Here is a 60,230-nt window from a genome sequence, read left to right on the forward strand (position 1 = left end):
CAAATCCCATAATCTAGAAACTTTTAGATGCAGGTGCCTCTTTCATTGCTAAGATGGAGAATCATCTAAGCATAAACTACATACATGAATTACTTTTAAACGAACACTACAACATGAGGGTTGAGGGTTCGCAAATCTGTCCATTTCTGCACGTGTTTGTGAGTGCGCGCATGTGCACAAGTGTTTTTATTCAACCAGTTAAGTACATACCTGAATGGTATCCAACTTGAGGAGGAGTCTCATGATTGTCTCCCCAATTATTACTCTCTGCTTGTCATCTTTCTGGAGATCAGAAGCCGCCAAAGTGGAGATACGATTACGAATATCAGCAACCTGCTCACGAATGTCAGCTATTTGCTTTAATTTCTTCAATGGTTCCCACCTCCTGACCTCAAACCCACGAAAGGCAGATTGAATAAGCACAGCTGCCTCTATATCTGACAATGTCCTCTCAAGTTTTCCATCAGTAACTGATTTGGTTGCCTCCGTTGGCTTATTAGTCTCCTCAGATTTTGCTTCTGCAACCTTTTGTGCTTCTTCATCCTCGTTGGTCTGACATCTATCTCCATCCTTCTCAGATTCCTGAACGGTTGGATTCCTAGAAACATCCCCTTTAGAATTAGTAGGAATCTTGGATGTATGCATCAGATCTTTGTTCTCACTGATTGTCGTATCCACAACCTCTGTAGCCTTCTCCTTTATGGATGGCTCAACTTCTTTTTTGTGTCCTTTTTGAGCAGGAGGACTAGGAGACCGTGAACTGCCATTGGCCTTCTTCTTCCTCGGCAATGGATCAACTCTCAGACAGACGGGAGGTAGCTCAGATGACTTTTTAGGGGAAGAGGACTGTCTCTTAACACTCGTACCAGAAGGTTTGTTCCCCACATTCTCTTCCACTTGTTTCACAGGGACACTCCTTTCTCTTCTCTCCTCGTCTTCAGAGTTCTTTTCCTCCTTATGTGGATCCATTTGCTTCACAACTATGCTTTTCACGTTAGTAGTGTTTTCCTTCCTCTCCTCAGCACCCTGACCAGCAGGTTTCTCTTCATTTGTACCAGCCTCCTTTGTGACACCACCCTCAGTACTGTTCATTGGAACAACCTTCGGTGCAGAATTCACCTCCCTGTTGCCCTCCTTTCGAACTTCCTCCTGCTTGTTTCCGAAAGGAAACAAGAAGAATGGAAATGGGATTTGCTTCTTTTCATCCTCGGTCTTGTGATCACGAGAAGCATTCACATCCTTGTCCTTCTTTCCAGCCTCCTGATAAGGTGGCATCCAGAAAATTGGAAACGGGGATTCCTTCTTTTTATCCTCCACCTGCTGTTCTTGACGTGGCTCTCTATTTCCTCCTTGCATCGAAGCCCCAATGTCATTCAGATCAAAAGGGAACCAAATATGCCTTTGATCTCCCTGAGACTTCACACCCTCTGGAGGCTTAGAATCAGTTGGAATTTTTGTTTCCTCTACGGCCTCCGGTTCAGAAACCTTGCTTTGCTCTCTACCATTCATGGAAACCGGTGGAAACCACAAAGTTGGATAATGGTTGTTGTTCATATGAACCGGAACCAAATCTGCCTTCTTGTCAACAACATCCGATCCTTGTTCTTCAATCTTCCCACCCTTATCTATATTCTGCTGGCAAACATGATTAGGACACCCACAGCAGTGATAATTTCGAGGCACCATCTTATCATACTCATATTTAGGAATCTCCATGGAATAATGAGGAGGTGGCGGCACATAGGGAACAGGGTAGGCCTGGGGATGCGGAACAGGATAACCCCCATAAAAGTGTTGCGGTGATGGCATTGAAGGATGAGGATAAGAGGGTCTGAGATTATGGTTACAGCAAGAATGGCAAGGCATTGGGTAGCCATAGTTTCCGCCATAGGGCCAAGGCTCCCACACCATGGACGGATTGGACCCGAAACCCGGATTATGATACTGAGGGAAAGAGAAAGTTTGGTTTCTTTGGTAGGGGTTTGAATCCATGTATCTGTATAATGGCATCATTATTCACCAAATTTATACACACAATGACGAAAAGGAATTCTCCAAAAAGTGTTTAAGCAACACCAAAAGCACTTGTTAAATCTGTTGACATAAAGGAACGAGAAAATGCTTAGAACCTAAATTTCTAAAAGTCTAAACCATAGCAGAAAAAAGAACCAACAAGCACCAAACGGTAATCGCATTCGAACTAATGTTCTATGACTAACAAAGTACTAAATTCAAATTAATGAACTTTTAATTCCAAATTTCCAAACCGTACCTTAAATTCAAACTCATAAATTAGGACATAGTAAATAAGAAGATGCATACCAAAGATTATAGAAATTCCAGATTTAGAGAGAGAAAGCATACAACGTAAAAAGTTTGCATTCAGATTAAAGGGTTTTTCTAAGACAATCCAAATCAGAAGATTCGAATCAAAATTCATAAAAAGTCCAAATTTTGATTTCTGGGTTTTCAATCTTCACTCAAAATTCACAAAAAGTTGAAATCTTTTTTCCCGAATTATCACTATTCATCTAAATCTTCTCTCAGATAATCTCACATCATTGCAGAAACAAAGAAAAATGCAAAATCACAAGGAGAAGAAAGAAGAGAAGAAGAACTTACAGTTTATTTTCTTGAGAAGATTCAAACAGCCAATTGCGGTTCCACAATCCGAATGACAAAGTTATCGGAGCGAATCGGTCCACAAACCCGAAAATTAGAAGAACGGAAGCTTTTGTAGTCTGGTTTTCTTTCGGCTTTCGCTTTATGAAATTCAAAATCTGCGTTTTGGGGAGAAAGGAGTCGAGTAATTTATAGAGGAAGGGCTAGAAACGCAAATCAACGGGAAAAATCTAAGGCTCTGTGTTTCGAGATGTTTCCCGCGCCATCTAACACTGGAATTTTCTGGAGGTTTCTGACAACATGCAGTTCGTCTTTGTCGGACACGTGTAAGCTTCGAGTTTTCTCCCCGAAGAGGGGTATATTTGTAATTCTCTCTGCCGCTGTGATAGTCTAGACTCTAGATCCTTCTTTAATTTTTGTTCGATCAAATTCAAGGTGAGGTTAGTCAAAGTGTTAAAAGTAAAAGAATTTGTTTGCAATTATTTTTTCGGACCATTAAATACTAAATGGTTTGAAAAATGAATGATAAAAGTAAATTTTAAAAAATTAAACGGTGAAGAATGTTTAAAAAACCAAATTAACGACTTTGTAAGTTGGATTATCAAAGAATTCAAACCCATGAATTTTTTTTTACATTTGGGGACATAAGGCATACGAAGTAAAATCTAAAACTGAATTAACTACCGAAAGTCTAGGAGGACTTACATGGAATGTATTTACTGTTACCACAATTTTCCATTTCAATAACATGAAATATGCAAGTGTTAACTTCTACTAGCCTCTCCGCACTCGCTCACACGCATGCGAGAGACATTTTTGCATCACAGGCGCTACGCGCCCCAAGGATTTGTCAATTTAGATATATTTTAATTTGGAATTGATTACTGAAAATAAATGGAATCTCATTGCTAAATATGTCTCGAGTTAGTTATTTTTCATTCTAATTGTGAAGATATATTTTCAATGTATTGTGTATGCGAGAGATTGCCCTTGAAAATGTGTTACTTTATTTATTTTTCTTTATTTCTTAAGTGCTTATTTATACTTTGTGCATGTGAGGGCCATTTTGAAGTTTTTGATTTTGAATTTGTGAGAGACCAACATCCATCTTTCCTCCTATCTTTTTAATATGTACCTTCAACGTGCGTTTTTTTTTTACCTTCTGTTGAGAAGTAGTAAGCACAACCATGTAAGCAAGAAATATGCCAGTATAAAAGAACTAGAAGGGGAAAGAATTGGAAATAAATTTTTTTTGGTGACAAAGACACACCAAATTATCTTGTCTTTCTACACGCGCTCTTGCACTATTTTTTTTTTTTTAAATTTTTTTTTTTTACCTTAGGATTAGACTTAGAAATACAATGTTAAGAGACGATTTATTTTACTATTGTGTTGGACAGCGTTGAATAGAAGTTACTTTGCAATATTTTGTACTCTTATGCAATAATAAATTGGTAAATAGGGATGCGATAGTAGTATATTTCTAAACAGAATAAAAATCATGGTACATATATACAATTGTATTATATTTAACGCGGACCAAGAATAAAAAGAAAATTTCTGTGTCTTGATAACTTACAGAAGTATGCATCTATAAGCATATTGTTTTATGACACTACAAAATAATAGGTGAGGCAAAAACATTATGTGTGCAATCAAATCTTATTGGTGGACACTTCAACAAAATAGTTTGATTTCCACCGGCCAGTAACACCCAAAAAAAGCAACTTCTCTTGCATCAACATAATACACATAACTGAAATTTTGTCCATAAGAAAAAAGAAACTCCATGCCACTTATTCTCTTTTCTTATTTTGGTGGGTAAAATGCAATGAAACCAAACTGCATGTAGGCATACTTCGTTCTAGTTCCATGATATATATTTACAAAGAGTAAAGCAAGAAAATTCTTTTAAGAATACAACCAAATGTACAAAGTTCTCTGAAATAAGAACTTAAAAAGAAGGCATAAGGAACTCATAAGGCTATCAAATGAAGAAGATAAGGCACAGAGCAATTTAAATAAGTTCCAATAAACCAAATATTAGAACTCTAAATGCAATTACTTAAAAACACAATTGTAAGACAAATACCTGAACAATTTTGGTTCCAATAAACCAAAATCAATTGCCCAGCATCGAGGGCGAAAAATGAATCAGTTAAAACCGACTTCAATCATATAATCACCAGCAAGAAATACCCAACCTTATTCATAAATTTGCAAGAACCTAAACAAACAAAAAACTACAATGAAAAAGGCTTTTTCATTAAAAAAATAAAAAAAATAAAAAAAAAACACCAAATGATAAAAATTAGTAAATTTAAAGCAATTACCTTATCGCAGCCTATATGAGCACTCTCCAATGGCTCTTTCTTTACTCATGAAACGTCTTGCTATTAGGCAAAATAAACTCATAATTTTGTAAAAGCAGTTCCAAAACCAAATAGAATGTTAAAATGAAAATATTGAATTAACAAAATTAATTATGAAAAATAAAGATTCTCATGCAGTGAGCAGTTCATATATACCCTGGAATTCTAATATCTAGTACAAATTATTCTTCAATAAGGAAATCGTAACAGTTCCATAAAAATTGAAATAAAATAAAACATACAAAAGATGGAATTCATATATACATATATACATATATACATATATACATATATACATACATACATATATATATATATATATATATCTCAATATATATATATCAGTTTACAAAAATCAACATAAAAAGTACTCAAAAAGAGTGTACATAGTTGAATCCAAAGCAACAAAATGCCGCTCCGCCTCTCTCTTCCTCCAGGTTTCGCAAGAAGGGTCGTGCTTTTTTCCATCCGCTCCCTACAATAGATTTTCTATAATCTGAAATTAAAATGTTAGGTAAGTCAGGTGAGTATGTTATTAGTGATAAATGTGGTGTTGATGAGATTGAGTTATAGCTTATATTTCTGCACCTCGATGATTGTGCTCCGCCAGAGTAGGGCCTAGCCTTCATGTGATTGTTCACCTCCCATACTGTATGCTCACTTAGGATCCAAGGCAGGTGCCAGCCTGTAGTACAGACCACTATAGGTGGTTTCAACTCGTAGGTGACTTGCGATACATCACACAGCCTTCACGTAATCGTAGCACTGAGCGTAATTTGATACACTAGTCTGTCGTACATACCACTTCTGACTCGTGTGCAGGATAGTAATTAAAGAGCTATAGATTTAGCCGTACAGGTCACTTTAGGTGACTCTGACTAATGTATTGATATCACTGGCATATTATGATTTGTTTTATCTCACTTGCTTGATACTTATATTGTTTGATTGGATATTTCTGACATGGCATATTTTGGCATGGCATATTTGAGCTTTATCGTTTTAGCATGATTTGATATACGAGTACGTATAGTATTTTCTGGAAAGTATACGGGTTTTACAAAGAAAGGTTAGTACTTGATATTGGAATGGTTTGAAAAACAAACTTTGTTTTTGCCCACTCACGTTTTCTGTTTTGCGCCTCTCCAGGTTTTAGGTAGCGAGGATGTGGGTGACGAAAGAGGCATCGAGGCATTTCTGACAAGCACCCTCCATGTAGGGCTTTCTAGTTATCACTCGTGTAGTGTTTGTTTATTCTGGACTGCACCTAGGATACTTGAACTTCTACTTTGCATTTTCCTTCCATGTTTGTCATTAGCACTCACTGATCTTGTTATTGTAAATTATTTTGTTGACTTTATTTTTCTCATATTTTCACTCTTTTGCTTCCGCATTATGCAATTGGCTGCGTCACCCTCACGTGAAGGCCATCACGCTCCAATTTTTGATCGGGGTGTGTCAGTTTGGTATCAGAGCCTAGGTTTGGCAGTCCTGCATTACTTGTGAGTATTCTAATTATTTTTGGTGTTTTCTATCAGAATTATGCCGTCTCGTCGAGAACCACGTCGCTCAGTTAAGCCTAATTTCCCCGATATAGCTTAGTTGGGGGAAGCTATAACTCATGCGATTCAGTCTACACTCCGCCCTCCTCAAAGGACTCATCTGGAGACCATGTATAATCTAAAGCTGGATAAGTTTGAGGGTCATGAAGGTTATGAGGGAGCTGAGCGGTGGCTTGAGCATATTGAAAAGACCTTTCTAGTGTTGCAAAGTCAAGGAAATCTTCCTTCTGAAAGGTGGCTAGAGACGACTTCATGGTTCTTAGGTAAAGAATCGGCATCCTGGTAAGAATAAGAGGTACGTCATTTGACCCTAGAGGAAATTACTGACTGGGAAGTGTTTAAACGGTTGTTTGGGAAAAAGGTTTGTTCCCCCTAAGTATATTGATCGCAAGAAGCAAGAATTTACTAATTTGAAGCAGGGGAAGTTGACGGCGAATGAGTACTATAGAAGATTCACTGATTTGTCCCGTTATCATCTGGAAGTTGCTGCTAACCAGGTTGAGATACTTCGTCGTTTCAGATTGGGTACTAAGAAGAAGTGGTGTTCTCTGGCGACCACTACTCCTTGCAATACTTATCTCTACAAGATTTTGTTGAGGATTGAGGATTCTGAGAATATGCCTAGTGAAAATGATAAAGAAGAGAAGAATGGGAATCAAAAGAAAGATGATAGAGGTAAGGGTCAAGCATTTTAGGGACCCAGGAAGACTTAGAGTTTTAAGAGAAGCGGGGCTAGCTATAGTTCATCCAGTGGAGGCATGAATTCTACGGGCCAATGTAGCGATGGTAGGTTTGCTAGAGGCCCATGTTTTCAGAGGCAGCAAGATGCTGGCGGTTCTGGTGGTTCAGGAGCTCTGTTTTGTCGGAGATGTAACGGTCGGCACTTTGGTGAGTGTAGACAGGGCAGTCAAGGATGTTTTACTTGTGGACAGGTTGGACATCGGGCAGCAAATTATCCACAGGGTCAGCAGAGGCCCCAAATGCCTTCTTTACCACCACCAGTTCTTATTCAGCAGGCTCTAGCGTCGAGCGGCTATGGTCAAACAGGTCGTGGGGTTACTTATCATTACCAGGGAGATGTTGCTCCTTATTCAGCAGTGCCGTACCCGTATCCTCAGGATCCGTATTATTTGGGTGGCTATGAGAGCGGATGTCAGCAGTACCCGGGAGGGTATACCTCATATCCTCCTTATCCAGCCAACGGATCGCAGTGGTATTTGGGAGTATAGCCTCAGCAGAGGGAGGTTGCTTCTAGCAGCGCAGGGTCATCAAGATAGATTGGTCAGGGCCGTAGTACACCTGGACGTAGTGGACAGTCGAGTAGAGGTCGAGGTGGTCGGCAGCAGCCTTAGGGCCATATTCATAACCTCACAGTGCAAGATGCCCAGAACAACCCAGATTTGATCATGGGTACGTTAAATATCCTTGGTCACTTTGCTAGAGTGTTGATTGATTGTGGTGCTACTCATTCAGTTATTTCTCATACATTTGCTCAATTGACGCAACCTAATCCCACACCTCTCGGGTTTGAGTTAGAGTTTTCGATGCCTAGATGTGAGACGTGTTAGGTGGGCTGGATGTACCCAGGGTGCCCAGTGTTAGTGAAGGATGAGCTTATGCCAGCTAACCTTATTCCGTTGGATATTGTTGAGTTCGATGTCATTTTGGGCACTGATTGGCTACACTTTAACCGAGCCAATATTGATTGTTATGAGAAGAAGGTTACGTTTCATCGCCCGGGGTTACCTTTGGTTACGTTTGTTGGTAAGCGTAGCGGTGTGAGACACGCCATTATTTCATCAGTGAGAGCCAAGAAGTTGCTACAGAAGGGTTGTCAGGGATATCTCGCATATGTTATACTGAATGATAACGTTTCTAGCCGTGTGGACATTAGAGTGGTCAGTCATTTTCCCGACGTGTTTCCAGATGATTTACTGGGATTACCGACGGATCGTGACGTAGAGTTTGCTATCGATTTATTGCCAGGTACAGACTCTATATCATTGACTCCCTATCGGCTGGTTCCTGCTGAGTTGAGAGAGCTAAAAATTCAATTGTAGGAGTTATTAGATAAAGGTTTTATACAGCCTAGTACTTCGCCTTGAGGAGCTCCAGTCCTGTTTGTGCAAAAGAAGGATGGTACATAAGGCTGTGTATAGATTACCGGCAGCTGAATCAGGTGACGATTAAGAACCGTTATCCATTGCCACGTATCGATGATTTGTTTGATCAGTTACGAGGAGCTTGCGTGTTTTAGAAGATAGATTTAAGGTTTAGCTACTATCAGTTGAAGATTAAGAGTGACGATGTCCCTAAGACAGCGTTTAGAACCCAATATGGTCATTATGAGTTTTTAGTGATGCCGTTTAGGTTAACTAACGCACTTGCTGCTTTTATGGATTTGATGAATCGAGTATTTAAGCATGGATTTGATGAATCGAGTATTTAAGCAGTACTTGGACAAGACATTTTGATTTATTCCAAATCCAAAGCAGATCATGTGCGACATCTTACTTGTGTTGAAGAAACTAGGGGAGCATCGATTATATGCTAAATTCAATAAATGTTAGTTTTGGTTAGATCAAGTAGCATTCTTGGGACATGTCATCTCAGCTCAACAAAGTTGATTTCTGATATCATTGCAATCAGTTACTCTTCAACAAGATTTGCCTGTGGAGCAGGGCTTTTCTTATTTCTGCAATTCCGGGCAAGATGGCCCGGCTTGTGACAGTTATAGCATTCAAACTGTCTTGAATCAGAAGCAGCACAAGAGGGGGGTTGGTACCTATTCTGAGGATGAGAAGGATTTTGATTCTGAAACTTGTTTGTGTTGTTGTTGAGGCGCTTGTTGTGATTTTTGTTCTAAATCTTCATGTTCTTCCCATTTGGTTTCAGCACAGCTAGAGTTTGGTTCCGGTTGAAATTGGTAGCCTTGTGGTTGCTTGACACGACCAGAATTTCCTCCTTCAATTCTTGTTTCCTAGCCTCTTCCTCAATGTGAACTCGAGTGATCAAGCTTTCCAAGGAGAACTCTTTTGTCTTATGGCGGAGTGAGTTCTTGAAATTTTTTCAGGTTGGTGGCAATTTATCAATGATGACAGCAACCTGAAATTGATCATCTAAAACCATGCCTTCAGAAATAATTTCATGAGCAATTTTCTGTAATTCATGAGATTGTTCTTCAACAGATTTGTCATCAACCATCTGATATTTCAAATAACGACTAATAGCAAATTTCTTAGCCCAGCTTCCTCAGTGTTATATTTTTTCTGAAGTGCCTCACATAAATCTTTAGCAATGCCATAATCAGAGTAGTAATCATAAAGGTCATCAGACAATCCATTAAGAATATAATTCTTAGCAAGAAAATCATTTTCAATCCAAGTTTGTGAAGCTTTGGTTTGTACAATAGTGGGCTCTTCAAGGAGAGTTGGTTTGACAGTGGTGCAAAATGAAGCCAACTTTTTTGCGGTGAGAAAAAATAACATCTTCTGCCTCCAACGCTTAAAGTGGAGACCTTCGAACTTGGAAGGCTTGTTAAGGTCCAGTATGGTGTTATTTTCAGATTCCATGGCAGATTGTTTTTGTCTTAAAATTGTTGTAAACTGAAATAGAAAGGAACGAAGTTACTCGAAAAATGTAGAAGCCTTGAGTGGTGAATGATTATTGGGATGAGTCGCGGACTAAGTCACTCTCTTTAAAACGTTTCGCGGCTCTGCCCAAAGTATGCAAGCAGTTTCACAAACGCCACGTCGTCCCCAGGATAAAACAGCCCAGAACCTTCTTCTTCTGATAAGATTCTTCCTTGCACATCGGAAGAACCTTCGAACTCACACCCTTTCAATATGTTGCTATTAACTCAATATATGTAAAACTTGTTTTTTTTTCCTTATATCTTTCTATGCGATACTTGGGACTAATATATATATATATATATATTATGTAAAGAAAGAGATGTTGGAATGGAAAAACCGTAAGAAAGACAAAGGAGTTATTTGGGGTGCAAAACTGTAGAAAATCAAAGCAAAACCGTAGGGTATCTAATGAAGAAGAAAACAAAACGGACAAAATCAAAATGTCCAAATCAATTATGCAAATAGACTTGATCTTCTTCTCTATTCAGAGAAGGAATCCCATCTTTTCAAACTTAAAAAGGAGATAACTCCTTATCTGATTGAAAAGTCAATGGTATATTTCAAAAAAACTGTAACTCCTTATCTCATTGAAAAGCCAAAATCAATTGGCTGTTATGCATAGAATAATGATAATAAAACAAACGTTATTTATATAATATTGATAATAAAAAAACACACACACATATATATATATATATATATATATAAACATATATATTATTAAATAAAAACATAACTGCTCCAACAAAATCCTTCTGGCAACCGGTCTAGACAACCTAAGGCGATTTGTGTTGGTTTGGATGTATTGAATTCCTGCCATTTGATGGATCATGTGTTTTCTTCCATACTAGACTATGAAATGCAACTATAGCTGGTAAATTTGACGCCAGCTGAGCTTCACTGGTTTGTTGAATTGTGCTAGGGATGTGAGAAATTGGGATTTGGGAAAAGACGCCAACTTTATTCTTTCCCTTTTTGTTTCAAGCATCTTATTTAAAATGTTAATGCTTTAAGCCTTTTGATTACAAAGCCATATTACTAATCTAAACTAGGAAGCAGGGGCTAGGGAGTAGGGACTAGGGAGGGTTCAAACCCTGAACACAGTAAGCTGTATATCAAACCCCATATAAGGTTATGTAATTTTAAGAGAGCTGTTGCATAAATCATTTCTTCTGCTAAATCTGCACATTGACACCTCTGGGAGAATTTTAAAAAATAATGTCCAAGCATCAGATTAGACCAATCTTTTTCATTTGTATACATATGATATGCTTTGAGTGCGGGAGTTCGTGTTTGAATCTCGATATTTCATACTAGAATGCTACCGAAATGCAGGTTGAGGAACTGGCTTCTCTTGTCAATGACAATCTTACTTGCAAGCATTTTATTCTCTCAGTGAAAAAGTCATTGATGGACTTCCTTCAGAGTGATACCAGACATGTAAGACAAACTCCTAAGTGTTATTAGCATCAATGTTTTAAAAAACTCGCCTCGGGGTGCGCCTAGGCGCCCTTGGAGGCGGGGCTTCACCATTTTCGCCTCTGTTTTGTGGGAGTGGGCGAAATACTCGCCTAGGCTCGTCGGGGCGCGTCTAGGCGCCTGAGGCGTCAACTGGGCGCCCCTTTTTCTTTTTTAGGTTGCAGAAATCTGGATTTCTTTTAGTTGTAGGGCTGTTTTTGAGTTGCAGACCAAGAAACTAGCAAAGGAGATGGAGATGGAGATGAAGACAGCGGCTAGGGTTTTTTAGGCTGAGTTTGTTTTTTAATTTTTGTCTTTAAATACCCTATAAATACTCCACCCAACTCTTTATTTTCGTCATTTATTTCATTCTAAATACCTTATAAATACTCCAGCCCATTTATTTCATTTTAAATACCCTATAAATACTCCACTCAACTCTTTATTTTCGTAATTTATTTCATTCTAAATACCTTATAAATACTCCAGCCCATTTATTTCATTTTAAATACCCTATAAATACTCCACTCAACCCTTTATTTTCCTCAAATTCCCATAATTATTGCTTTATATCATTTTAAATACCCTATAACTACTTCACTCAGCCTTTATTTCCTTTTAAATTACTTATAATTGCAACATTAAGCCTTTATTTTTTGATTGAAATTTTCCTATAATTGTGACCATTCATCCTTATTTTCCTTGAAGTTCTCTGTAATTGCTTACAATAAAATAAAGAATTATAACATTTTGAGACTATATGACATAGTTTCCAAGTACAACGAGACCTAGTAATAAAGAAGATGATTTTATCTTTGATTTAGTTATAGTTATATTTGTTTTTACAAAGTATTATATTGTTATAAATATACTTACATATAATATATATTTAAATTTTAGGTTCCATGAGGCTTCGCCTCACGCCTCACGCCTAGGCGGGGCTTCCCCTCGGACGCCTCGCCCACGCCTCACGCTTTTAATACATTGATTAGCATTGCCATTTCTTATGAGATTAGTTTTAGAGTAAAATATTAAAATTATATAGAGCAGAGGTGATGCAATTTTTTGTGGTATATCTACAGTAAAACTGGAGAAGTCATTTAGTTTCGATTGGTGTTCTGTAGCATCTGGTTGTGAGTTACAGATGTTTTCGTCTTTTTTTTTTTTTTTTTTTTTTTCTGCTGATTGGAGTATAGTCTTGTTTTGATGTAGACCTTAATATTAATGGGAAGAGCTTCACTGGTTTGTTAAATAATTTGCAGACCACGACACCTTTTTTTTTTTTTTTTTTTAAATTTATTTTGGACAAGTTTCAACAGAGACTAATTTTTCCATATTCATTTATTTGAATCTGCTGGGAATGAATTTGGATATGTGCAAATGTTAGTTTTTATTTTTTATTTTTAATTTTTTTTTAAAATATATATAACCAAAAAAAAAAAAACCAAGAACCCGTGGACCCTGCCCGTTTCAACCGGGTCGGGTTAGGTCTAGTTCCTATATTAAAATCTGTTATTCCCCACCCGTCTCCTTTGCACCTAGGTCTGGTCCGATCCCTCCAAAATTGGGTCTGGCCCGGCCCATGCCCACCCCTAATTTATTCGTGTATGATAATTTTTTGTCTATAGAGATTGACAAGTACATATTTTTAAATCTATCATTTGTGTACTTATATAAAGATACATGGAGTAAAGTTTGCATATCGAAATTGTGTGCCTATGTTTATGCTCTTGTACTTCCGTACCTATGCCTATGCATTTATATTTATGCACCTATGTTTATGCCGTTATACTTCCGTACCTATACCTATGCATTTATACTTCCGAACCTATGCTTATGCACTTATACTTCCGTACCCATGTATAGCACTTTGTTAATGTACTTATAATTTTTATGGGTGTTCTTTTTTCTTATGGAGATGGGAATTGTGTTAGTGATGATGTTTTGCTATTCTTTTGTAATGTATTTTTGTCATTTCTTTCACGTTTATATTCACAATTAATCAATATAAAAAATTTCATTTATTTTCTTGTACCTATTAGTACTTTCCAAAAATTTTAAAATTGTAGAATTTTGATTTAAGTGTATTAATGGGTGATTTGAGTGTGAAAGTAAATTTCCAATTTTTAGTCTTAATTATGAATTGAATAGGAAAATGTGGATGGCAAGTTTGTAAATAGTATACGTGATAGAGGCAATTAAATATGACATGGTGTTAAGATTTTAAAATAGGAACTTAAATTGGATAGAGAAAACCATGCAGGTTATAATCCAAAAGTAATCTTACTTATGTCCTAAAATCTAATAGCCCTATAATTAATATAGTTTGTAATCTGAATTACTGAAGTTTTTACCATTAGTGTTTGATGATTTATTTTGTTTACAAAAAGTAAAAATTCCACGCATGAATGGCCCATTGAATTCAAACTTATGGAGATACATGCAATTAAAAAAACATTTCTAAGCTTCAGCTATATATAATAGTAGATTTGGAGAACACTAATATCCAGAAATAAGTTTTATACAGCGCACAACAAGTCTACAACTATTGTACTTCCCTTGCTCTAGCTGTCAACAAATTGAAGAAATATGGAGAAAGGTTCAGTGAAGTTAGCTTTCCTCATCGTGCTCTTGCTTGTTGCATCTTCTGGTAAAATACTTGTCTCTCAATCAACACACACACACATATATACACATATATGGCATATTATTATTGATTTTTCTTGTTAACAATCAAGGAAACGTTTGTTGTAGGTGTACAACTTGACGTGGGAGCAAAGCTCCAACCGGACCCTCGATGCAAGATGCTGGAGACTGCGTAATTGGCTTCTGTCAATGCATTAATGGCTTTTGTAGGTGTACTCCCGTGGAACAAAACATGGAGTCCATTTCCAAAGACTTCTCTAAACTCTCGCAATCACAGAAGGAAATTCCTAATTAATAGTCTTAGTTCTTACACTAATGTTGTCAAAATATTTGTGCTGCAACTAAATACATGAGTTGTATGTACCTGCGATAAACTTATGAATAAAATGATATATTTATGAATAAGTTATATAGATTTTTATTTTTCAAAACCAGATAATTAAAATAAATGCCATAACAGAACAATATATGTGATTATTTTCAGAACCAGGATCTAGTCCATTGGAGGTTTAGCAGAAGCCATGCAATGCAATGCTGGATATGTAATTGTTGCCGAACGGGTTGGGTATCAAGGCAAGCTTAGCCAGCCCGACGCCCTTTCGACCTGGTGGGCTCCGCTTAATTTTAGCTTAGATTTCAATTAGAGATGATTTTTAGCCCTTTGATAAGAGATGACCTTAGAAATGTCCAATAGAGAAGGTTAATGGTCTAAAAAACTTAAAAATGGTCTGATTTGCCCACAAATCCATCTCCAATGGATGGCTGGCATATATACTATGGAGCCATCCTGATCATTATTCAACCAAAGGGCCAACGGGCTAACCAATTATAGCCTTCTTCTTAGCCTCTACTTTTGGGCTCAGCTTCTTTGGTGCAATAATTAATTCAAATTCAACGGTTAAATTTAAAAATATCAAATAGTAGTTTAATTAAATTAACCATTAAATTTGAAGTATAAACTTAAAACTAATAAATTATTGATGGTCCACTTTAGTTGGAGATGGTATATGAGTGACCTAACATTGTTCATTTAAAAATAATTTCTTAAAAGACTATAATTTTGAACGACACTATGTGTGAAGATGGTCTTATACAGAGAAAGGCGTGACTCGTCTTTAAGACCAAATAATCAAAACTCTCAAAACATAACTCACAATTGAAGCCCAAGCCCACATTTTTCTTAGCCTCTTTTTTTGGGCTCAACTTCTTTGGTGTAATAATTGATTCAAGTTCAACGGCTAGATTTAAAAACATCAAACGGTAATTTAATTAAATTAACCAATAAATTTGAAGTATAAACTTAAAATTAATAAATTATTGATGGTCCACTTTAGTTGAAAGTGGTATATGAGTGATCTAACATTGTTCATTTAAAAATAATTTCTTATAAGGCTATAATTTTGAACGATGATATGTTTGAAGATAATCTTATACAAAAGGAGGCGTGACTCGACTTTAAGACCAAACGATCAAAACTCTCAAATCATAACTCACCATTGAAGCCCAAGCCCACATTAGCGTCTTAGGTCTAAACCCACGGTAGGCTTGGGGACAAGCGAGTGTTTCGTTTCGTCTCGTCGTCGTCTCCTTATTTCTCCCTCCCTGACTAACCGACTGCAGATTGAGCTGCCTCTATTCGTCGCTTTTAGTAGGGTTTATTCAGAGAACACTATAAAAATAGGGTTTAGGGTTTTTGTGCAAATCCCAAATCTGTAAACTTTGGTTGTCTCTGTGATTCGGAAGATGGGGAGAGCTAAAAAAGGCCCGAAATTTGCAGTCATGAAGAAGGTGGTCACCTCCAAAGCAATTAAAAGGTAAAAACTTTTCATAGTTTATTTCTTATTTGTGTTTATTTCTTCAATTTTCTGCCCAAAAAGTTGGGATTTTATTCGATTTTTGCTGTGTTTTGAATTCAGCTACAAAGAGGCGGTTTTGAATCCGAACAAGAAGGACCTCACGAAAGAAAAGCTACCCAGAAACGTGTAAGTTTTTCTTTGAGTTTAATGTTTATTTTAATTCTTTAATTAGAGGTTTAGTGGTTTAGCATAATTAGTTTGGTCTTGTGATTTAGGCCGAATGTTTCTTCTGCGCTGTTCTTTAAACACAACACTGCTTTGGGACCGCCTTACCGGGTTTTGGTTGATACCAACTTCATCAATTTCTCTATCCAGAATAAGGTTAGTGTTTAAATGCTAATTGTTGACATTATACATTTCATCGTTTTACTAAAATTATGTTTTGATTTGCAACGGAAGTTTTTCTATACATCTGCGTGTTTATGGTTGAAAATCTTGATACATGGTGGACTTTTTCAGTAAGTTTAATCACATTTTGCTTTTTTGATGAGCTAAAGGTATCGGTAGTGGTCATAGTTGACTGTTTTTCTCCTTCACTTTGTGCAGTTGGATTTGGAGAAAGGAATGATGGATTGCCTGTACGCAAAGTGTGAGTCTTAAATCACTCGTTTATTGACTTGTATAAATTTTCAGTCTCCCCAGAGAAATTGGTTTCGAATGCTGATTTTCATTACGAGAAATCTGTACCACGTCTTGATTGCAAATGCTGCTCTATTGGTAGCTTACTATCTGTTTCTCTTTTGAATTGGCAGGCACTCCTTGTATCACGGACTGTGTAATGGCAGAGCTTGAGAAGTTAGGTCAGAAATATCGTGTGGCTCTGAGGTATCTTCTGAACTTTGGTACCTCCTTTATTTCATTGTTAGAAGGTTTGAAGTTGTTGGATGTGCATATGCATGAGCTGTACTAATATCTATGTTCATTGTCCTGTTACTCATTTTATACTATTTCTTTTTACATTTTCTAATTATTCGATTTTGATTTTTTTTCCGGTTTGTCAGGTTCTAAGATAACTGATATATTATGTAGCTTTAATAATTTATGCTCTTCAGTTCTCCAAAAGATTGCGTTACTAACAAAAAAATTATTCTGTTCTGACAGGATTGCCAAGGATCCTCGTTTTGAGAGACTACTCTGCACTCATAAAGGAACCTATGCTGATGACTGTATTGTTGAAAGAGTTACCCAGGTACAATTTACACTCAGTAACTGCACTTTCCTGTTTTGCTCTTTGGAGTCTTTACCCCTCTTTCTAGTCAGGAATTGGGGGAGTTGGAATGGTGAAGTAGAGTCTTTAAGGCTATCATGTTGTATTATAGTCAGTATAATAAATAGTTGCTATCTAAAATATATTGGTTGAACTTTTCTTGATTTATCCCTACGAAAGTTGCCGTAGCTCAACTTTAATTTCTTCTTTCTTGGATTGTAAAATGGTATATTGAAAGTTAGATGGCTTTCGAAACAAAAAATGCATATTTTCTCTTCTGAAGCAGTTCGATAAAGACTATATTTTTGGATTTCAAAGTTACACTTTGCATAGGCTGAATGTGCATCATTTGATTGTCTGTTCTGTCTATTCTCTCTTCTTGTTAACATTCTGGATAAATTTACTGGCCAGATTGTGGTCTTTTGTTGATTCCAGTTGCAGCTTATCAAAATTTTCTGATGCATTCTTATGACTGACATTGACTGACCTTGTTATTGGGTACAGCACAAATGCTACATTGTTGCTACATGCGATCGAGATTTAAAGCGAAGGATCCGAAAGGTGGAATAACAATTTAGAACCATTTTAAGCGACGCTACGACTTTAATGTAACAACTCCATAACTTTGCTTGTTTAAGTGTAGGTCCCTGGTGTGCCAATCATGTACATCACTCAACACAAGTATTCAATTGAGCGGTTGCCAGAAGCAACCATAGGTGGAGGTAGGCTTAGATACCCAAAACTCACATAAGTATTGTTAATTGCCAAATGCTGTTTTATTGCAAGATTTTTAGCCAGATTGAGTTGTTCGGAAAGTTTATGGGCTTGTGCTATTATTTATTAATGTCGACACTGAAGTGTTTTTAGAACAAATCTAATGTGAATCTTATGGCCGGTTTTTCGAAATGTAACTAGTTTACTTGAGGTAACATAAAACATTTTGTTTTGTTGCAGCTCCAAGATTTTGATGATTGGCGTGTGACCTCTACAAAGCAAAGACTAGTTCTACTCCGATTCTGAAGAATGCAGTTCATCAAGGCTGAATTGTGCACTTTTGGGTTAGGTGAATTTCTTCATAGGAACTTGTAAACGTTTCTAACGTTTCTTTATTACAGTTATAAGAGAAGAAATCGAAGTGCACTTGTAGCAGTGTTTAGTGTTATGATTTTACGTGTGAAACTCTGAACTGTAGTAATTATATCCGTTTTTCGATTGTCTAATGCAAGTGTGCAGCCACATGTTCAGTTCTATAGTGTTTAATCAACTCAAAACTCACCAGACAGGAAACAAATAGCATAACCATGATGCATCCCACAACAAAAGCAGGGTTTATCACATAATTTTAAGACGCCTTCCTGTATATATAGTTTGACAAGAACGGCCTTTATGAAGTTGCGTACTTCAAATGCACGGAGAATGGTTGGTGTAACCGGTAATGCAGTAGATATGAAAAGACTTGTAGAGCTCAAATTTTGGAGGATGAGTGATTTTCAGCAACAAGAGTTAGAAAACTATTTGAGGAGCCGAGATCTGAGTGGAAAGTAGGGGTGGGCACGATGCAGTTCGGCCCTCAAACTAGAATCGAATTAAGAAAATATCAGCAGTTCGATTTGGTTCTATTCCGCTTAAATTTATTACTAAAATCATACGGGTGGTTTCAACTTATGCCAGTTTACAATTTGGAATACCAAATCATTTGAATAGCAAATCAAGTTTTCTTGTTTTTTGCATGCTTGCGTTCAAATACGTCTTCTAAAATGGTTATACAAAGTTAAAAACAAATTAATTCTTTTCAAATACTAAATCAAAATGCAAATGTCCTTGCAAACAAAAAAAAACCACAATTCAAAATGCAAATGTCCATTGCTACCTACTTATGGAAAGTTGGATCTGCGCTGCTAAACAGTGAATGCAATGCGGCTCCTTAGTTTTGAATCAAGCAAATTGAACCATAAATTCCATCAGATTTTGCCGAATATAATTGTTTTTGACCACTCATCTGATGACACGCATATTTTTTGGGTCAACACGGTTTTTTACGTGTGTCTATCACCTTTTGGCAAAGTGTATACAATTCGTTGTATTTTGTTTGTGACAAAATGACAGACGAACTGGACAAGTAGATGAGAAATTTCATAGTGCTGCGCTACTGGTGAATCTCTCACACCGGACGAGACCAAAATATAGGAGGTCCCATGCATATGTGGGACTTACGGATGACGTAGTTAAAGTGTAACTATCCAAATTTTGTCAAGAGTAGTGCATCCCTGATAACTTAGGAAACCATCATAAGTTGCAAGTCAGTGAATTATTGTGAGTTGTAATCTAATAATTTCAAGATAATAAATTACTAAGTCCAGTTAATACATCTCCACTTGTATTGTCATAACTTTGATTTGTACGTCACTTGTTGCCTCAGCTTGTAATTTACTTGTCAATATACACCTCTTTGTAACGTGATTGAGACGAAATAATAAACAAACTGAGACAGCGTAATTCATATTCAATCAAAACAAAAAGGGTAAAAACGGGTCAATTACAAGTATGCAAATAATAGTATAGCACATTTTAATTTGTTTTATTATTTAACCAAACACATTATCCTAACAAACTATTAAAACTTTGTTTTCCGAACCAACATTTATTCAGAGTTTGAACTACATTGCAGCTCTGGTTTTGGTGTAATTATTGAACTACAAAATTGTGGCAACTATTCGACAATATACAGGGAAACGGTAAACACACATCAATTTTAATTTCTCACACACCTCTGTTTAATTCATTATGTTGTTTTCATTTGATTTAATTCAATACGGTGGCTAGAAATAGAGAGGTGTGAGAAGCTTGTGGGATGCAATGCACAGTAAGGGTGCTGGTTTTAGGTTTTGTGGGCTTTATACAAGTACGCTCAATTTTAGTGATATGAGTTGGTTGTATTGTGCGACTTTTGTCCGTTTTAGTTTTGTCATTTCATACTCCGTTGATTTGATTACAAGAAATAATGGCATGCTTACAAATGAAGTCTGAGACATGAGTGAGAACTTGGGGGATGAAATAAGAATAACAAAATATGTGCTTGAAGTATCTTTCACGTCGCAAGTAGCCATTTACCACAATGGTAAAAAAATGTTAAGTCATTGTATGACAACGTGAGTTCAAATCCCGTCAATGACTAATCTAACATTTAATCTAACAAAATTTATCATTTCATCCAAAAAATATAAACATATACATATATCTTTCGTGTCGAAAATTTGAGGTCACATTCACAAGCTCCGAAAATTGCATCAGAAATAATCAAAAATTCGACTTCACCCTAGTCGTATTTACCGTTATCGTTAAAACTGTACCGAGAGAATGAACAAATGGGATTAGAGAAAGTGTAAAGTAATACTTTTACAAATTTACCGCCACTCGTCGACACTAATGACCAGAAGAAAGGGTGCATTTTCATTTTTACATACAAAACCTCATACAGATTACAACTAAGTACACCCTTCCTCACAAAAATTAAAACTAGAGGGCAACGAAAAAAAAGAATAATCAAATTGGGCTTCTACTTCCAGAGTTCCTAATCCGTAAAAATCAAATTCAACCATCAAATCCTCGTAACAATTGTTATGTTCGTACTATCTGTGGCTTCTGGTGGGGGTTTTACATACCTCCCGATTGCTTTTTGGTGAGTTCGCCTCCTTATTCTGTTTATTTTTTCCTTACTTTTCTTCCTCCTATTCTCTTTCTCCTTATGCCGTAAATGTCTCTCTTTTTCATACATACCTTGCCAGAAGACCTCGCCTGTTGATGGCCACAACCACCGCCTTCTGGGGTGCTCAAGATCTGATTCCTCGGCCAAGTCCTCGTCCATGCTCTTTAGGGTGGAGTATGAGAACCATTTGATCCACATATGACCTTTCCTGCTCTTAAACCCATGTTGTTCCTGCATCACCCCAGTCTCAGGGTGCACATATACCATCCGCCTCGCACTGTGGTACGCCCAAACATTTATGAGTAACTCAAGAAGCCGTGAATAGCAATGTTTGTCCTACAATTTGCAGATGCACACATTAGTACAATACAGCAAAAGAAAATTTTATCAGTAGGAAGAAAATTATTCAAGCACAAGCAAATTACTTTTGACAAACTCAAATAACAGCGGCCACTTGAATGGTGTTCATCATACATTTGTGCATCCATTGCATCTACAAACATTCTGCACACCCAGAAGTTCACTTTAACATTTAAAGAATAGCTTTCACAGTAGATTGTATGGTACATCATTTCTGAATAGATGCCAACAAGTGCAATATTTCTTACGGTACATCATTTCTGAATAGATGCCAACAAGTGCAATATTTCTTACCTAGAAAACATTACAAACTCTAGGAAGGACTTCGTTGGCAAAGCCCAGCTATGCATGACAGACCACGTGTCCCCATCCACAGGCATGGGTGGTATAAATTCCAAATTGTACTTTACGCCATACATCCTTTTAAGAGCCTCCGAAAAAGCAAACCTTAAGATTACCATGTGGAAAAATTAAGTCAAAAGAGTCTCTAACTCACATTTGAGAGAGAAAGGGAAGGTTCTGCAAAAGTATTAATGACAAGAATCAAATAAAGGATCACCAGTCTTACTTGCAATTTCCAGCATTTATACCATCACAGAATGACCAAAAATCTTGTTTCAGAGGATTTCGTGGATCATCATCCATGCGTGCCCAAAAGTAGAGTGCATCTCCATGCCTTCGTGTTTGAATAGATTCTAACAATTCATTTTCAGCTATTCCAGATAACGAAGCCTGTTCCAGTCCCCATTCCCCATGTTAGATATAAAGGATCATATATAAAAGAAATGGCAGAAAGATAAAAAGAATTCATTTTTTTGTTTAGTCACTTTCCATTCTCCTTTTCATTTGGAGACTGAGATCCAAGAATACCCCAAAAGTGGTTATACTAGCCACAACTATTCAGTGCACACACTGCTTAATTTATTTATCAGAAGAGAACGTTATCATACAATTCATTTGTTGTTACTTTTCTTCTTTGTGGATTTCATTTTAAAGCGACGTGACTTGTATGACATTTGTAAGTGCAAGTAACAACATTAGTCATTGACATGACGAGGTGAAATACCATAGGCTTCCTAGCCCATCATGCATATGCAACTGGTTTGCATACACATGATGCCTATTGTTATTAACAGTGTACATATGCAATCATCTTTTAATGCCCCCGCTAGACAGTTCATTCAATTAAGTCAATGCGTGTACTCAATAATGTTGCAACACTTTTATTGCTTAAACACAGAATGAGATTAGAAAACATATTTTGAAACTTGCTAGATGGCTAAGATACTGTTATCATAGATACCTCTTCTGCTCTGAAAAGGCAAAACTAAAAAGGAATACAAAGCCTAGATCTTTTACTGGTTCCAAGGCCTTTTGACAAAGCAAATATGGCCTTCCAACATGCCACGAGTATAAACTGCTATGGTTCACTATGAAACTTCCAACAAGATCAAGAGGACAAGATAAAGATATAGATATGGGTATTTCCAGATGCTAGGAAGCTTGCTGAAATCATGTGTACAAATGTAAGGCAATCAATACATAAACATCAGGAAGATGTGTACAGAGAGAAAGAGAGAGAGAGAGAGAGAGATCCAATACCTTCCTCGCTGTTATTCTCCATGACTGAAACCCTATCCATGCGTTCTTATGTATACGGTCAATTCGGTTTGCAATGGCAAAGAATGCTCCATGTTCACCAAGTACATCTCGATAATAAGGGTTGTTAAGAAGTGGAAGACGAGAAGGTGCTTCAACATCATCAGCCCTAGGTCTTCGACCCTTGGACTACAAGAATTTAGTTTATGCAACAGTCAGAGGAAAATCTAAAACAAACAATCCCTACTAAATTGACAGCAAGGGATCTGACAACAAAGTGGCAACACAGGTTGTGTAGCATGCACTTTTAATATCAATTTGTTTTGGACAGAACAATCATAATGGACATACGCATCCAAATAATGTTCAACTAAGTCTCTAAAATGAATACAAGAAATGACAAATTGGAGAGCTTACCAGCCCGATTCCACGATAAAGAGATCTTAGGTGTAAGAATGGCCAGGTTCCCTCACCAATGTAAGGTTCATATATACTCAATGGTTGGCCTGTCCTTTCAAGTTCCCCTTCATCCCTTTCATGCAAATCATTCTTGGAGCGATCAGTTCTTTTGGCATTTCGATACACTTCCTCCCATGTTCCATGCGATTGATCACTTCTATCCTTTAACTGCACAAAATTTCAAACTGTGGGTACTATATATAAATGGGCAAAGCTCCAAAAGCAAATAAAGGAGGCCCACGAATCGGTTCAATACAATAAGGGACAAAAAAAAATTACTGCACACAACAGCCCTTACCATTTCTTCCTCTCTTCTTCTCTTGATACTAACCATCTGAATGTATTTTTCTTCCTCCCATATACCATATATAAATGAATAATTGGTTGCAGAGGTGGCATTCAACCTCTCTTCTTGAGTACGATTGTACTGCTCCTCGAAATCATCCAAAAATGCATTACTTCTCAAATTTCTATCTAAGTATGTTGAATTTGATACTGCTTCAAATAAGTGCCATTGCCATCTTTCTTTCAATTTGGGAGGGATTTTTATGACATCCCTGGGCTGTGCAACTTCTGACGGAAGCGTGAGAACATTTTTGAGAAGTGAAGCATATCCTTCGACAGTTTCAGACACCATTAGGCTTTTTGCAGTACCTCTCCCTATCGAGGCAATACTATGAGCTAGAGGTGATAACTTTCCTTTTGAAATAACTTGCAGAAGGATTTGCGAAAGAGCCCCGATATTTTCCTTCGGGAAAAGGTAGCCATTCACTCTATTATCAACCTGATTGTTAATGCCATCACAATTAGTAGTCCTCTTCGGAAACAAAATTATGCAACAATTTAACAATCCAAAATTCAACAAAAAGGAATCATTATGTAGGTTCACATCATGGTGTTTGAGATGCATTGTAAGCAATCATCATTACATGGCAACACATTGTAAGCCATTCACTCTATTATCAACCTGATTGTTAATGCCACTACAATTAGTAGTCCTCTTCGGAAACAAAATTATGCAACAATTTAACAATCCAAAATTCAACAAAAAGGAATCATTATGTAGGTTCACGTCATGGTGTTTGAGATGCATTGTAAGCAATCATCATTACATGGCAACACATTTTATGCCCCACATTTCAGCAAATCCCTGCCAATAGATCCTACATGGGCAAATTCTACAGTTTCCAGGTAAGCTTAGCCACTTAACATTATTATAAGTGACAGTGGATTTTGTATGCCGATCATGGTTTTTGAGCTTGCCCCTTTTTAATTTTGTATGCCAGATAGGGGACAAATTTCTGAGACTTTAAAACCAGCATATTGAATTAAGGGGCAATGTGTCCAGATAAAAGAAAAAAAAAGAGGATGTTGACATAGTTGAGTGGAAAAAAGATAAATACAGAGTAATGCATGATGAGCATAGAAAGATTAACAGTGAAGGATCTGTATTGAACACCATCCCAAGCACTTATTCCTGATTTAGTTTCAGTTCAACTTAGAACTCATGGTTATGACTGCTTAATTATAAATTTTTCGTTAAGATATAATGTTTGATCATTTCAAGACATAAGAGTTTGTAGGGTCAAGAAAAAAGTATTAAGAAACATACATATTTCCTGATCATGGAGAGATCTGGGGCAACAATTGGTTTCTCAAGGCACATCGCTTTGACTAAAATGTCTGGAAATGATTGCTCTTCAAGGAAGGATCCATATATCACAACATCAGACATACTGAGAACGTTGTCTGCATCCATATCAACAGCTACATGCTTCACAATGCCACTTGGGTACTTCAAACTGTGAGCAATGGCCTAAGACCAGATCAACCGAAAAGAAGCATAAATAACACATCCTCAAGCTTCCTATAAAAAATTATCTATCTCCAAACAGTTTGAAGCAGAGTTCAGTTACACACCTCAACGACCAAGCTATAGTTACTTGCCGAGTCTCCATTCAAAACAATGATTTTGAGATGAGAATAAGAATTGTTAACCAATGAGGAATCCTCCAAAAGCGGTAATACAGCCCGTAGAACAATGGAATGTTCCAGCCACAAGCCCCTATACAAAAATTGGCTTCCCACAATTGTAATTACAGCATCTTCAGACTCAAAACCCATCTTGGCACGCAGATTATTTTTGTCTGAATCCATTAGAGAATCTGCCTTGCAAGCTTCGGCAGGAGAACCCGGAATAACAAAAAAGTTTCCAGCATCAAATACCGAGTAAATCATCTGTGAAAGTAAAGAAACCAATCAAACTTCTAGAAATTTGGACAATCCAAAACTAACGACGGCATGGGTAATAAGTCAGATGAGGGACCTTATTAAGTATTGCAAAAGAAAGGGCCCGCTGATAGAGCTGGGCGGGGAGGCGTCATAATTGTCTAACACTATCACATCTACAATTTTTAAATGATTGGTTCATTGGATGATGGTTACCACTCAATAATAAGTGCTTGTTTATTTGTACTGCATTCCCTAACTGATAAGACATCTGATCTCGACACTAAGAATGTAATATGGCGTGTAACTTCATTTATTTTAGTAAATTGTTCACTCCCTTGAGGTTAAGCCAAATGACAAGACGTATATGAAGTCCAGGAGGAATACACTCCACCCCTTTTTACTACAAGTATGTTAATAGCAGTCTTTTATAGATGTTGACCCAAAAAAGTCTTCTATAGATGTTAACGTTGGTTGGGAATGTGATTTACTCCTTTTCCTTCTTCCCTAAAACAAACAGATGGACCATGAAGCAGACCTAATGGACACAGTGATAGGAGCATATTTAGGCGACTTACTTAGCTTGTTTTCGTGCATCTATGTTGGTAATTCATAGTTATTTTAGTCCTTTATGCTTCTTTTGTGTGTTTTCAGGTTCTAAGGGCTTAGGGAGCAAGAAAGTGCATTTTGAGGCTATTTGGGGCACTTTTGGGCATGGATTGGATAGCTTAATCATGGAGCAAAGAGGATGGACGAAATTGAAGCCTTGTATGCTATTTGGGGACATCAAACAAAGGGCCTAGCCCAATCAAACAAATCCTTTGAGCCATGGAAAACCTCTAGCCCAATCAAACATATTATGCCATGCAAACCAACCTATTTTAGGCCCATTCTATGTACTTAAACCCTAACCCTTTAAACTAGTCCATTTATCACTTATCACTTCCATTCACTTATCACTCACCACATATCATTCATTTATCACCACATATCATTCATTTATCACTTATCAAACCTTTCACTTATCACTTCCATTCACTTATCACTTATCATTTCCATTCACTTATCACTCACCACATATCATTCATTTATCACTTATCATACTCATAATCATCTACACATTTCAAACATATGCATTTCATCTCACATGCACACCCACCTATTTCCAAACTAATTCACATGCATACCTATTCTTTAAATCAACACATGCATTCACACACATGCACATCATTCACTCACATTTCCACCATTCATTCTTTATTCCACAAACAAGTCACATGCATTTCCACCTTCCTACTTCATCATTTCACCACATTCTCCCTCTTTAACTCATTTCATTATTCATTCACTTTGCATTCATTCAATTCCACCCCACATGCACCCTTTATTCTTCATCATTGCAACCATGGCACATTTACACCAACAAAACAACTCCCATGCCATGGCCTACTCATATTCCCATTTCCTTTCCAACATCTCACATGCATTTCCACCTTCCTACTTCATCATTTCACCACATTTTCCCTTTTATTTCCACATGCAATTCTTCATCATTGCAACCACAAACACCTTAAACAAATAGCCATATACATCTCCACTCCTCCTATAAATACCCTTGCATTCATTCATTCAAGAAGCATCTCATCTCATTCACAACACACCACAAACACATTCCTTTCTCCCTTAGAATCCAAAAACCATCTTCCATTTCCACCAATCCTCATCCATTTCCATAATTCCCCAACACTTCCATCCCCCCAACCAACCTATCCTTAAACCTTGTGCTACAACAACGAGGAAGAGAAGAGTGCCTAAACGTTCATACAATTCAAGTTTTGAGTTGTTGGAATGTTTAGGTGTTTCTTTGATTTCAAAGTTTCATTTTAATTCTCTTTGTTTTGTACGTATGAGAAATGGAAGAAAAGAGTGTTTAAACGTTCATACAATTCAAAGTTTTGAGTTGTTGGAATGTTTAGGTGTTTCTTTGATTTCAAAGTTATGAGGAACTAAACCCCCTTTAGCTAGGGGGTAATTCGAAACTATGTTTATGTTTGTAATATGATTTGATTACTTTTAATTACGTTTCATAAGTTGTGAATTCAATTTGTTTAACTGTTTGATTCATAACCTATTTATGTATGTTTATTAAGAATGAACGCTTAATTTTCATGCATGAATTTGACGCTAGAATATAAGTGAGTTTCACGTAATAGTTATGAACTTATATTCACAAGTAGTGGAGGTTGCTTATAAACAATCGTGTTAAACATATTCTTGGCATAAGTTTCATACAATCATAGTAACGAATGCCTCGTCAACACTTATAGTTTTCATGATGCTTAATGATTCTTGCTTGTATCTCTATTATGCAATTCATGTAGGGAACTTGTGAGGAATGCTTTGGATTGTCGTATGCAATCATCCAATTCATTAACTTAAGGAAAACTTGACGGTTAATTTAAGCGGACCTAATTAACCCGGGGCGTTGAGAATTCATGGTTTATTGAAAAGCAATTAGACATCGTTTTGTATGCAAGTATAACATATGTGGAGATGAACCCCTTAGCTAGCTTCCCATCCATTCATTTCCGTCAAATCCATATTTACAATTTGTTTTGTTTCCAAGTTTCCATTTTTAGTTTAAAGTCGTCCAAATCCAATCCCCCTTTACTTTATTGTTCAATTTAGTTAGAAATCAATTTAATTTGTGTTTTTAAAGCATTTTGAGTCTTTTGGTTTGTCTTAGTGTTTTAACGTTTAGTTTCACATTCTTTGAGTCTAGTTTAGTGTTTTATCTTGTTTTTACGTTTTTGAAGTCAAATCCAAGTGGTTAACAATCCCTCCTAATCCCCGGTCCAGAACGATCCCTACTTACATCCATACTACAATTGTCAAACGAGGGTTTAATTTGAGTGTCAAGTAATTTTCGCATCACACAGTAAATCACGATTCACGCATATGATAACGTGATAGAATGAGATGTAAGAAATTAACCGGTGCTATAAAGTTAAACACTTGTCTGCTAAATTATGGCCTATGGGGTTGAGCCCACAAATTGGCAATATAAAAGCAAGTAATGACCACTCAGGTGTCCCAGAAGAACCATGGAGGAGTATAGACACAACCTCTTCATGTGTATGATCTGGTGATATAATGATAATCAACAATTTAACGAGTGCTATAAAATCACACTTGTCAAATAAATCTTACCGGCAGAAAATGATTTGGGAAGACAACAACAGTAGATCGGCTGAAGAGTCTTTTCCAATCATTTAAAAGTTCAATCTGCATATTTGAAGAGTACTTTCTTGATCGAGCAGCAAGTGCTTGTTCATGGATAGTCCATATTATAGGTAAAGACTTGAAAGGCTCCTGCAGAAAACTGCGACAAATAAAATCATTCACGTTGTTTGATAGAGAAGTTTCTGATGGGAAGAACACCAAAGCATCAACTACATTTAAGAAATACACACTAAAGCAAATGGCAGTTTCAATGGAAAAATACATGTTCCAGTGATGTTAATAATTAGGAAGATCATAAAATTTATTGTAACTGAATTACATATCTTACCAAGAAAAGATGCCCTTTGCTTCAAGAGAGTTCACAAGTATGCCGTTATAACTGCAAGACACATGTTTTGATCAGATTCAACCGTCAATAGATCTAATTAACTGAACCATGCTCACTAACATTGACTTATTTAACAATGTCAACAAAATCAACCAAATCCAGTCACAAGTCACATAAATTTCCAGGAAATCAAAGTGATGTTACATATCCTAACAACGATTCAAATATTCGCGGGAATTTGGTAATGTATTCAAACAAAGAGGAATCGTGGTGTGAGCATGGGATTTGGTCCCAATGCAGCATATTAATACTCTCCAAAAGTAAAAAGGATTAAGGATGTTGCATACAAACTATAAAAAAGATGAATATTATAAGAACATGAAAGGCCTTATGTAAAGAATTGACGCGCATATTAATTTCAATAATGCTTCAAATGGTGTCAATCAAACACAACATATGTGCTAGTCGAAGTGAGAAGATATTCAACAATGTTGCATTGAAACGAAATTGTAAAAAGTCCACAATGCATTAGACAATTAGCCTGAAGACATACTTTAGCCAGTCTACATTAAGCTCTGGCTGATCAGTGGTTTGGATAATACTGACCGGAACTCCTAAACCTCTCCAAATGTCATGCACAGGACCATCTTCAAGTGAATAAACCTGCAGCAGTATAAACAACATGACACAAAACACCATCACATATATCGCCACAATGATACAAAACATTATACTGCCCAGAAAATCTGTATTAAACACAGAATTAGTGTAGATACTTATGGCGCAAAGACTAATCCATGAGACGTGCATGTCCCTGGTGACAAACTAACAACCAAAGGAATAATAGTAAAACTGGACCACCCATAGAACAGCATATAATCTACGGTATTCTACAATGTTATTGCTAAATTCGAAGTCAAATTACCGAAAGTGTGTATCCAATCTCCTGCAATGCAGCAGCAACAGTCACCATCAGTAACTGTTGTGAATCGACCGACAGATCTGCGAAAACCTTCCAAGTAGAAGAACGAAAGCAGAAGGCCAACAAAACGAAAACAATCAGTAAAGAAACAGAGTAAGCAAGCACTAAGTCATACAAAATCCAATAAGTCAACACATCCCAGCATGCAATACATTACAAGTACAAGAAGCCAAACCCAAAATACTAATCCAAAACAAAACACAATATCTGGAAATCAATGAAAAGTTGTCAGAAAAAATCGAATACTTACGATTGCAAGCTGAGGTTTTCTGTACCCAAAACGTTGCTGTCGCGTCCTGTTGAAAGCAGGAGAGAGACTAGCCTCTCTAGCTTCCTTCCGGAATTTCTCCAAAAGCTTTGATGGCTCAAATCTAATGTCTTCCCCAAAATCCAACAACCCCAACTCCTTCAAAAACCTCAAATCCTCTGAATTCCATCCCACATTCTTCTTCAAATCCTCTGACTTCTCGTTTTCAATCACCGAACCAGGCAAGTACATTTGGAACAGCACCACAAAGAACAGAAACACAGCCACAGTGCAAATCCATTGGAGGTAATCCAGCCTCTTCAGGAGCAGAAACCTTGAAAACTTCGATCTGGGTCTCTGCAAAAAAGGGCTTCTGCCGTTCGATGAAGACCGCCCAAGTGGGTCCCTCTTCAACGGGACCCCACTTTCCAACGAACCCATTTCAGCTAGCTTCTCCTTCCCATCGATTCACACCGAAAAGCTTCAAACTTTACACGAATTTCCTTCAAAACCAGATCAAAAATCGAAAACCCACGTAGCTTTTTATGCAAGTTCAAGAACCCACAAAGCTTTTTCTGGAAATCGAAAAACCCAGAAAGTTTTCACGGTCGTTCACCGACACAGATATCAATGGCTTGTGCGTGCGTGTTTTCAGATAAGCGTTTTGATTTATCAAGGGAAGCTTGTGAAGTGAGTCAAAGAAAAGTCAGAGATTTTTGCAATATGCTGAAGAAGCAGTGAAGGTGAGAAATTGGTGTTTGATATTGACGTGGACCATGAAAAGTTAATTTTTTTCAGATTTATCGACGAAATATTTGGGGAGAAAAATAAGGGTTTCTTTTGTGATCTAAGAAAGGGATTAGTACTTAACCAAAAAAAAAAGAAAGGGATTGTGTCCTAAGAATTTTATTTATTTGTTCTTTCATAAATAGTTTCCCAAAGTGGTTTAAAATATTCCAATTAATGTAAAGATAGCATCTTTGCACCAAGGTTATATAGAATTTTGGGACAAGGAACCTCTCCGGATTTTTTATGTTAGAATCTGTTCCTTATAGATTGAGCTGCAAGTTTTCGTTAAGTATTGTTTATATTTAATTTTAAATAAAATAATTCATAATAATTTGTAACTGCACAATGTATGATAAATAAATAAAAATGATCTGGATGAGATCAAAATCCAGAATTTTGAGTAATTTTTTTTGTTGGAGAGAAGAACTTCGCATGGATCAAAAGGTTTTTAATTTGTCAACATTTAATATTATAATCTGCTTGATAATTTTTGTACTTTGAATACATCAAGTTACTGAAATCTGTTGCGTCATGCTTATTTTGATTTTATCATGATTTTTGTCGTAGTAAAAAGTTTTACATATTTATGTAATTATAAAATCCTTCCGTATGACTAGATTTATTCCATTTTTCATTTCTTAATGTTATCAAAGCTGCTATTCAAGACAATAATAAAATATTATCACTCTGTACCACATTTTGGTAATATTATTTTTTAATTATAAGTGAGATATTTTATATTCGAATATCGTGAATGATGAATTTAATACCAAATTAGGTTGCTAATTATGTGACTTAACCGAACTCCTACTTTTATTAGTGTAAAATATATAATTGCATTAAAAAATGATAATAATAAAACATTAACAAAAATGGGAAAAGCCATTATAAATTAGATTTATACGACGAGTTGGGGCCCGTTGGGGATGATATTTTGCAAGAATTGTCCATGAGTTGCAACATAAAAAATAGACGGTTTGAATTATTAAAGTTTGATATCATTTGGACCCCACAACTAATCTCAATTTTTTTTTCCAAAATGGGAATGCCTTGCATTATTAAAGTTTGATGTTGTTTGGACCTCACAACTAATCTCAATTTTTTTCAAAAATGAGAATGCCTTGCAAGCTGTCTGACAGACATATGCATACACATTTCACACTTATTTTTACATCTCTCATGCCGACCTCGAATCGAATGAATTGAAGAAAACAAATGATCAAAAGTTACTAATAGTTAATAATAGTGTATGACTTATAAAAATAAGTGTGTAATAGCACCATCCATACATACATACATATATATATATACATACATACATATATATATAAGAAAATCTCAATTATTGTTCTTGATTTGGAATTTCTGATGATTCTGTGCCCTAAACTCATATTTTATACTAGTGGCTTAAAAGGTTACTTTCCTAGTAAATTGACAAAATTTGACTCCGACTGCAAGGCATCCATTCCTTCTTTTGGAAAACAATCAAAAGCTCAGTCTCTATTTGGAATTGAATTCCAACAAATAATGTGAGTAAAGGAGATCAAGGGGAGGCATGAGGTAATGTTTGTACAACCAGTTGAGCCAACACCACCACATTCCCTTCCCTTTCCAAGTCTCTTACAAAAACCCACCGGGCTCGAAGGTCACACAAATTCGTAGGAAGCATTTCCTGCGGGCATCGATACAGCTGAGCTTCTATGGAAACAAATATTGATGATGTCATTCAATCTCATATTCTCCCAAGAGGAGACTCATCCGCGTGATCATCGACCAGCCATAGATCATAATCATGGAAGCGTTTTATCTTCTTCTCAAAACCCAGGATATAATTATTGTGAATTATAACATGCATCCCCTTAGTTTCTCGCACCCACGTCTTGTTCTTAAAGTATAATCCTCCAGTTGGGAATGCTGCCTGTGGCAGCAGGTAGAGATCCACCTGCAGAAAATTATAAACATAATCACTCAAAGGATCTAAATAATTTGTCAAGGTATATCAAGCACAACTTTCAAAGTGAACATACTTTGTTAACAAGTTTGTCTAATGCCCAGTTAAAAGCAGGTTGATCATTTGCCTTTTTCTCTCTGGACCATGGTTGATCTTTAAGTTCCTCGATCCACTTCTTCATAACTAGCTTTGCTCCGCTGGTTGGACGTAGAAAAATCATACAGCTGCATATATAAGTGCGTCCTTTCTTTCCTGGAGGTGGCAGATCATGAGAGTGGTTCAGAGGTTTGACCTGGTTGCCAAAATAGAAGAATTATCACTTGTAAACATAACAAAAGTGCAGATATATCTGCAGCATTAGACTAGACTGCAGACTCCAAAAGAATTATACCAAGAACTGGTACCGCTAGAACACCGTTATCTGATATATTTTAGTTTTTAGACATACAGTAGCGAGCAGGGTTTAACGACAAAATAAATAGAGATTTTGGCAGTCACTTTCTGTATTTAACTGGTGCCAAAAGATATCACCATATATCCACTCAATACCCAAAGCCTCACATCCACCGAAGAACGCACAAAATTGAAAGTTTCCCTTATTGCATAAGGAAAAATTAAGGAAGGTTTAAGGTAATGTTTTACTAATAATCAAGTTTGTGCTGAACACACCTCCCGGTGTCTGATGAACATGAAATTTAGGACAGCACATGCTTAGCATCTGTTCCTAATTAAGCACATCAAGTAGCTAAAAACCAAAACTAGGTGTACTTACTGGGGTCATGTCATCTGTGAAGTACACATCATGGTTTCCTTCGAAATAGGGAAATGGATCAGCCAACCACACCATATCAACATCATTGTACATAACATTGTATCCAAGCTCCAAAATCTGCAATAGGTGTCGCGGCCTTCGGGAAGTAAAGTTGAAGAATCCCTGTACTAGGAAATCAATCAAAATCACTTTTGAAAGGCAATAAGTCAACAATTCATGAAAACAAACAATTCTAATCATCATGTGCAGGTTCACAGAACAAACATAAACACCAAGAGAAGCAATCGAAACCAAGGGGCCAAAAAGCAGAATTGAGGGGGGAAACAATGTACTGGAGCAAAAACCTGATAAGTTCAATTATTTAGAAGTTTAAATAACGAGAACTTAGGCAGTTCATGTTAAGTGAGGGCGGGAAGCAAACAGAACAATACATTAAAAATTTAACATTTCAATGATCAATGAAATTTGCATATCTAATTCTTCATTGTGCTAATGATGTGACAGGAAGAAACACTAGTATTCCACGCCATGTATTGAAAGGAAATGATATTAGCGCATTAGTATTACTTCAATGTAATGATCAATGAAATTCGAACATCAAATTAAAACCCGAAAACAGAACCTCAACTGCACAAGCAAAACTTGAGCATCGCAACATTAGAACAAAATCAACTAGCAATTACTTCAATGAACCAACTTTACAATTCCAAGTATAAGCTAAAACTCGACTGTATCTACAAATCAAGCCAAACCCAGATGCAAGAATCAGCAATTATACCTGAGAACCAAACTTATGGGCAGTCTGAGCATCCGGCGCAGGTGGAACCAGCACGGCGTGGCCAGGCCACCGCTTATTGACCTTATAAAGCGTGGCATAGTCTTCAGCAATCACAAGCACCTTGTCCTGGTGCTTCTGCCTGGTAATGCTGATCAACCAGTTGTTCAAAAACGGCAAGTACGGCTGGCTCACGGCGCAAACAATCACCGTCCCGTTCCGGGCCACAAACTCCGCCGCCTGAGCCAACGTGTAGTCCCGCCAGTTGGCGGTCGAGGGCCTGGTGGTGTCCGAGAAGAGGCTCTCCCGCATGCCCACCCAGGGGAAGAAGACGCCCATCACCACCAGGAGCGAGAGGAGGACCAGGAGGGTCGTGGGGCTGAAGATTGAGTACGGTTTTTGGGCATTGGAGGAGGAGCGCGGGGAAATCGGGTACGGATCCGAAAGTGGGTTGTGGATTGGTCTTTGGTACAAGAAGGAGGACATTGTTGCAGAGAAATTTATGAGTTGGGGCTGATTGTAGAGGTGAGAATTTGAGATGGGTTTTTCAGAAATTGCTGAAATTCGACGGGGGAAGTGTGAAAATTGGATTTTGTTGATGCAGAAGCTTCTGGTTTTGAAAGTAAAGATGCAAACTTTGGATGGATTTTGCAGTTTGGAATTAAAAATTGAGTAAAATTGTTGAAACTATCGAAATTTAATGCGAGGATGTGAAAGTAAGAAGGGTGGCGCTGCTGCTGCCGATCGAGTGATCACAGTGTTCCTCGGTCGGAGTGTGGTGGTTTAGAACAGCAGATCAAAGCCTAGAGGGGAAGGAGTTTGCTTTGTTGTCGTTTAGGATTTAGAGGTGCCGATCTGCTGTCGGTGTTCGAATCCGATTCATCAAACGACAAGTCGTTTCCTTACTGTCACCCAGCGAGCGTGATGGGGAAAGGAAGAAATTTCACGAGTTATCACCGTGGGAAAGAAAATAGTTTCACGAGTGGGTTTGCGAATGAAGGCAAAATTTTGTATATGTGATTATTAAAGGGAATGTGTTATCAACACATTTCTTTTCATTTCTTATACTCTCTCTTAATTTGTGACTGTCGGATCGACTGAATTAAAAAAGATCAAAGAATAAAAATTAACAAGAGACATGTGAGAAGTAAAAAAAAGTGTAAGAATAGCAACTGTTATTGAACATTTTAGTTTAGGTAATTCGTATATAACGCACAAATATCACGCTTGACAAAAGTACGACCAGCCAACAAAGTAGAAAGAATGAACGCATTTTTACACGTGGTTTTGCGTAAAAGCGGATAATTCAGTAAGATACCAGAAACCAATGGGATGGTTATGAGGTGCAAGATTACAGGGACTTGTGTGCACAATTTGCTCGTTATTAAGCAGCCCGGGGAAAAAAGAAACAAGAATTTTGATTTCAAGCAATTGATAAACTAACGGGCAAGGGGATTTACAGGCAAATTGACTGACCCACACAATGAGGGTGTCAGCATCTTTAACTTGTTTGTTTTAATGAGATCTCACGAGACGGATCCAGCCTTCAGCTTATTCGATTTCTGTTTGACAAAGAACGCCGATAGCACACTTTTGCTGCGAACAGGGACACGCACTGTGTCCCGTCTTGGGTTCTCAAATGACCTGAACGCCGTCATTGGTTTCGAACCATCTACTGCTTCCTGCAAGGAAAATAACTTCTCATCAGCTTTCAAATTTTTTATCTTCTGTAATACGGAGATCAGAACTTGGAGGACATGATCGCTCTACCCTGTGTCCAGCACCCAATGTTTGCTTAACCCCGCCAGAATTAGGTAATCCACTTGGTTGCTGAAGCTGAATTGCCAAGGATTTAGAGGCACTCCCTTCTTCATTTTCTGCATTCATATTAGTCGAAGCATAAACAACTATCGTTTCTCTAGTAAAACTTATCTATTCGCAGCTAGGTGATATGATGACGTAACCATCCAATTCAACATACCTACAAGCTGGAAAACACCAGCAGTGTTTACAGAAATTTTTGTGTCTTCAATGCTGCACAAAGGTAAATATCCCAAAACATTTAAGCTTTCTTAGAAGTATCAGACGCGCTAGATAACCAACAAAAACAAGTTTGTACCAAGCACAGCGAAACCATATGCAAGATTCTTGTTTCTTATAGGAATTACCTAGTCTGAGCCTGTGGAGTCCCCTTCAAGGTTGATTTCGTTTCTGAAGCTAAATGCCAAGAAAGAGTTTTTGATGCAGCAGCGCCTAAATGTTACACATTGTTGAAACGCCAAACTCATTACTTGTGCACAATAAGAACTTGTAAAATCAAATGCCATAAACTAGAAAAGCTTAATCGCCCAATGAAAAGTGGACTCATAAGTCATAAGCAAGCGTCCAACGGAACGTGACATACTTGAAAACTGAAGATGTGCTCTTGCTTGATAAGGATGTTGACTAAAATGTACCTTCTTATTCATGGAATCTAGCAAGGAGAGAAATGGAAATAAATGTAAAAAATCTCATTACAAACAGGGCAACTCTAACAAGAAGTTGACAATATTGTGTCTTACTTGGTAAAATGTAGTGCTTGTGATGTCTCGGAATGAATGCCAACAACTGATGCTGCCTCGACCCTTCTTTATCCATGTATGTTTGGCATGTAAGAAGTTTCTAGATTGAGAAATGAAGTTTGTTAAGCTAAACTCTATCTATTTGATACCCTCTCTATTCTAGCGTGCAGAAATTTGAAACTCACCTGATTTAGGCAAGTAACTTTCAGATCCATGGTTGAGACGTCTGAGGTTTGCTGATCAAGAAGGTCAGTTAACTTGTAAGCCACAGTGCCAAGGTGATCAACGGCATTAACAAGGGCCCGTACAGCATAATCTTTCAGGTTGTCCAGTACCCTGATGCATAAATTGAAAATCAATGCCAGCAAGCAATGGAGCATAGAATTCCTGGTAAAACTGAGAATCAAACAAGCGACGATAAAAGCATCCAGATGTGTATGACATGCTGGAGCATTCCTTCTCAGAAACTTGCAACCAGTAAAACAAATATCCTTACATTTGTTTCTGTTCGCTATGAAGATAGGATTTTTCGCAATATTCCGCAGCAGAATAAAGCTGAGGCCTTAAGTTCTTGAGTTCCTGAGATAAACATAGCAAACAGACTATGAGGATCCAACCATTACAAAAATGCCCTATTTTTCTCTTCAAACCGCATAACGGTATCATTTCAAACGAAGTTCTTAACACAAACCCTCGGAAGTAGGAACAAAAAAAGGCTTCACGCTACATCCATTGGTCTACATAAACCCAGTACAGCTACATAGTGCCCAATTCAGAGAATTTAAATAGCATTACCAATGCAACAGTAGCTACCATAAAGAACTTAACTTCCTTAACAAATGCTTGGCATTAACAGCTCAAAATTCATTGCTAATCATTATTCTCGAAAACATAACACACCCAAAAGATTTTTAACTTTCAAGCTAAATAATCCGAAACCCCACAAATTCAATCAACCAATTCATAAGATGCAACAAACCAATCAATTTGAAACGAAATCAACTTCAGATCCAGTCCCAAGATCCAACCTGCAGGGCCTTGACGAAGCTCTTGCTGCGCTCCATGGAGACCTCGTCGAAGGTCATCGCCGGGTTGCCCGGTTGGTGCTGCTCCAGCTCCATTTCTAACCGAACCAACGATCAAAATTACTGCAAATTGCAGGAAGACGATGCAATTAAATATGTAATTACAGCTGCGGTTAGATTGGGGGGGTTAGGTTTTGGTGGGAGTGAGAGTGTGGTTGAAGCAACGCCGAGAGGTGGTGGGTGTTTTTCTAAATTATTGGATTAATTTAATTTTAAATTTAATTTGGAGTTAAACGGAAGGGAAATTTGCAGCGTATTTATTGCTGAGGAGCGAGAGAGTTAGTGCGCTGCACATGTAACGGAAAATGGCAGTTGGAAGAATGCTGGCTCGAAAATTTAATTAACGGCAAGAGATCTGTCGTTTTCTGAGGTAGGTTTGTACGCTGCGAGGGGCATGTGATTCGTTTCTTCTTTTCTTTTCCTTTTTAATTTTTCAAGTTTAGTGAAACTATAAGTAATTTGACAATAAAGTATTTCAGTATTGGTTTGGTTTCACAAAAAACGCTTCTAGATCTTCAAAAGTTCTTACAAAAGATAATTGTTGATTTTTTAAATGACGATGTCAATATTGCTTGGCAGTATGGTTTGACACCGACAAGCTTACTAAGTGCTCGACTAAATAGCTCACAGATAGATTTCGACAAAATTTGTCTGAACTTTTACACTAGTACTCCTTTTGATATTTTCCTGAATCCGTTATGAATGCTGTATTGTTAGGCAGAATCTTGAAGTTGACAAAACCTTAAACTCATTAAGATTATGCAATGACGGTTTGCATTGGGCGTTATGTAGCAATGATTTGAATTGGGATCCAAGGCAAAACTACAGGCAATTGGCGGTTCAACATTATGCAATTCTCCCTTACAATTTTTGTTTAATGATACTTATTCATGACTTGCTACGGAAGATAACTAGTAGGAGTGGGCTCCGAAAATCAAAAAAGAAAAGAATCGAGCAGAAAACTGAAAATAAAACGATTGAAACCCAAACTAAACAGTATTAGTTCTGTTTTGGTTTGGTGGTTCAAAAACCGAACCCTATAAATTAATATTTTTTCAATTTATTTTCGAAGTTTTTTTTTTAATCAAATAATAGTTATTATTAGATACGAATCGAAATGTTTACATCAGACACCAGAACATTAAACAACCACTCAGGCTCAAACTCATCCCAAGAATGCACACCCCACCCCTCCCCCCGCACACGAGTAACATAAGATGCCATAAGATGCGCAGCCTCCTTACAGGCACAAGAAGTGTAAAGAAACTCAATAGAACATAAACGTTGCCTAATAGTATTAAGGTCTGGTTTGGTACCGATGTGATTCTGAAAAAAGCTGGTATCAAAAAAAGCTGGGAGCTGTTTTTGTGTTTGGTAAACATTCAGCTTCAGCTTTTTTTCACAGTTTTGGGTGAAAAAAAGCCAAAAACAAGAAGCTGCAAAACCCAGCTTTGAAAAACCGGCTTTTTTTCACATTTGTTTTACATAAAAGTTTATCAAACACTATAATACTGTTTTTTTTTTTCAAAAGCACTTTTACAAAAAAATTTACCAAACACTCTGCTGCTTTATTTCACAGCTGCTTATTCTCACAGCACAGCAAAAACAACTTTTTTTCAAAGCACAGCAATACCAAACCAGCCCTAATATCTTCCATGGTGGCCTCAGGTTGCAGCTTTCCATGAATCATATCAACAAGGACCTTGGAAACAGTTTCCAAATGAACATAACCAAATCCCACCATTATAGCCATCCTAAGTGCTTCCGCTTCCGCCATGATGCTCAAACCACATAGAACCTTCCCCAAACCGCCCGCACCTTTGAAAATACCCGCAAAATCTCTCGCTACCCACCCATATCCACCCACACTAGTACTATTACACCAGGCTCCATCACAATTTAAATTTTATTATTCCAAATGGCGGTTTTATCCACCCATTCGAAAATCGTCCCTCGCCCAAACTGCCAGGGACTTTGCACGGCAGTAGATCCTCATCACTTCCCACAATCTCCTCCCATTGTTGCTGAAGTAACTGCATTGCACCATTAGGTTCTACCACAATCTTCTCAAACACCACACTATTACGACACTTCCATATTCTCCATAAACCACACACCACCCAACACATAAGCGCACAAGCCTCCTCCATCTTACCATACTTTGCAGACAACCAAATCCAACATTGCATAAAATCATCGCCCACCACCATGGTCACGTCTAATTGGAGCGGAGAACCAAACCAAAAGACACAAGCAAAGGAGCATTTAAAAAAGATATGTACATGTGTTTCCTCCTCACAATCACAAAAGGGACAACTAGTACTTAAACGAATCCCTCTCCATTGCAGGTTGGTATGGACATCAAGTATATTCCGACATCCTCTCCATATAAGGTGGCGGAGCTTGGGAGGAACCTTCAAACTCCAAAGAGCCCTCCATACCGAATCCATATTATTATCCCTACTGGATTGCCCCACCCCCTTCTGTCCAAGTTCTCTATTCCTATTCATCTCTTGGGCTACCAAATATCCTGATTTCACCAAATAGACTCCATTTCGAGTATAGTGCCAAATGACACGATCAGAACACCCAAACTGGCTTAACAACATACTCAAAATGATATGTGCTTCGTCTACATTAAAACACCTCTTGACGACCTCATGTTTACATGTTCCTCCAATAAACACCATATCGGCAACCATCCTAGGCATCTCCGGAGGTCTTGAAACAGGTCGAAATGTTCTTGGTGTGGGCAATCAAGGATCCTCAACAACCTGAATATTTCTCCTATCACCAACCCTCCATCGTATACCAGACTTCAAAATTTTCCTCCCTTGTAAAATTCCCTTCTATCCCCATGAAGTTCCTTGTCCCATTGATGCTTCAAGAAACGATGAATTAGGGTAATACTTAGCCTTAAGAACTTTAGCCAAAAGCGACTTCGAGTTGCATATCAGGTGCCATCCCACCTTAGCCAACATTGCTAAATTAAAGTCAATAATCTCCTCAAAGCCAAGACCTCCAGAAGCCTTTCTATTCACCATTTTTTTCCAAGCAAGCCAATGGACACCCTTTTTCATCTTCTGATCCCTCCACCAAAATCTTGCTATAATTTGTTCAATTTCCTTTGCCAATTGAATAGGCAATTGAAAACATGACATGGTATAAATAGGTAAAGCCACCGCAACACTCTTAATAAGCACCTCCTTACTGGCTACTGACAAAAACTGTTCTGCCCAACCATTGATTCTTTCATCCAATTTATTTCGTACTTCTTCAAACACCTTTGTCTTCGAAGCCCCACAATCTAATTGTATACCTAAATATTTTCCAAAGCCTTCCTTGTGTGTAATCCCCAAAATGTGCGACCCACACTAAAATGGACCAAACTCTTATCCAAATTAATGAACTGGCCAGAACCCACAACATACCTTTGGAGCAAACATTTAATATTATAAACCTCGATCTCTGTAGCTCTACAAAATAAAGCAGAGTCATCTCCCAAAAATACATGGTATATGGGCTCAGCAAGAGAGGTCACGGTCATGTTGAAAGCCTTATTTCCTATATTTTTTTTAGGCTATGAATTCGGATTTGCTATGATAAAATACTTTTAATGGGTTTTTTTTTTTTCTTTCAAATAAACGATATTATATATGCTAAAAGGTAGATAATAAACTTACAGTTAATGTATTATATTATCGTAACGACGGTAAAGTCCCGGCAGAAGAATAAAACCCGCGGCAAGTCAAAAGGAAAGGCGTCGCACGTGTGTGCCCAACAACCAATCACATATTTTAGTTATTTTAATTAACCGATAATTCCAATTTATCCAAAACAAAACATAATATTATCCAAACAGATTTTCCTTTCCCTCTCCAGCCAATAAAATCCCCAAACCAAATTTTACAAATTTTCTCGAGAAAATGGCTTTTTCTTGCCTTTTTCTGAGCCCCAAATTCTCCGACTGAAAATCTGAAATCTCCCAATGGTACTTCTCATTCCTTCGCCGGAAATATCCAGAGTTTTCTGCAACCCTAATCCCAATCCCAAAAGCTTTAAAATCTCGACGAACATTGATAAATTTGGGTTTGGTTCTAGGGTTAGGGTTTCGTCCAAGGTTAGGGATTGTACGGTTAGGGTTTCGGAATTCGACCAGAACGTGAGGCTGTACGGACATTTTTCGGCTCCTGTGAAGCGAGGAGGTTCGAAGCCGAGCAAAGAAGAGGAAAAGAAGCAGGATTACTATGTGAATATGGGGTATGCGATTCGGACTCTGAGAGAGGAATTTCCTCAGCTGTTTTACAGAGAGCTCAGCTTCGACATTTACAGGTTTCGTCTTTGTTCTTCTCTGTGTTTTCAATATTTTGCAATTACTCTTTGTTTGGTTGCTGAGAAATGTAGGGAGATTGAAAGAAAGTTGATGAATTTTATGTTCTTTATTATTTTGGTTTAGATTGAATTTGAGAACTTTGTCAATTGATCAATTTAAAATGTTTGATTTCGTTGTTTTTCGAACCTTCAGTTTGGTTGCCAAGAAAGTTCAAAAAAGAAAAGAAGAATTAGTTCGTGGGGAGTTTTGGGTAAACCAAAAATTTAAATGCTTTCGGTACTTTGGGACCTCAGAGTATGAATATAAGAAACCTTTGCTACAAATTTGCAATTGTGAACTCGAAATTCGTTGTCTTTTCTTTTACCTAGTCATTATGTTACCCCCAATTGAGGGTCAAGTCTAACTGAAGATTTGAACATGAAACTATATGTTCATCATTATAGTTCCGTAACATCAGTTCTGTTTGGATTGACAGTGTATATTGATAGTTGCTTTCATCTGCTCATTAGAGCTTTAGTTTGGGATCATTAGTTAACACTAAATGTATATCAGTCTGTATGCTTTGAACTTGCAATTTTGGCCCATATGACTGACAAATTTGGTCCTAAACGGGGCTCATGTACGCCCTGGTTAATAACTTTAATAGGGTTTGGCTATAAGACTGTCAATAGATTAGGGAGTGCATTCATGACGAAGCCTCCATGGTGAGGTATATGCAAACTGAAACAAGATTGTTGGAATATTGGGTTATGTGTTGTCGTATGCTTGAGATTGCCAGTACTTTTTGAGGGTTTGCAAATCTTTAGAGTGTTCTGTTGAAAAATGTGCATGTGTTGTCCTCATAAAAGCTTCTGTACATTACATTTGGCTTTCTTTAAAAAGATGCTAATGATTGTTCTGTGTTCTGTATAGGGATGATATCACTTTCAAAGATCCAATGAATACCTTTATGGGCATTGAGAATTATAAGTCTATATATTGGGCACTGCGTTTCCATGGTCAAATATTTTTCAGGGCCTTGTGGGTTGATGTCATTAGCGTATGGCAGCCCATGGACAATGTAATCATGGTTCGCTGGACCATCCATGGCATTCCACGAGTCCCTTGGGATAGTCGTGGTCGATTTGATGGAACCTCTGAGTACAAACTTGACAAGCAAGGGAAGATCTTTGAGCATCGGGTTGATAACATTGCTCTCAATTCTCCACCACCAAAGTTTCAAGTGCTGACCGTAGCGGATATAATGCAATCTCTCGGATGCCCCTCAACCCCAAGGCCAACATATTTCAAAATTTCATCTTCTTCGTCTTCAAAGAGAACTTGATGATGCTTTAAGATGTCCCAAAATTTTGGCGTATGCCGTGATATGGCCTATACTTGAGTACATATTGAGCTAGGGCTTGGCAACTACTTAATGGTAAAAGGTTGGCTCGGATTGCAAGGGTGTTGCCCTAGTCGACACCGGCACTGCCAGACTTTGGTTGATGAACTAGCATTTCCGAATAGATTGTACTAATCTGTTTAAAAACTACTCGTTCTGAGTGAAAGTAGTATATTGTACAACCCCCTTGTATATTCTGTATAGTATGAGATGATTATGGATTCCGTAGAATTTCTCTCATTGTAATATCGTATCGTAGATAAAACTGAGCACCAGTGAAAAACTGGCATGAGCAAATGACACTGTTTTGGAATATATATGTGACCAAAAGTAGTTGTTTCAAGAAGGGCTCATTTGTGGAGGTGTTCTAGTTTGAGAGGCACTTCAGTGAGACTTACCACCGCGTGGTGTTACAGTCCTTTTATATTATAATATGTTGGCCACTCATATTATAATAGGTTGATTAATTCGGTGTTGGTAAACAAAAGATATAACTCATTCCGTACAAATCTATTCTGTACAAGTAAACACGTTATACTATTATAACACAAGCTACTCATATTATAACAGGTCGATTAGTAATACTTTTTGTTTTTTTTTTTTTTTTGTGTTTTTTTGAAAGGATCGATTAGTAATACTTACGTGGTAGTACAACGATCACACTCAAACTATTTTGCCTAGTTATTACACTAGTTTCGAATCATTATTAGTCCTTTCTCTAACCACCATATGACACTTAGATGTGTCATTAATGTTGATAAAGTTGGGGTATGGTTTGTGAAAATGAATTCACTAAGGGTATGTATACGAGTCTTTGCATCCGTGCATCGGACTTTATTACTCGGCCAATGTAAAATTATTCGGTTTTTACTTTTAATATTTCAAACGGTCCGATTTAGACTCGATTCGTGTAAAACCATGTCCAAGACTGAGTCCATATTTGTTATGTGTGGGTAACCTAGACCAGACCATTTAATGGTTATTTTAGCACTTGTTATTTTATTAGCAGTCAACAATGAAGTCCATAATCCATAATTTCATACCTAATCTAACACTAAGAAGTAAAATATCAATCAAATTTATGAAGTTTTGATTTTCTTTAGAAGATTTGTTGGTATTGTCTTTTGTTAGACATAATTCTTTCGTAACAGAAATACATCAAAAGTATTTTATGTTGTTGTCTTGTTATACGACATACAATTGAAAACAAATTTGTTATACCCGTAAGAACTAGAACATTTAAAACGAATCCAAATGAATCAATTCTACTTACAAAAATACGTAATTGCAAACCAGTTCAGACTAATTTATTGAAAACAAAGTCGAGTTTGGATCCACCAAAGTGGACCGTCGAGGTAGCATATAGCATCTCACATCCTGCCCAAGTGAATTTGAAATTTTTTGTGTGGTGGCTATGTTGACATACAGGCTTATAAATAAATATCTGACCTTAATTCCACTGTGCAAACCACCCACCAACCCCTTCGAGAAATATTTTTGGTGGGATATATGAGTAGTTACAGAGAATTCTCATGGGATGACACTCTTGGCTAAATGAATGTGGCGAAGCATTTCATCAGCAAACCAAAAAAACATATAGTTGGAGAATGTTAAAATTACGTATCACAATCATCTTTTATGATAAAACTTCATACCAATCAATAGTATGGAAAAGTAGTTATTTTCTCATGGCAAGCGCGATCTCCACGCAATATAGTTGTATCAAGTGGTACAAGAAAGAAAAGACATGTCTCTTTCCTCCTACATGCCTCCAAAATTGAGAAATGTATAGAAAATCTGGAAGTAATCTAACAATTGAAGAGTCAATAAGAAGGCAAAAAAACTCCTTCAAACAATGCAAGTCCTGAAACGAAAACCATCACATCCAAGTGCGTAAAATTCACGTTTGTAGTTGTCCACAAAAACATGAGAGCGAGTGAGTAAATGTAAATTGGAAAACAAATAATGTGATCCAAACAGCAATACTCTCTAACGAAAAAGAGTATAGAACAATTCATTCATGGATTCCCTCCGCTCATAATCTTAGATTCTCATTTTGCTAAACCCTAAATATGGCAAGGGCGGTTTTGTAGTTAACGTGACTTGCCAAACACGTTTTCCCACTACTTAACATATGGTACGGTTCGAAATGTTACTATATTCTGCAAAAAAACCACACGAAGTTTCCAATATTTTTAACAAGTTAACTATATAACAATTTTTTATCAAACACTTGTATGCTTAAACGTCCACGCATTCAGTACACATGCATGTGCAAAATAAACGAAACAACGTAGAAAAGGTCAAAAAATGAAGACATGGTCCTTAACAATAATAATGTTATGATGTCCTTGCTTGCAAAGAAAAATTCCATTTTGTCCTTAAAAAATTCGAGGTTAAAAGCAACATTTTAAATTGGAATCATTAGGTAGAACCAACTATGGATGAAACTATCAAAAATGTACGTCCTATTTTTGTAACAAATAATTACTCTCTTTTCTAATAATATACTTTTGACAAATATGGATAAAATTAATTTTAGCTTATCCGACATATTCTTATGGGTGGTTAATCGTATATTCATGATTAGAGTTTGACACTCGCTTCTATTTTATCATTAGAAAAGTTTGGTGCTCATGAGAAATAACAAAATGAACTAATTAAGTGCCTCCTAATTTTGGATTTTTTTGGTTAAATACAATTTTGCATACATGAGTTGAGGATTACGAGTCTATGATTGATGACCGCTTATATTTTTGTCTTGTCAAGAATATGAGACTCACATTAAAGTTAATACCAATCATTTCGTTAGCGGTAAGTAATCCATGTGTAACAAAATTTTGAAAAAAAAAAGAAAAATTGATTATTTATATTTTATACCCCTAATTTTTATCTTTAGATATTTTATTTTTTGTCGGCACACTGGACACCCATGTAATTTACAATATTCCTAAATTATCCGTATCTAAAAAACAGAGAAAAAAAAGTATACAGGCATCTCAATCATAAATCCAACTGTATCACTTCCCCAACCGACAAAAGGTTCTCAACCATAAATCCAACCCTATCACTTCACCCACCCACGAAAGGTTTGATTCATTTCCACCCCAAAAGGTTTGATTCATTTCGATTCAAGTTCTCTCTCTCTCTCTCTCTCTCTCTCCAAAAAAAAAAAAAAAAAAAACCCAAAAAAAAAGGCCCCCAAAAAAGGTTTGATTCATTTCGATTCAAGTTTGAGAACCATACGGAACCGAACCGCAAAAATTAGTTTAATTCAAAGTCGCGGAAAGATTAAAATGATTGATGAATTACTTTTATTAATTTCAAATCTCAAAATAAAAATGATGAGTTATATAAATCTAAAAACCTATTTTAACCAAAAATCCTTTAAATATATTCTTAGCCGAATAACTTGTATTCGCACCTCTATAACCCTCTATACAAGGAAATAAAAAACAATAATAAAAAGACAACTTTAACAAAAAAACTCCCGATACTATTCACTTTAATGAAAAACCATCTTTTTATACTAAAAAGTTAATCATGATACTATTTATTTTATCATTTATTTTGTTTTTATCGTTAAAACTCAAAGTTCTTGAACTATTTTTTTATTAGTTTTCTTTAATAAAAATCTATATAGATATTCTTCCGTTGAAAAGGAATCTTAAAGTTGGTTTGCTTTACAGCCGCAGGCGCCCGCCCCGCGGTTTGCTTTACAGCCACAGGCGCCCGCCCCCCTCCACAAAACAAGTCGTGGTGCGCTCTAAACAAAGCCATCGGTTGTCTTTTCACGCCACGCGTGTGCATGTGAGCCGCGAGCCTGATGCGTGTATTTCCAAATTGATCAATCACATAAAATTCAGCATATAATTTGGTAGTGTTTATTTTTACTTATAAGTAAGAAGTTTTAAATTTGAATCTTGTAAATGACAAGTTCGATACCAAATTAAATCACACATTGTATGACTTAGCTGAACTTCTCATCTTCTTAATATAAGATATATCGTTGTACTAAAAAAAAAAACTATAAAATTAATGCAAATAAATAAATAAACATGACTTGAAGACAGCTGCTAGTCCTAAGATTCTGTATGCAAGTAGGAAATTTCAGTTTTTGATGAATGGCTAGTTGAATACTAATTTATAACTAGTGTAACTTTTAGCATAAATTTCATTTTCTTAGTCTTTGTCACCAAAAAAAATAAAAATAAAAAAAAATTAGAAAAAATATCTCGGTAACTATTAGTATACTATTAAGTTTTAAAGGTGGGCGCGGATCGGCTTGGCATAAAAAAATATAATCAAACCAACTAGCATTCAACAATTGATTTTAGTTCGGTTTGATCAATATCACTATTGAAACATAACAAAACCAAGTTATTATAATTGGTTTAGTTCGGTTTGATTCGGTCATTTTAAGCCTAATCCCCACACATTAATAAAAAATGTACAACATTTCAAGACATGTAGAAAATTACATGTCGCACATTCCAATCCGATTAAAAGATTAAGTTTTCTGAACATAAAAATTTCATCAAGTTAACTAATACTAAGTTTCAATCATATAAAATCTCATGTTAACATACAATTTATTTGTTATGATCTCACATAAGCCTAAAATACAAACAAATCTTGTAATTATTAGTAGTCATTTCAACTTATAATATGTAAACACTTACTGTACATGTATAATTAGACATCCAATAACCTATAGTATGTTGAAATGTAGCCACTTAGTATTACGGTCTAGTGGTGTGCCTTTTCATTGGTAAGTGAGAGGTCTTAAGTTTGATTCTTGCCGAGGTAAATTTGAACTATATTATTGCTAGAATATTGTGAGACTTATCCCAGTCTCCCACCCCCTTAGTGTAGATAATATCGTTTGTTAAAAAAAAAAATGTTGAAATGTAAAATAAATAAAATTATAATTAAAAGATATATAGTCAATTCAATTTGATTTTGATCGGTTTCAAAAGTATCAAAATCGAACCAAACCAACATAAAATCGGTGCGGGTTGATTTTTAAATTGTTTTACCTTTTCTTAGTGAAAACCAAACCTAACTGACCAAAACGATTTGGATTGGTCAATTTGGACAGTTCGCTCAATTTGATGTCCACCCCAACCATCAAATGAGGTAAATTCATTAATAAACAAACGATACATACAACTCACATTCAATGAAATAAACATTTTAGTTGACGTAATATATACACATTGATTTTATCAAATAACACACTAATGTGGTGAAAAAATGTGATCATATTCTTCTGAATAAGGGGTGTGCTATCCACATATCCCTTTTTACTTCTCACACACCCCCTTGTTAATTTTTATCATTTGATCTTCTTTAATTCAATTGATCCGACGACTATAAATTAAAAAGGTATATTTGAAGAAAAAAAAAAAGTACATGAATAGCACACTAACCCTATTTTGCACCGCTAGAGCCTGGAATCACGTGACTATCACCTGCACTAGGTTTATTTAAAATGCGGTGTTACATAATGATTTGCTTAGGATTTGGTTTTAAAAAGTGGACGCTGGACCGCGTTCCTCGCTGCAAGCAACAAAACTCATCCTCTCAACTTCCCCTGTTTCCATATAAATCTGATTCCAAATATGATTTTTGGTAGAAATAAGAAAAAAAATCACATTGCAACCCAAAAACAAATCCAAAGAAAACCCAGAGAAATTGAGAGATAAGAAAGGAGTTTGAAAACAGATCCAAAAAACCCAAATCAAATCTGAGATTATCCCAACGTCCTACCGGGTTCGTTTTTTTTTTTTGTTCCAAAGAAAAAAACTGACCCATGAACACAGGGATTTTCTCGGTTTGATTTGTGTGTGGAAAGAAAAAATTGTTTACCGTTCATCTTTTTTTGTGAAATTGTTGTTGGGTTTTTATTGTTGTTCAAAAAATGGAGGTGGAGAAGAAGTATATTTCTGTAGAGGAGTTGAAGAAGCACAACAAGCCTGGAGATTTATGGATCTCTATCCAGGGCAAGGTCTATAATGTCTCCGATTGGGCGAAGGATCACCCCGGCGGCGATACCATTCTGTACAATCTGGGTGGCCTGGATGTTACAGACGCGTTCATCGCTTACCATCCCGGCACTGCATGGCAGTACCTTAAGAAATTCTCCACCGGAATTTATCTCAAAGATTTCGAGGTCTCCGAAGTGTCGAAAGATTACAGAAGAATGGCAACAGAGTTTTCAAAGGCGGGTTTGTTCGAGAAGAAGGGGCACGGCGCTCTGTGCTCGATCACCATCATTTCAATCATGTTCTGCCTCTCCGTGTACGGAGTTTTGAAATCCGACAGCGTTTTGGTGCATTTGATGAGCGGGATGCTTCTGGGGATGTTGTGGATAGAGGGAGCTTACGTCGGACATGATTGTGGGCATTACCAGGTAATGCCAAGCCAACTGTGCAACAACATTGCCCAGATTGTTGCCGGTAATTGCCTCACCGGAATCAGCATTGCCTGGTGGAAGTGGACTCATAATGCCCACCACATTGCCTGCAACAGCCTCGATTACGATCCGGATCTCCAGCACATTCCGGTTTTCGCAGTCTCCACCAAGTTTTTCAATTCGATCACCTCGATTTTTTACGGAAGAGTTTTGACATTTGATCCTCTGGCTAGGTTTTTGGTCAGCTACCAGCACTTTACATATTATCCGGTTATGATGGTGGGGAGGGTTAATTTGTTCATCCAGACATTCTTGCTCTTGTGTTCGAGGCGGGATGTCCCAAACAGAGGATTGAACATCATGGGAATCCTAGTTTTCTGGACATGGTTTCCTCTCCTCGTTTCGTGTTTGCCCAACTGGAGTGAGAGGGTTATGTTTGTGCTGGCAGCATTTGCAGTGACATCGCTCCAGCACATCCAATTCACATTGAATCATTTCTCCGGCGACACCTATCTCGGAGCCCCCAATGGCAATGACTGGTTCGAGAAGCAAGCCGCGGGGACTGTCGATATCTCCTGCTCAACTAAGATGGATTGGTTCTTCGGCGGGCTGCAGTTCCAGCTCGAACATCATTTGTTTCCGCGAATGCCTCGCGGACAACTGAGGAAGATTGCTCCTACTGTGAAGGAGTTGTGCAAGAAGCACAATTTGCCATACAGGAGCTTGTCCTTCTGGGAGGCCAATAAGGCCACACTCAGGACTCTAAGGACTGCTGCCCTCCAGGCTAGAGACCTGTCGAATCCAGTCCCGAAGAACTTGGTCTGGGAAGCTTTGAACACTCATGGCTGAGACCTCTTGAAGAGCATGTCAATATATACATATACACACACACACACACACGCACACACACACACGCACACACACACTGCCCCACACCACACACAATGGTTTGTTTACATTTTGCCCTTTTTTTTTTACTAAGTTTGGGGCATCTAGCTAGGACGAAGAAGCAGATGGGTTTTGTCGATTGCGGATTTGGTATCATTTTTCATTTGGCATTTCTCTTCTGCATTATATGATTTCGGTATGTATTCTGTCTCTGAACTTGCAGTAGAAAAGGGGATTTAACTGTCCATTTTCTGAGTTTTTATTTGGTACAAAATTATAGAAGTGCATCTCTCTGAGACTCTTTCCGTTTGATTTGGTTAAGCCTTTTGTAAGACTTGCAGATCAAAGTTTGATGAAAGGCAATTTCTTTACAAGTTATTTATGTGTTTTCTTGTTCATTCCGTTCTTTCACCAGTTTAGAAATTTTCTGTGCCTGCGGCTTTTACCGATAATAATGTTTGATAACACGCCAAAACAGAGTATTCATTCCACATGATATAGACACTTATCGATGCGATATTGGCGCCATTCATCTCTGTAGGGTGTATATTCAAGGGCAGGGGAATGCCATTATAGCCCTTTGTTTTGGGGACTAACGAGAGTAATTAGTATTTAGAGTAACACCTCCCTCTGAGAGAGATTTTCAGACTTTTCAATGTTACAACAGTATACTGTCGCTGTGACATCTCGAATTCAAAGTCTTTAATGAATTAAAGAAAAGCGGATGCGATTTGTACCACCAAAGATTTTATTCGTTCTCTAGGCCACAATTTATGCAGGCAATCTTGCTTTCATGCTCTGAGGTAGAGAAACTTTCTTGAGCGAAAGACAAAACAACCAAAAGTGGACTTTTAGGCTTTTAGCTACTGTAAAAAGCTACGTTTTAAAGCATCTCTAAACATTAAAGATTAAAAAAAATGATATTTGATGACTTACGTGTTAGGAAAAATTAATAAAAATGGTTTGAAAACTTTGAGTTTTAACGAAAATGACAAAATAAAGGGTAAAGTGAATAATATCAAGATTGACTTTTTAATGTAAAAATATGGTTTTTCGTTAAAGTGAACAGTACCATAAGCTTTTCGTTAAAGTTCCATTTAAAATTTTGTACAATTTTTTACTCCACCAGATTTGTTAAATAACAAATTCAGTATATAATTTGTTTCATCTCTTTGTGGAGTCCAATTATTGAGACAACAAATCAAATACTTGAAACACAAAACAACATTTATTATATATTTCATCACATCTACTAAAATTAAATGAATTTGACATTAAAGGCTTTGCCTTCAATTCACTCGACGCCACGTAAGAAACTGAAGGCTCGGTTCAAGACAATTTGTTGTCATTTTTTACTATTATATGTCTGTGTGATAGTTTTAACATCTTCAAAGCTCTGCAAATCCCTTGATTCGTTTAATCAGTTTATTAAGAAGTTTGACAAAAAAAATGGGTTTATTAAGAAGAAAATAGATTTTCGTTTTATAAAAAAATGGAGAAGCTAGTGAACAAGAAGCACTTGTGGCGTGGTGGTATCATGGTACCGTCCCACGGTACTGAGCAAGGTCCGATTCCCTGGATGCCCATATCCCTCTTCAAGTCTTAAGTTATGTTCCTTGTTTCTCACATTGTTCTCATACCTCCATGGATTCCCGGTGGTGTAATTTTCGCCCTAATCGGCTTCTCTTCCTCATTCATCTTCTTAGTGCCGAACGTAAAGGGTTAATGTAGGCAACAAGTCACAACAGATAAATTAAGGATCATTAACGAAGCATTGGAGCAAGCGGAAGAAAGGGCGGCGAGGTTTGGTTTCAAGAGAGGCACGATCGAATTCTACCTTCTGAGTGATCAATATTCTTTTTAATTTATTTATTTTTTTGTTAGGAATACAAAGAGAGGGTGCTGTGATTACCTGAAATATTAAATATTAGGTGAAAGTGTTCTGACTGTATTAAAAAATCTCTCATTATAACATATATCACGTAAAAGTATTTTGACTACATTAAAAAAATCTGTCATTATAACATGACACGCTTCAGCTATACTTGTACTAGTGGAACCATACCAAGGACTACTGCTGTAGCCCTAGTAGCTTTGGACCATCTTCATATACTTGCTATGTGACACATTGACAATGCCATCGATAAGGCGGGCGTGCCTCACTGACTCTCTAGCTCGGAGCTCATCGAGCCTGATCAGAATGAATCCTTAATAATAAAAAATGAATAAACAAAGTAGCTACCATTCAAAAAATTATTGGCTAGAACAAAATGTGTTTGTACAATGACGTGTTGGGTCGAGTTAGCCCGTGTACTATTTTATTTAAGGAGAAATTATGTTCACATATTTCTTTTTGTTACTCCATTGATTAAAATCTTATTCATTTTCAATTTTTGATCAAGATCCTTGGGTATTAATAACATCATTAATTATTTGAATAATAAAATATTTTTATTTATAAAATATTCCTTTAGTGTTAAAAATGTTACAATTAGTATATTTATATTTATGGCTAAATTTTTTATCATATATTTTTATTTTTAGTTTGTACCTATTTTTGATTTGCAAATATTTTTTTAGTTTGTACCAATTTTCTTTTCATTTTTAATTTGTACCCATTTATTAGTTTCTTTTTGTGCCCATATTTTTTAAAGTTTTATTTGTGTTTGTACCCATATGTATACCATCACGTGACATTGGATATTTAATCAATGATAGAAAAATTACATATGGTATATTTATGTTTTATGCCTAAACTTTGTATCATATATTTATATTTTTAGTTTGTACCCACTTTTAATTTGCAACATTTTTTTTAATTTGTAGTATTTTCTTTTTAGTTTTATTTTGTACCCATGTATTAATTTCTTGTAGCGCCTATATTTTTTTTTAAAATTCATTTGTACTCATAATTTTTTAATCTTTTATCTATGCCCTAATTTATGTATAATGTACCCATTCTTTTTTATTAATGTACCACTTTGTTATATGTGAAATGTACCAATTTTTTTAACACTATGGATACATTCTTTTGCCATTTATTATTTCTTATTTTTGCATAGTTTTTACCCATTTATTCAATCAAAATGTTTGAATTTTTTTATTGTAACCATTACTAATAGTATTATAATGAGGGATTTTAAATTTATAGGATTATAAATCTCATAAAATATTAAACAATTAATGTCAAAACTATAAAAATATAAATATTAATAGTAATATAATGAGGTGTACAAAGTCAAGGGATTTTGATCAAACTTTGAATACTATTAAGGTTTTAATCAAAGAATGTTAAAAATTAGGGGCCGCATCCAAAATATCTATTTATTTAATTAAGAAGATACGTATGATTTTAACATTTAATTAACTGTAAGTAAAGATGGCCGTAAACTCCTTAATAATGAAGAATGAAGACGAATTTTCAAGCGTCAAAAAGTCCAAACTAAAAATAAATAAACAAAACATTAAAAGTCAATAAATTATTGTAGGCCACATATTTTTATAAAAAAAATATCAGTCGCTAGAACCAATACATAAATATCCATTTTGCTATTGGTAAAATAGGTAAATGGTCATTTTGTTTTCAATAAATGGGGGACAACTGGGATATGACGGACATTGCACCTTGGCCAAACCCAAGTATCCCATTAAGTGAGGTTTGGGTCTCGACCAAAACCCGAGACCCAAACCTCAAAGACATAAGTACTGCACCTATTTTCAATGTTGGAGAAGAATCAACAGAGAGAAACAAAATTGAAATAGCAAGTATATATGTATATAAAAATTATATTGAATAGAAAACAAGATAGAGACTTGCATATTAAAGCTCATCCAAATTTAACCAAAGCTAAAGACCGGAGTTTGGTGTGAAACTGCATCAGAATCATATCCAAATGTTGCTCATCTGATACAGAATAACCAACTGAATGATCTCCTTCTTCATATACCATATCGTACTTGCAGTGGTTGGTTTGAGGAGAACATTTGTTGTTGCACACTGGAGCTAAACGAGGGACCAGCCCGGCCGTCGAAGAATTGGCGTAGAAGTAGAGATTAGTAAGCTGTGTATATAAGCAAGGTTTGAATTCTAGCGATGGAGGGAGGTGAGGCTTGAAAAAGGACTCCAATTATTCTTTCTTACAAGTATATGACACAAATGTGCGGAAAGAATGGAGATTTTGTGTTGAAACAATGAAACTGAACATCTTAAGTTGGAAGATGGAATTAAATAATAAACGAACAAGCAAAATGCATACACGTATATGTTGAAATTGTTTATCATTTTCTACTTATATAAATGAATGATAAAATCATTGTGACCAGGTACATCAACGTACATTAATGATGATAGCAAACAAGAAAATAACAACCCAAATTAGGTTGCTTAGTGCACCTACACACCTTCATCGACGTTGTTTTTCGACCGGAAGACCAAGAGTTAATTATTGAGATTTTGGGTTTAGGGTTTAGGATTCCAGTGTTGAAGAGCATGTAGAACTCTCTTAGTAGAGATCCCGGTTTTGTTTTGGCAAATACACTTTAGAGTTGCATAATTATGCAGGAAATGTGTTTGTATAGTGTTGTGTTGAGCCGAGTTAGCTCATATATTTATTTTATTTAATTGATAAGATCTATATAATTTTTTTAATATTTAATTAATTATCAGTAAATATGGTCATAAGCTCCTTAATAATAAAAATGAAAACAAATTTTCAAGCATCACAAAAAAAAAAAAAAAAAAAAAACTTCAAAGCCAATAAATTATTGCACCCCCAAATTAAAAATAAGATATCTGTTGCTAAAACCAGTACATAAAAATACATGGCTAACTTTTTCCTCATATGCCGTCTCTCTCTTTTACTTATAGGGGTTTCAGTTTCCGAAATTTTATAGTCAATTAGTCCAAGTATTGCACATGGAGCTCAAAGCACATGGCAAGAAGATGGCTACCTGTCATGTATAGGGTCATTTCATGTTTGGGCTTTTTCTCTATCTACAATTTTGGAGCCACATACAAAGGATAATACTTGTATTTCCAGCAGAGGACTGCACGTAACCGACACCTTACTATTAACCTTTTATTTTTACTCTATAACATTTATAATTAGAACCGTTGAATTTCTTAAGACTCGTTTATTTTGGGTAAAGTACAAAAAATTATGTCACCACATTTTCATATCTCATCTTTTAAAATTGATAATGTCATACCTCATTTTTAGAATTTGGTCCAATGTTATGCCTTCCGTTATTTGGCCGTTTATTTTTCAGTTAAATACTAACGTGGCTTGATTTGAAGCCCACTTTCTATTAAAAAATTATTAAAAACTAACAAATAAATTATTTAATATTTTTTAAATATTAAAAGAAAAGTTAAAAAAAATAAAAATAAAAACCCCTCAGTAACCCCCTGCGCGCGAAGAAGAAGAAAAGGAAGAAGAAGGAAGAGGAAGAAGGAGGAGGAAGAGGAGGAAGAAGAAGAAGAAGAAGGAGGTCATGAAAGTTTCCCGATTCTACCTTAATGGGATATGGGTTTTTTTTTTTTTACCTCCTCCTTCTTTTGCAGATTTGGGTTGTTTTTTTTTTTATTTTTTTATTTTTTTATTCTTCATCCTCCTTCATCCTCCTTCTTCTTCTTCTTCTGGATTGTAGATTCGGGTTTTTTTTTCTTCCTCTTCTTTTTTTTTTGGGTTGCAGGAAGGGAGAAGATGATGAAGATGGGCTGGGGGGGGGAGGTATGAACAGAAGGTTTTATTTTTATTTTTATTTTAATTTCTTTTTTATTTTAATATTTAAAAATTATTAAATGATTTTTTTTAGTTTTTAATAATATTTATTAATTTTTTAATAGAAAGTGGGATCCTAATCAAGTCATGTCAGTATTTAACTGAAAGGTAAATAACCAAGTAATGGAAGGTATAACATTGGACCAAATTCTAAAGATGAGGTATGATATTGTCAATTTTAAAAGATGAGGTATAAAAGTGTCGTGACACCAATAGTTGAGGTAATTTTTTGTACTTTACCCAACAATCTTTTACATGACTAAAAAACTTGTCTGGTAAGGAATTCGAAATTATTTTTTAAAGAATTACTTAAAGAAAAAGGTTTGAGTTAAATTTATTTTAACTAAAAACCATCATATAACTTTATTTAATGAAAATAGCTTAAATTTTTAATGAAAATGACTTAAATTTTAATAAAAAGGACAAAAGTTTAATATAATAAAAAATAAAATAGAAAAAAGTAATAAAAAAGACACACTATTTCTAAAACTAAACGATATTATACTATTTTTAAAACTGAATAGTATTACACTATTTCTGAAATCAAATATTGTTTCTGAAAACTGAACACTAATTATTTCTGAAACTAAACACAAATACTGCATTATTTCTGAAACTAAACACAAGTTATGAACTATTTCTGAAAATTGAACACAAGTACTACACTAATTCTGAAATTGAACACGGATACTATTTCTAAAATTTAATACAAGTTGGCGTGCACGGAAAGGTCATATGCTGATAAGGAGGGTCCAGATTGCTCTTTCCAGCTGATGGGGGAATTGAAAATTCTATGCTCGGAAGGCTGTTGGATGAGGTGATTCCCTTGACATACAAGATGTCCATGTATGTGGGCTCATACTCTGTCCTTGAGGTCTCAACAGCCTTCACATCAATTAAATGTTTGAATTGAGTAACATGTTCATACATTCTTAGTGGATTAGTTTTTTGGAAATTTTAATAAAAAAATTTCGATGCTGTTCATTTTAATGAAAAATTATATTTTTACACTAAAAATCAATCGGATACTATTTACTTTTTCCCTTATTTTGTCATTTTCATTAAATCTCAAAGTTTTCCAGTCATTTTTATTAGTTTTCTTTAGTTTTTTTTTTCTAAAATAAAGGACAAGGAACACAGAGCGTGATCTTACCCGATTAAGAAAATATGCAGCTGATCTCGGCAACATTTCTATTTCATTCCTCCAGTCGTATGTGGCTTGAATAGCAGGAGTCCAGCAGAAGTGGTGCATATTCACGGGTAGCTACTGGAAATATGGCTTCCAGAAAAAGCTTTCAGTCTTGCCCGTGCCATTAGCTAGGGGTTTTTTTTTTTTCTTTTCTTCTTCTTATTTTTATCATTAAATAAAGTTATTTAGATGATTTTTTGTTAAAATTCAAAATTTTGAAGTTATTTTCATTAGTTTTCTTTAAAACTAATTGGTAATATGTAGAATAGCTCTACCTCTTATAAATCCTTGCAAGATTTCTCATTTAACTGATGTGTGACTCTTTACCTTTACATCCTCACATGAGAAACTATTCTTGAAATTTTTTGTAAACCTAACAAATATATAACATACATTCTCAGTGGATGTAGCTTATTTCTTTCGAGTTAACCACTTTGAACCTATTGTTTTGATATCCTAACACGCTAACACTCGCTAGAATTGATTGTACTGGTTCTATGATGACCTCATCATATTTTAGCGTTAATAAATACCTTGTCACATGGAAAAAGATTTACACATAATAATACATAATTGGATCAAAATAATGTACATTAATGAACATGTTTCATGTAAATTCTTCTTTTTCTTCTTCTCTGTATGGCCAAAATGATCAGTTTCTAATAGATGCCAATTAGTAAATTATAAAGATTTTAAAACAAAGCCTAAACGAAGTTAATCACATAATTAGACATTGGGCACGCGTTGTTGTCCTGTTATACTTTTATAATTATAATATTTTTAAATTAATAAAGTAATTGGTTAATTATACATATTGATGCGTTCCACTAATGAGCACTCAGTTTTTGATTTGCTGTTGGATGGTGTTGGCCCACAAACCACAGCACAGCTAAGGTCGTCATGTGATTGCATGATTGAAGTGAGGAGACCTGCGGAATTTTCTTCGTGAGGATTCTGAAGATCTTTCTATTATATCTGTTTATCGTATGATTAGTTTTTATTAGATATCATTTATATTTAATTTTAAATATAAAAATTTATAAAAATTTTTAATCACACAATATACAATAAACAGTTGTAATTAAAAAATTCTTAAAATCCTCATAAAAAGGATCCGACGAGCACTCACCTAGGTATGATTGTATCCAAGGACAAAGGGCCAGATCAGCCAAAATCGAGGCTTCGAATATTTTCTTTCTTCTTTACCAATTATTTGCATAAAAAAATAGGATAAATTTTAGTTTACTACCCTTAAGTTTCGTGATTTTCAATATTTAGTATATAGAGTTTTTTTCATTCTAGAGTCATATTTAAAGTGTTAATTTTGGGACAATCTCATACATTCATTAGTCTGGCTGTTAAGTCTTCCACTAACGAATGACGTGGCGCATATATGAACAATGACTAACGTCACGTGTCATTATGGGATTCAAATTAAAAATTCAAAATAATAATAATTAAAAAAAAGTATTAAAAAAAAAAAAAAAAAAAAAAAAAAACAGAATCCCCTCTGTCTTCCCCACCCGACATCCCGTCATCCCTCCACCCCCTCCACCCCTTGCCCACCCGAGCCACCCCTTCTCCCGTCACCAACCCCGTACCATCACCTCTTCCTTTCCTCCCGCTGCAACATCTCCTGCGTCGGCAGAACCCCAAACCCCAAAAAATCCAATCCCAGACTTTTCTCCAACCCAGATCCTCCAACCTCTCCGTAGTAGAATTCACCACGACCAGCCGCGGAGAAGCCCTGCTGTGCGAGGCGTGAGTTATTGAGAAGGCATAGAGGGAGGGCTT

At 36.3% G+C, this 60,230-nt stretch overlaps 7 protein-coding genes across 7 annotated transcripts in view; 3 read left to right on the plus strand and 4 right to left on the minus strand.

Annotated features, from left to right (window-relative positions):
* The window catches only part of LOC103965870 (BAG family molecular chaperone regulator 6), a 4,908-nt gene extending 2,104 nt beyond the window's left edge, over positions 1-2,804 (minus strand). The window contains exons 1-2 of the mRNA XM_009378960.3: positions 2,623-2,804; positions 211-2,094 (exon numbers count right to left, since the gene is read on the minus strand). Of these exons, the coding sequence (XP_009377235.2) occupies positions 211-2,013 (1,803 nt within the window). The 5' untranslated portion in view covers positions 2,014-2,094; positions 2,623-2,804. The remainder of the gene's footprint in view (positions 1-210; positions 2,095-2,622) is intronic.
* Positions 2,805-15,816: 13,012 nt separating this feature from the next.
* On the plus strand, positions 15,817-18,578 carry LOC103965869 (rRNA-processing protein FCF1 homolog). Its single transcript, XM_009378959.3, has 9 exons — positions 15,817-16,109; positions 16,212-16,277; positions 16,367-16,472; positions 16,698-16,740; positions 16,904-16,976; positions 17,253-17,340; positions 17,863-17,919; positions 18,002-18,080; positions 18,313-18,578. Exons 1-9 carry the CDS (start codon positions 16,039-16,041, stop codon positions 18,324-18,326), a joined length of 597 nt encoding a protein of 198 aa, XP_009377234.1. The 5' UTR covers positions 15,817-16,038; the 3' UTR covers positions 18,327-18,578.
* Positions 18,579-20,709: 2,131 nt separating this feature from the next.
* LOC103965865 lies at positions 20,710-31,250 on the minus strand. Its single transcript, XM_048566102.1, has 14 exons — positions 30,515-31,250; positions 30,208-30,294; positions 29,836-29,945; positions 29,283-29,333; positions 28,922-29,093; positions 25,403-25,720; positions 25,095-25,298; positions 23,781-24,266; positions 23,441-23,650; positions 23,027-23,212; positions 21,993-22,156; positions 21,719-21,871; positions 21,490-21,568; positions 20,710-21,400 (listed from the first exon to the last, which is right to left on the minus strand). The coding sequence occupies exons 1-14, from the start codon at positions 30,950-30,952 to the stop codon at positions 20,957-20,959; spliced, it is 3,102 nt and encodes a 1,033-aa protein (XP_048422059.1). The 5' UTR covers positions 30,953-31,250; the 3' UTR covers positions 20,710-20,956.
* Positions 31,251-32,740: 1,490 nt separating this feature from the next.
* On the minus strand, positions 32,741-35,646 carry LOC103965866 (UDP-D-xylose:L-fucose alpha-1,3-D-xylosyltransferase MGP4). Its single transcript, XM_009378956.3, has 4 exons — positions 34,802-35,646; positions 34,024-34,185; positions 33,328-33,543; positions 32,741-33,242 (listed from the first exon to the last, which is right to left on the minus strand). The coding sequence occupies exons 1-4, from the start codon at positions 35,282-35,284 to the stop codon at positions 33,033-33,035; spliced, it is 1,071 nt and encodes a 356-aa protein (XP_009377231.2). The 5' UTR covers positions 35,285-35,646; the 3' UTR covers positions 32,741-33,032.
* Positions 35,647-36,196: 550 nt separating this feature from the next.
* On the minus strand, positions 36,197-38,753 carry LOC103965867 (protein ABIL1). The gene is made up of 9 exons (XM_009378957.3): positions 38,388-38,753; positions 37,856-37,938; positions 37,545-37,695; positions 37,360-37,459; positions 37,203-37,271; positions 36,967-37,051; positions 36,780-36,832; positions 36,569-36,675; positions 36,197-36,480 (listed from the first exon to the last, which is right to left on the minus strand). Exons 1-9 carry the CDS (start codon positions 38,478-38,480, stop codon positions 36,325-36,327), a joined length of 897 nt encoding a protein of 298 aa, XP_009377232.2. The 5' UTR covers positions 38,481-38,753; the 3' UTR covers positions 36,197-36,324.
* A 3,679-nt stretch (positions 38,754-42,432) lies between these two features.
* LOC103965864 lies at positions 42,433-44,473 on the plus strand. Its single transcript, XM_009378954.3, has 2 exons — positions 42,433-42,776; positions 43,690-44,473. Exons 1-2 carry the CDS (start codon positions 42,433-42,435, stop codon positions 44,099-44,101), a joined length of 756 nt encoding a protein of 251 aa, XP_009377229.2. The 3' UTR covers positions 44,102-44,473.
* Positions 44,474-49,671: 5,198 nt separating this feature from the next.
* On the plus strand, positions 49,672-51,711 carry LOC103931106 (delta(8)-fatty-acid desaturase 1-like). Its single transcript, XM_009340516.3, has one exon. The coding sequence runs from the start codon at positions 50,082-50,084 to the stop codon at positions 51,423-51,425; it is 1,344 nt and encodes a 447-aa protein (XP_009338791.2). The 5' UTR covers positions 49,672-50,081; the 3' UTR covers positions 51,426-51,711.
* The last annotated feature ends 8,519 nt before the right edge of the window (positions 51,712-60,230 follow it).

Source organism: the organism of the source record quoted next, unplaced genomic scaffold, assembly GCF_019419815.1.
Source record: "Pyrus x bretschneideri cultivar Hongxiangsu unplaced genomic scaffold, Pyrus_bretschneideri_v1 Contig40, whole genome shotgun sequence".
NCBI lineage: Eukaryota > Viridiplantae > Streptophyta > Magnoliopsida > Rosales > Rosaceae > Pyrus > Pyrus x bretschneideri.

Excerpts from the sequence above, each read along its gene's own strand:
- LOC103965866 (XM_009378956.3), bottom strand. The coding sequence starts at position 35,284 with ATGTCCTCCTTCTTGTACCAAAGACCAATCCACAACCCACTTTCGGAT. Across the intron at positions 34,186-34,801 it reads CCCATAAGTTTGGTTCTCAG|GGATTCTTCAACTTTACTTC; the intron begins GTATAATTGCTG and ends TTCCTAGTACAG. Across the intron at positions 33,243-33,327 it reads TAGACAAACTTGTTAACAAA|GTGGATCTCTACCTGCTGCC; the intron begins GTATGTTCACTT and ends AATTTTCTGCAG.
- LOC103965867 (XM_009378957.3), bottom strand. The coding sequence starts at position 38,480 with ATGGAGCTGGAGCAGCACCAACCGGGCAACCCGGCGATGACCTTCGAC. Across the intron at positions 36,833-36,966 it reads ACTCCACAGGCTCAGACTAG|CATTGAAGACACAAAAATTT; the intron begins GTAATTCCTATA and ends ACCTTTGTGCAG. Across the intron at positions 36,676-36,779 it reads TGGTGTTTTCCAGCTTGTAG|AAAATGAAGAAGGGAGTGCC; the intron begins GTATGTTGAATT and ends ATATGAATGCAG.
- LOC103965864 (XM_009378954.3), top strand. The coding sequence starts at position 42,433 with ATGGTACTTCTCATTCCTTCGCCGGAAATATCCAGAGTTTTCTGCAAC. Across the intron at positions 42,777-43,689 it reads CTCAGCTTCGACATTTACAG|GGATGATATCACTTTCAAAG; the intron begins GTTTCGTCTTTG and ends TGTTCTGTATAG.
- LOC103931106 (XM_009340516.3), top strand. The coding sequence starts at position 50,082 with ATGGAGGTGGAGAAGAAGTATATTTCTGTAGAGGAGTTGAAGAAGCAC.
- LOC103965865 (XM_048566102.1), bottom strand. The coding sequence starts at position 30,952 with ATGGGTTCGTTGGAAAGTGGGGTCCCGTTGAAGAGGGACCCACTTGGG. Across the intron at positions 25,299-25,402 it reads ACTATAGCTTGGTCGTTGAG|GCCATTGCTCACAGTTTGAA; the intron begins GTGTGTAACTGA and ends ATCTGGTCTTAG. Across the intron at positions 22,157-23,026 it reads GGAGAATAACAGCGAGGAAG|GCTTCGTTATCTGGAATAGC; the intron begins GTATTGGATCTC and ends GGACTGGAACAG.
- LOC103965869 (XM_009378959.3), top strand. The coding sequence starts at position 16,039 with ATGGGGAGAGCTAAAAAAGGCCCGAAATTTGCAGTCATGAAGAAGGTG. Across the intron at positions 16,741-16,903 it reads GGATTGCCTGTACGCAAAGT|GCACTCCTTGTATCACGGAC; the intron begins GTGAGTCTTAAA and ends TTGAATTGGCAG. Across the intron at positions 16,977-17,252 it reads AAATATCGTGTGGCTCTGAG|GATTGCCAAGGATCCTCGTT; the intron begins GTATCTTCTGAA and ends CTGTTCTGACAG.